The following is a 72,089-nucleotide window of genomic DNA, read 5'->3' as shown; positions in this document are numbered from 1 at the left end:
ATGCATGCATTAAGTAAATGCATAAGTCAAATAAAATGTTAAAACAAAAGGCATAATCAAAAATAAATAAATATATTTGAGATAAATACTATATAAAGAATATAATTTATATTTTATACATTTTCTATATTTTAGCATAGTATATAATATAGTTAAAATATAAATTATAAAAACACAAATCAAATCAAACTATATTTCTCAGTAGATTATTTACAGAATTCACTCTGTCAATATTTTGCTATAATATTAATGCCACAAGGACTATTCCTGAACACACCAGCATGTCTGATGAAAAGTCTATTTTTCAAGGGCTGAGCAGAGATGGAGGACCGGGAGAACTGACCTGGATTCTCAGGGATGAGCGCCGCTGGATGCTCGCACCAATAGTCGTGTGGGTGAAATGATGGAATTGCATTCTGATTGACGTTAATAGAGTAATTGGTAAGTCGGGATGCGTTTAGTGATAGGTAGCAGAAAATTTCAGCTGCTTTAAAAATAAAGGCGTATACTGGTTCACATTTCTGAACAGTACAGCACTAAGGCAGGTTTTAGTTTCAGCGTGGTCGGGGCAGTGGCTCCATCACTCTGTTGCTGATTCTGCCCTGGAGTCAGTTTTCCCTTGAGGCTGGCTTTCCTGGTGGTGGGAACACGCGACATTGTATAGCATCCAGGCATGGCACTTACATAAAGCACCACCTCGAATCTAAAGGACAGTTCTGAGCCTCCCCCTGCTTGGACCACCACTAGCCTGTGGTGGTCTTAGACTTCCTTGCCTGACCCCTGGCAAGGAGGATGGGTCATTTCACCCCAGCCATGTTGGTGTTACTGGGTGAGGTGGAGAAATATTCTGAGGCAACAACTTCTGTCCACTCACCACAAAGAGAAACTGAGAGGTGAGAACATGGAAATAATAGGTACAGATAATTTTTAGGAGATGATGGGCTGAGAAGGAGTGGGACGAGATTATTATTTTTTTTTTTTTGTACTGTCAGACCTGACTCATGGTTCTTATGTGTGTTTTTGTGTGGTTGGGAACTAAACAACATTTTACTTACCCAGCACCTCTTTTGTGCCAGGCACTGGACAGAGACCTAATTGCACTGTTCATTAGTCCTTATAATAACTGTTAGATTGGTAGTTTGTCTCACTCGTGCTGAAATATCAAATTAAGTTTAGAGTGATTCAGTAGCTTCACCACGGTCACTTAGAAAATACCATTGCCTGGATCTAATTTCCTATTGTCCCGGTTTCAAAGATGATGTTCTTATTTTGTCTAGGATAATAGACAATAAATCAGCCTGGGTGACTTTATTGTAAGTAGTTTTGACTTTGTTCTGAAATAGAGGTTCTGCTATATCATACCACATGGCCACAATGGGGCTGGTTCTCCCTCGGTCTTACCGTTCAAAATCCCCCACAGCCCAAGGGCTAGGGTTCTCCTGTCTGTGTCTGACATTTTGTCCTGCTAGCCATGTACTAGCTCAAATTATAATGGACAAAAGGGACCCTCACATGTGCCACTGTTACTGTCTGTAACTTTCCCCAAGCAAACTTGTTCCCGAAGGCCTGGTGCTTGTTTGTGTGCTGACCAGCCATTCACCCAGGCTTGACACCAACCGGAGGCAGAGCACCACAGACCAGACTTGTGGCCCATGTCAGGGCAAGACCAGACCTAATGGTGACGTGGTGCTGAATCCCAGAATGACGCTCAATAACTGGCTCAATTCCTCTTGCTTTGGGCAAGTTTGACCCTGGAAATTTGGAGTACGTTTGCATTTACAGGAAATGATCCTGTGACACCAGATTGGCCAAGGGCGGGCGGCAGGGGGCGAGCAAAGCAAAAGCTGGGAATTATGGGAATTAGGTTGAGACTTGGCAATAAACCAACAGAAGATGGATTTGACACAGATGAGAATATAAAAGATAAGGAAAGTACAATATTATCAGTCAGTGAACATACAGGTCATATAATCCTGGGAGCATGAGACACCCGTCATTGAAAATCAAGCAACACAGAGATTACTTATAATCCTCTCGGGAAGGAACATGGTGGGAAGAGCTGACAGAATCTGCCCAGGTCTGGCCTGAAGAATCTGTGAAAGTCCATAGTTTGCTGTAAAATTAGAGAAGTTGGCAGGGACTGGTTATGAGAAAGCGTCCAGCTTGCCAAACTGGGATTTGGGTAGACTCATCCCCCAAACAGCACAAATGTTCTTTGATTTGCTTTACAATCACAGATATGCACGTATCACTTTAGTGGCTATACTGGACCTGAAATAGTAATATCTTCCCTTCGGTCAGGGAGAAAATTAGCCACTTCTGGAAGGAATAAGTTTATACAGAGAAGGAGTGGGAGGGTTAATGATATTAATGAATATAATATTCAGGCTTAGTTGTTTAAGTGCAATTACTATGTTGCCTTTGCAGTCACTCTGCCTTTTTGAATGTTTTCTCTGTTTTTAAGATATTTGAAAAGTGTGTGAGAATTTGATTTAAGGCCTTCAGTTCTTTGATTTGTTAGATTAATAGGCATTACTTAAGTGCTTAGAAATACCCTGTTTGATTTCAAGCCTGCACAGTAGATTTTCATTATGTGAAAGAATTATCTACATTAAAATCATAATTATAACTTGAAGTATTGATGAAAATATTATTTATGAATGCAAATACTATTATTAAGGATAATTCATTATTTTAACTATATGAACCAATAAAATGTTCATCAAAGAGGTAGGGAAAATGGTTATACTTATTTTCATACAAATATACTAGATTAATACACAACTAGAAAGTTGAATCTGAAGCCTTAAGAAAAGTTAAGATTCAGCCAGGTACAGTGGCTCATGCCTTTAATTCTGGCACTCTGAAAGGCTTGAGCTCAGGAGACCAGCCTGAGCGAGAGAGATATCCCATCTCTACTAAAAATAGAAGAAAAATTAGTTGTATGTTGTGGCAGGCACCTGTAGTCCCAGCTACTTGGGAGGATGAGGCAGGAGGATCACATCCAGCCCAGGTGTTTGAGGTTGCAGTGAGCTAGGATGACAACATTGTATTCTCCCTGGGGTGACAGAGAGAGACTGTCTTTCACCAACAACAAAAAGAAAACTTAAGCTTGAACTGTTTAATAAATTGAATATTAATTAAAATACAAGTAAAATTTAAGTATTAATAGGCACTCAAAATATAGGCCCCCTTAGACATTAACAAATCCAACTGAGAAGCTGACATATATTATTGGTCCTATTTTAACACAGGACAGAAACAAATACTTTACATATATTATCTGTTTTAATTCTCGCCTGTGAATTAGATATTTTTAAACCCAGTTGACAAACATATAGGTATTGATAGAGAGGTTGTGCACCGTCCCCGATGTCATGCAGATGGTAAGTGGTAGAGCCAGATCACTAATCCATCTTCTCTGACATCAAGCTTATGTCACGTCCACTCTGCTGCCTCCCTGATTTTCAGATTGGCATGGATTGACCTATGGATGTGAGTAGCAGCAAAACAGAACAAGAGCAAAGAAAATACTGACAGAGGTAATAGGGAAAGAATTGGAAAAGAGAATAAGTGGCTGGCTCTTTGCAACAGGTTGAGTCAAAGAGATAAATCAGGGTGACTTAGGAGTAGTTATGTGACACAGATGTTCAAAAGTTAAAGTTCACAATTTTGATAAGATCCTTTAAGTGCCATTTATATTATTTTCCCATTTATTTAAGGAATTTTTGTCTGGAAATAAAATATTCATGTGCACCTAAGTGCCCATTCATAAATAAAGTACCATTTTAGAATCAAAGAACAGCTGATAATTTTTCGATTGGGAGAAATCTGTTAAGAAATCACTGAAAAATCTGATCTTACAGGAATAAGCATGGTGACTCACAAAAGAGCATTGTGTAAGGCCTCCCTGCTCCTGGAACAACATGTGACATGTGAGACCACAAATGGATTTTTAAAGACATGAAAATATTGTGTATATCTGCTACCGAATATTGAACCAGTTCTTATGTTGACAAGTTCTTTGTCTGTGACACTTTAACATCCTAAAATTTTTCTGTATGTGAACTTCTTTCGAATTTCTTTTTTTTTTTTACAAAGCCATAAAGTGCTTCCCTTTGACTCTGAGACAGATGAAACAGTCTTTTCTTGATGTGGTCAGCCCACATCAGTCTTGTGACTAATCGAATTCTAGTTACATCCTTGTGAATGAGTGATCGACTTATGAGGAGAATCATAGTCATGAGAATATGGTTTGCAGAAATTTAGGTCAATATCCTGCTCTGCTAAGAAAGGACAGAAACATTTTTTGCCCTTTTGGTGCTCACAGTTTGGGAGCGACACCACTAATCTGTAGGTGTAGATGAACGGGAAGACAGAGTAGGAGATAGTAATTAGTGAATGAATGAATGAATTCACACTTTTGGCAATAGTGACTAAGCACCTGCTCCATGCCGAGCACGTTGTTAAGAGCTGAGATAAATTGGTAAACAAAATAGAGATCTTTGTCTTCTTAGAACTTAGATTCCAACAAGAGAGACCGATAATAAACAATACATGTAGCAAATCAATGCATCGCGCCACATACCAGAAGGAGACGGGTGCTACAGGGAAGAGAAGTGGGGTGGGGCAAGTGGGTTGCAAGAGAAGAGGGCTGCAGGTGAGGAGGGGCTGCAGGATGAAACAGAGCCTCACGGGCAAAGCGAGATCACAACAGAGACGTGAGGAGGCAAAAGAGCTTGGCAAGTGGATCTGGGGAAAGAGCAGCATCCCAGGCAGAGAGAAGAGCTGGAGCGGAGAAGTCCAGACGAGTGTGCGCAGGGCGTTCAAAGGACAGGGAGAGGACGGCTTCCCTCCGGGGGGCATGGAGGGCGTGGGAGGGCGTGGGACGGCTAGCAGACGAAATGCCAGAGGTAAGGGGTAAGGTGGGAGAAATCCTGCAGGGAATGTGGGCTCAGGCACACACTCGTGAAATGAGGGGCGCTGGAAGGTGTGAAGAGGAAGTGCCCCTGTCACTCTCCTGGGTTAGATTTGGGGGAGGAAGTGCAGACACGCAGACATCTATAGCGAGGCGAGTGCATGTTTGGGTCAGGAGAGGATGCTGGCTCCCAGCAGGGCAGGAGCAGTGGAAGGGTTGAAAGGTGCCGAGAAGGGCGTATTGGCGGGGAGAGCCAGCAGGATTTAATAGTGGACTGGCGGGCAGGTGTGAAAAAACAGAGGCCTTTAGGATGACTTCACGTCTTTTGAACTGAGCACTGGAAGGACAAAGCTGCCCAGGTGCCATCTCCTGTGGTGTGGAAGGCTGTGGGAGGAGCAGGGTTTGGGGGAAGATCAGAGTTCAGTTGTGGACGTTGTGGGGGTCTGAGATGCCTACCTGCCACCCTAGTAGAGGTGTTGCACATAAGAGTCTGCAGTTTAGGGAAAAGGTCTGGATTGGAGAGAGAAATTTGAGAGTTACCAATCTATGGATGGTTTTAAAGTCTTGTGACTAAATGAGTTTGACATGAGAGTTGGAATAGAGAAGAGAAGCCATCCAAGGGCCGCGCCCTGGGGCCCTGGAGAACGCCGCAGAGGAAGTGTCTATCTGACCACTCTTCCATAGCACCAGAGGGCTGCGTCACAGTCACTAATGAAATAAAGCAGGTCAGCAGCTGTGCTACAATCTGTAACGACAGGCCGTTGCTTTGGCCATTTGTCAGGGTCAAGAGTGTGAGTGGCTACGGCAGAGGAGGAGGGGCTGCCCTGGCAGGTGGGCAGCTTGGACGGGAATGTGTAAATCCTGACAGATGATCTAAGAGTGAGCAGGTGATGGGTGGAGAAGTGTCAGCAGGTCAAGGGAGGAAACGGGGGAGACGTGAGGAAGAGAAAGGATTAAGATGATCAAACACAGAATCACGTTAGGAGAGTGATCCAGATGGATCATGTAGGATGTGGGCGGGAACCGGGGGAGAGAGGTGTCCAAGAGCCCTGCAGGAGAATCTGCACCCCTCAGGACTAGGGGCTGAGAGAGCGCCAGTGGACTAAGAAACAAAACCAAGTTACCCTCCAACAAGCAAAGCGGTGCTTGTTGGTGGCGTCACTGGTTTTCTGGTTCCTTAAGCAGACATGCCCTGAATGTCTGTTATTGCTGAACACTGGGTAGGGACATACTCAGACAAGATTCTTGCTTACACTCTGGGGGAAGAGACAGAAAAGTAACGGCCAAGCAGAATGCAGGTGGGACTGAGCAGTCCGTGGCGCAGGCACGGAGCTGGGAACACAGCGACTAACCAGTACCAGGACCTCAGGGAGAATGTCAGAGGTCCCCATAAGCTGAGACGCAAAGGGCAGATACTCAGTAAATCAAGGAGAGGAGGGGTTGTATCCCCTCTAGACCGAGTGTCTGGCGTGTGTACAGGCCAAGAAGGGAGAGACAGCCTGGCGGGTTTTCATCTCCTTCAAGGCCCTGCGTAATCTCAGCCCTGGTCAGTCCCCTGTACTGTCTCTCACTACATCCCGCCCCCAGCTCTCAGCTTCCTCCAGCTCTCAGGTCCACTGTGCCCACTGCCTGGAACCCTGTGGGTGAATGTTTGGTTTGCATCCCTAGTTGTTGTCCCTTCCCTGGACACGTCCTCCTAAAGTCCTCATGGACGTAGCAGACATAAGCAATTGTGTTTGCACAAATGTACCAGCAATCCCACGGTTGTGGTTATAGCTGGTTAGATTGGAGAATAACACGAGAATAAACAGAGAGAGAAGGGCTCCCTCCAAGAATTAGAAGTGGCAGACCCCGAACACACACGCAGCCCACACTGGGGCCTGGATGTCTAGGATCCCCTGGGATCGGACCAGGAGTCAGGACCACGGCAAGGCGAAGTTAAGAACAGGCTGGTATTATGGAGAACATCAACTTGTTGAAGTCTACAGAAAGAGAAAAAAATCATTCAGGCTGAGGTTAAGAATGTGTAAGAAAAAGAGAGACACACATATGCACAGAGAAATAGGGATGAGAGAGAGAGAGAGAGCACACCTGTGATCTGTGATCTTCCCATTTCTCCAGAAGGCTGCCCTGAGATTGGATTCCATGACATTTGCCAAGTTCCTGATTATAAATTTACTGTAAATTATCTCCTAACAAAATGATTCTAGGCTTAGACATAAATTAAGAGTGGGTTGGGAAGCCAGGTGCAAGTACAGGATCCCAGCAGGGCAGTGGAATATGCCATGTCACGGTGAAGCCGGCCGTCCTGGAGAAGAGAAAGCTCTGATCTACTGTCATCAGCATTGAACTGTCTCCCGGAACCCAAGCCAGGGGCTTCCTGAGGTTGGAGTTTTGTGATCTTTGGATATAAAGTAAATGTGTCTGCAGTTGCTGGTATTTTTTATGTCAAGACTATGAGAAAAGGGACATACTATAATCCAGATGTCCTCGTTGAAAATAAGTGAATAAGTAAAAGCAGCCTGTTATTCACACTCAGGATGTGTCCAGAAACTATTCATGCACCTCCCCAACCTGCAGCAGTTGACCGCTCTGCCCCACCCAGGTGCTGACAGGAGTGGTAGTGTCCTGAGCGCTGAGACGGGACAGAGACCAGTGAGAAACGCTGGCAGAGGGATTGTAGCCATGGAAATTTACCTGTCCACGGCCTCCCTTCAAAGCGCTTCTTATTAATGGATTCCTTGAGATTCCTCTGCTTCTTTAAAATAATCTTCACTTTAATTCACTCTGCAATTCCTCCTCATCAAAAAGGGTCTTGAAGAAATCAAACATGCCATTCTCCCCGCTGACTTGTATTCAAAGACCCCTCTCAAGGGTTACTTTCTCTGGGCTGTGTTTTTGGCTGTCCCTCACCCTGCCCTCTGGCTGTGCTCATTCCTTCCCTTACGTGCATCCATTAATAGGCAGCACTCTGGAACTGTCCAGCCCTGGGCCCGTGGCGTAGTCAGTGTCCATGAAACTTTCGTTGAATAAATGAACAAGAATGAGAAGGAAGTAATGTTTGATCCTAGATGTGAAGAAGCAGTAAGAGTCTACTAGGCCAAGGCTGGGCACTGTGGCTCACCCCTGTAACCTTAGCACTCTGGGAGGTCGAGGTGGAAGGATCACTTGAGCTCAGGAGTTCAAGACCAGCCTGAGCAAGAGCAAGACCCATCTCTACCACAAACAGAAAGATTAGTCAGGCATTGTGGCGGGTACCTGTAGTCCCAGCTACTTGGGAGGCTGAGGCAGAAGGATTGCTTGAGCCTAGCAGTTTGAGCTGGCTGATGCCTTAGCACTCTGGCCTGGGCAAAAAAGTGAGACTGTGTCTCAAAAAAAAAGAAAGAGTCTACCAGGCTAAGTGTGGAGAGGAAAGGAACAGCTGCACCAAGGCATGAAGACAGGAGAACATACTGTGTTAGGGAATCACAAAGAGTCTGACCACAGTGGAGAAAAGATGGTCTTTTCTGAGCTATATTGTAGAGGGAAGAATAGGAAGTAATTTTGTAATTGTGTGATTAAGCACAATAAACTTCATTAAGTAAGTGTAACAACTGAGAACACTCTCCTATAAGCATGTTAATTAGTTAAGTCCATGAATAAATTATTCAGTTGCCCAGAAAATTTACTTTGAAAGTAGTCTGGCTATAAGCAAATGAAACTATTAACTAGCTCAGCTAACTTACCCTGCACATTTCTAAAACATCTTTGAAATGATTAAAGGGGCTTCAGAAAAGGGCAAAAATGATGGAGGGACGAGCACCCTGGGCCTCCAAGGACTTTCCACAGAGACATACTTGAGGATTCACACAAGCCACTTAATCCCTGGAGGTCAATTTAAAAAAAGGGTCCTTTGGGGAAGACTCCGCCCAGGGGTATGGTCCTGGTAAGTGACAGATCATAGAATAACAGGAAGTTGATTCTTAAAAGAACCATATTTATCAAGAAAACCTCCTCAGCGTGACTAAGCGGAAAAGGTTCACTTTCCTAAGACAAAATTAAAGTGGGTACATATGATACATGATTTCCTGGCCATGATTTATGCAATTAAGGGATCTGCTACGTTGCATTTATTCTTAGAATCACAATTTAGCTCGTGACAATGAAAGTGATGACATAACACTTTACAATAATGGCTAATTCTTGGGCAAGGTTCAAAAATTAATAAATCAGGTGACTCATTGTATTCATTTACAAGGTATATTTAGCAGAAAATTATATTTAAATTGACCTGCTTTACTTTATTGCATAATAACAATTCCCCCAAGAATCGTATTTATTTTACATTATAGATAATCATTTAGTATCAATATCTAGTGTATTGAATGAAACATTCTCATCAAAACACTTGAACCATAGTTCCAATAGTTTTATTTCTGATGAAATAAAAACAAATGAAAATTTAGGAGCTCAGTTTCTTTATCTCCAAAGTAAGAAGGAGAAAGTAGGTGGTTTTGGAGTCTTTCTACTCTAAGATAAATTTAAATGCATTGAGCAGCTATAATATAACAAGCATGATGTATGCTGCGTTTGATGACTTAATTATTCCTAAACCACCATGGAAAATCTTAATATTATTTCCTCTATAAGGTGATAAAACAGAATATTAGAAAGGTTGACATGCCCAAGATTATAGGTTTAATCCAAACTTGCATTACACAAAAATCATATTCTATTTCCGTGTTATGTCTGATAATTCTGCATTTGCAATCAAGCCGCTTGGAATATCAGTCCATGGAAATATATAAAAATTTTAACGCATGTATACAGAAAGTATTTTCGTAATATCCTAAGGAAAAATTTCTCTTTTTAGTTAATGAAAATGCTAAATACAGACTAAGAAAATGAATTGCATCTCTGTGAATTCCTCTATTTACCTTTTATTGCTATGTAGTAGCTGATCACGCGGGACAGTCTTAAAGGTCGAAAGGTAGTAATTGCCACATGTAGTCGTTCAATTTACAAGTACTTGTCAGTTCAATTAAGTCATAAATTAATGGGTGTGGCACTATTATTTCCTTTTTGCAGATAACATCTAAGGTGCTCAGATGTGACTCAAAACTGACACTCAATTCCAAATTCTGCACTTTGCCTATCACATCCTTTGGAGGGTCCTTGTAATAAGAATCCTCTATGCCTCCCCTGGCCACATACAATATAACTCACAAGACGTCGGGGCTCGCTACAGCTAGAAGGCCACTGCTTTGTGCATAAAGCACTGATGTTGGCCTGTGAGCCTTGACTTTGGAATCTCTACACTGCCACCTACTGGGGTTTTGGAGAAGGCAATGTCTGAGCTTGGGTTTTCTTCACTTACCCTAAGGGCCTGGCTCTAAGGGATCTGGCCTCCCTGTGCCCACGTCACAACCACCACTCTGGGAGTTTCCAGGGAGCTGGGAGTGGAGCCCGGGTCTTTGAGTTGTCAGACCAAGGACTTCATTGTCTGTCATCTAAGTCAATCACCGGGAGGGAGGATGAGGGACCAACAGTTTTATTTACAGAAAACCCAGAAATTCCGGAGAGTAGCAGGGATCTCTCCTCAGAGAACTCTTCTGCCTTTCTCTTTTTCCTTTGTTACTTTTTATTTTTACAGTAAAAGTAAATATAAGCAATGTTACTATTTATCTTAGCTTAATTCAAATGGATTTTTATAGATTATAAAATTATATCTTTTTATTTTAAAGTGCTTATAGTTTTAAAGTATTTTTATTTAGATTAAATTTATAGTTAGTTAACATTTTATTGGGTGTCCAGAGTGTCTTGGGTCTTTGACGAGCATCATGGCGTCTAGTACCCAACTTACCTATGACAATAGGCCTTGGAAGTGAATGAATAATCTTTAGGTGTCAGCAGACGGGCCTCACCAGCAGCGCCCTGCGTGAAATGGTTACGTAGGTTAACCATGGCTGGTAGCATTCCCCAAAACCGTTTTCCTTTCCCCTCTTAGTTGAAGGCACATGAGTTCTTCCAATGAGCTCAGGCTTTCCCAAAAGTTAGAAGGAACTATTGCCTGCAGGTAGCTTTTGATTACAGTCCTGAAGACACCCCTGAGACCCGGGAACTCGTGGCTCTTGGCAAGGTCAGGGAAAAATTTACAGGAAAATTATGATTTTATGTGACACATACTGTTTATAGGATGATATATTCTTTTTCGGGCACTGTGTTAAGTATACATACATATGCAGTTGTAAAGATATATATATATATTTACAGATAGTGAGTTGAGAAGATCCATGTACGTGTGTAAAGAAGAAAAATGCTGAACACACACGGTCCCTTTTTACACAGAGACTGTGCCTACCTCCTGCTCCCGTAAACAAGTATGCGGGTTTGCTTTCACAACTTTTTTTTTCTTTTTTCTTGAGACAGAGTCTCACTATGTCACCCTTGGTAGAATGCCATGGCGCCACAGCTCACAGCAACCTCAAACTCTTGGGCTTAAGCAATTCTCTTGCCTCAGCCTCCCAAGTAGCTGGGACTATAGGCACCTGCCACAACACTCAGATTTTTTTTGTTGTAGTTGTTATTGTTGTTGTTTGGCAGGCACGAGCCGGGTTCGAACCCGCCAGCCCTGGTGTATGTGGCTGGCACCCTAGCCGCTGAGCTACAGACACCGAGGCTGCTTTCACAACCTTGATAGCAGGGCCCTTGGAGAGCTGAGAGACAGAACACTCCGGGGGACCTGAGAGGGTTCTATGACCTCCAGCTGAGCCCCAAAGTCAGGGAAGAAAACAAACAGAAACTCTAGTTGTGTAGGCTTTAGGATAGAGCCTTCTGAGGGGTTCTGGCTAGAATCTTCTGAGACTTCTCTAGGAACCATTAGACCTGATTCATCTTGTCTATACACAGTTTTCTCATTCCTCCACAGTTGTTTATTTCTGAAAGCTGTGTGGCCTGGAAACCAAGGCCAGGGAGGAGAAGCAGGCTGTAGCCTAACAGAAGGGCACTGCATTTTTCAGCTTACAGAAGCACACCAGGTGCAGGCCGCCACAGAACCCGGGAGCAGGTGGCAGGCGATAGCTATCTCTGGACTTTCCCTCACATTATTTGCACAAAAAATAATGATACCAATAAAGCAAAAAGTCTAGCTCTTCTGTAGCACTTACCCAGCTGATCTGTGCCAGCTACTGTTCTCATTGCACAGTAATTCATAATTAATATGGAAAATAATGTTATCATCGTACCCCAATTCTGAAGGTCTTTAATACGAAATAGGAAAGCAGAACTTGATTTCCTTTTCAACTGAAATCTAAGTTTAAATTCTTTTATGAGTCATTTCAGAGGTCGGTCTTCTTTCTGAAGTGGGATGAATCTCCAAAATTCTCCACAACGTAGTTCATGTTCTCAGCCTTGTGCCATATCCCAGAGAATACTTACTTGTGTTTTGCTGTGCAGATTGGCTTGACAGCCGTTCACTCTCATCAGCTCCCTGGTACCCTTCACGGCCCTCTCTCAGACAGGCATCTAACCACACGGAGCCTTTAAGTCCTTCTCCACTGACCAGTCCAAGACTGTCCAGCTGATGTCACTGATGCCAACAAGACATGTTATCAGCGCTACATACCCGACCTAAAAGAGGCATGCTTAGATGAGTAGTAAAAAGGGGACTTTGGTTAAATTTGTTAATATAATATATAAATGTTTGGCCATGAGTAGAGTTCTGCAGACATTTTCTGGAAAGCACACACTTGAACTTCGGCTCTTATCTTCTCTATTGTTTTCCATAATAATCTTTGAGATATACACCCCAGTAAACATCCAGTGGCATCATGGAAATTGCACCTAAAATTCTGTTTTTTAAATTTTTAATTTATTTCAATAGATTTAAAAGATACTTTTTTTTTTGTTACACTGATGAATTGTATAGCAGTAAAGTCTGGGCTTTCGGTCTGCCTGTCACTTGAACAGTGCACATTGTACAGTACAACAGGCAATTTGTCATCCTTCCTCCCCTCCTGAGGCTCCAAGCTTCCTTAGTCCTCTCTGTCTGCCTTGTCTGCCACTCGCGAGAACAATGCAGTATTTGGATAGTTGTTCCTGAGTTAACTTCACTCAGGATAGTGGCCTCCAGTTACTTCCAAGTTTCTGCAAAAGACAGTATTTCATTTATTCTTATTTCTGAGTAGCATTGCATGGTATAATACGAGGTCAGACAACGAAGTTTACAAACGCATCCTAGAAAAAGTGCTACATACTTTGTTGCTGAATATCACTATGGCCCATCAAAGTTCTGCCCTGGGGAAGTGATGCACTCACGTCACCCCCTCGTCCACCCTTCAATGGACTTCTTCCAGGATGAGTTTGCAAACTTAATTGTCAGACCTCATATGATGACAGCTCCGATGGCCATTCCAGATGAAGAGTTCCACAATTGCTTTGAATATATGTGTTGCATTTGAACATCACATTTTCTTCATCCAGTCATGGGTTGATGGGCACTTAGATTGATTCCATATCTTTGCAATTGTGAGTTGTGCTGTGATAAATGTATGAGTGGAGGTGTCTTTTTGATATAATGACTTCCTTTCCTTTGGCTACATAACCAGAAGTGGCATTTCTGGGTTGAATGGTACACCTACTTTTAGTTGTCTGAGAAATGTCAGACAGAGATTTCCACAGAGGTTTTCCACAGAGGTTATTCTAATTTACATTCCCACCAGTGTATAAGTGTTCTCTTTCACTGCATCTGTGACAACATCGATTGTTTTTTTTTACTTTTTCCTAATGGCCACTTTGACAGGGGTAAGCTAGTATCTCATTGTGGTTTTAATTTGCATCTCTTTGGTGATTAGTCGTATTGAGCATTTTTTCATATGTTTGTTGGCCATTTGTTTCTTTTCTTTTGAAAAATGTTCATGTCTTTGCCCACTTTTTAATGGGGCTATTTGTTTGAATTCCTTATAGGTTCTGGATATTACTCTTTTATTTGATGTATAGCTTGTGAATATTTTCTCCCACTCTATAGGTTGTCTGTTCACTATGTTGATTATTTCTTTTGCTGTGCAGAAGCTATTTAGTTTAATTGTCTCATTTATTTATTTTTGTTTTTGTTGTATTTGCTAGTGAGGTCTAGTCATAAATTCTTCATCTTGACCAATGTCAAGAATAGTTTTTCTTAGGTTTTTACCTAAAACTTTTATGGATTCAAATCCTGAGTTAATTTTTATTTATGATAAGAGATAGGGATCCATTTCATTCTTCTGCACTTGGCTATCCAATTTTCCCAGCACTAGTTATTGAATAGAGTGTTCTTTCCTTGTGTAAGTTTTGTCTGCTTAGTTGAAGATCAGTTGGTTGTACATGGTTTTATTTCTAGGTTCTCTGTCTCATTCAGCTGATGTGTGTATCTACATTTAAACTTATACCATGCTATTTCACTTACTCTAGACTTGTAGAATAATTTGAAGATGGGTAATGTGATGCCTCCAGATTTATTCTTTTTACTTAGGATTGCTTTTACTATTCAGACTCTTTTTGATTCCATATGAAATTTAAGATTGCTTTTTCTAAATCTATGAAAAATGATATTGGTATTTTGATAGGAATTGCATTGAATCTGTGGCTTATTTTGGGCAATATGGACATTTTAACAATACTGAGCCTCCTGACCCATGAACGTGAGATGCTTTTCCATTTTTTTGTGTCATCTGTGATTTCTTTCATCAATGTTAAGTAGTTCTCTTTGTAGAGATCTTTCATCCCTTTGGTTGAGTTTTTTTTTTTTTTTTTTTGTAGCTATTAGAAATAGGATTGGGTTCATTTGATTCTCTGCTTGGCTGTTACTAGTATATAGAAATTCTACCGATTTTTGTACATTGATTTTGTAACTTGAGAATCCAGGTTATTGAATTCATTTATAAAATCTAACAGTCTTGGAGGAGTCCTTAGTGTTTTCTCAGTATAAGATCATATCATCAGTAAACAGGAATAGTTTGACCTCCTCTTTTCCAGTGTGGATGCCATTCATTCTCATGCCTGATTACTCTGGTGAGGACTGGCGGCATTGTGTTGAACAGAAGTGGTGGAAGTTGATCCATCCTTATCTTGTTTCAATTCTTAGAGGAAGTGGTAGAAGTTGATCCATCCTTGTCTTGTTCCAATTCTTAGGGGGAATGCTTTCAAATTTTCCCCATTCAGTATGATATTGGCTATGGGTCTGTGTTTTGAGGTATGTTCCTTCTATGCCTCATTTGTTGAGGGTTTTTAATCAGGAAGGGGTGTTGGATTTCATTGAATGCTTTTTCTGCATCTGTTAAAATGATCATAAGGCTTTTGTTTTTAATTCTGTTTATGTGGTGAATCACATTTATTGATTTGCATATTTTGAAGCATCTTTGCAGCCTGGGTGTGAGCCCCCTGTGATTGTGATGGATTGATTCTCTTTTCAATGTGCTTTTGGATTCAGATTGCTAGTGTTCTGTGAAGGGTTTATGCATCTGTGTTCATCTACACCTAAAAGGTTAACAGCTACTTGGAGAAATGATAATTTATATAATAGTTAGGCTGCATCCTCTCACATGAAAATTAACTTCTGTGAGCAAAATTGGCGTGTGATCATTTTTGCAATTCCTAACATGTAACCTGACACCGTGTAGATGAGACCTGCTTACTAAGTGAGAGTGAATTAAGTCTATATGTATTTAAATTGTTTATACAAAAGTCAGGGGAATACTTAACTTATATGTTGTTGTCTACACACACTATGGCAATCTGATAAATATAATTTCTTTGGGAGTTCAGTCTGGGTCCTTAGGTTTCACTGCCACAGCACACACAAGGCTGAGGCCTTGCAAAGTGAAAATTCTTACTGAAAGAAGGGTCATTTACTCTCAAAGCACTCCTGTGCCACTTTTCCTATTCTATTGAATTTAACCTCATATTTTCCATATCAAGCATGTTTGTGCAAAGCGAGCTGGCAAGCCCTGGAGAACCGGCAGAGACACAGAAACCCAACACCAGACTTCTCTTCAACAAATTACCTCCTGTTAGGAGACCAAAGTCCAGGTATGGAAAATAGGAAAAAGACTTTCAGAAAATAAATGCTCTATGAAAATTTAAAGTAGAATTATCTCACAAGGGAAGAAAAGAAAAAAATGTTGTCAATGAAGTAACATGAGCTTGTAAAATGAGTAGAATTGTATTAAGTAGAACTAGAGGGGAATAAAAAGTAGGAAAAGGCAGGGGAACAGGGTGCCCTGAGCATTTCAGAAACAATGTAATTGGTTTGTTTGGAAGGAGGTGGGGGAAGTGGGAAGGGAAACCGGCAAGTCATTTTTAGGCCTGAGCCCAGAGAGTCTCCAGTGTTGCCATTAGTTTCTATCCGCTGGAAAACGCTGATGCCATTGAATCACCTAAGCCCAAGAGCTGGAGGTTGCTGTGAGCTGTGACACCACAGCACTGTACCAAGAGTGACAAAGTGAAACTCAGTCTCTTAAAAAAAAAAGAAAATGAGCAGCGCCTGTGGCTCAGTGAGCAGGGCACCGGCCCCATATACTGAGGGTGGTGGGTTCAAACCCAGCCCCTGCCAAAATGCAACAAAAAAATAGCCAGGCTTTGTGGTGGGTGCCTGTAGTCCCAGCTACTCGGGAGGCTGAGGCAAGAGAATCACCTAAGCCCAAGGAGTTGGAGGTTGCTGTGAGCTGTGACACCACAGCACCTACCGGAAGGGTTAATAAGTGAAACTCAGTCTCAAAATATATATATATATATATATATATTTACAAATGTTTTTTGTGCCCTCACTGTGTGTCAATCATTGTACTGGCATATTTTACAGATAATGTTTCCATCTCAGAACAGATATCTATGATAGGTATTAGACAAGAAAATCAAAAAGGTTGGGTTTCAGGTCATTTAGCGTATTTGGCAGAGTTGGGATTGGAGTAGTAAAGTGAGGATCAAAAGTCCTGGTTTAAAAGGAAATGACACCAGACATATCCGGGTGGAGGTCTCTTGGTGGCACTTGAAACTATGAGACATATTCAGGAAAAACACTAGGATTTTTTTCCCACTTTAGGATGGCATTTCTGTGGGAATATTGGTTGAAATTGTGGAAGTAGATGAGAATGTCTTGGAAAAACAGTGATGAGAAATGAAAGATGAGGACTCAGAACAGGAGCTTGGTAAATTCAGGAGGAAGGGAAAAGAAAGGCCATAAAGGAAAGGAAAGACTCAGAGAAAAAAACCAAGCGCCAAAACTCCTGAGCTAGGAAAATGCTAGAAAGGGTGGATGAGAAAGTAAACTGAGGAAAAGCCACTTGCCTTTTTCAAGTGTGGGAGTGAGTAGTAACATCAGAGAACGCAGTGTGAGCAGGTCAAGCCCAGGTCAAGTTTAAGGTGAAGTAATAATTTTGATGGTGGAGAGAAGGGAGATACTCAGGGTAGCAGGTTGTGACACTACTTAGCACTGTGATCATCGGATTCTTTCGCAGGGCAGCTGTGCTCACAGGATGAGGGTGAAGTTCTGTGCCAGGGAAGAAACGCGTGGAAGAGAGGAGACTCGAAATCACAGGGGAAGATGTCGGTTTGCAAAGAGAGATTGCAGTCTCTTTGGAGGGGTCATCACTAATTTTCCGCTGGAACTAAAAAATGCATCCCAATGTCAAGTACAAAAAGGTGCCTTTGTCTTATAGTTTAAATGTTGGTGTTAAAAGTAGAACTACCTGGTTTCGCAACCAAACACTATTTTTAAGATTCTGTCTCTAACTCTTGCTAGTGGGAAAACCTGGCAAGCTGCTACAGTTTCTTCATCTGCGAACTAGAAATAATACTATTTTCCCTCACTATTCCACAGAACTACTGTAGGGATAAAATAGTCATGTATATCAATGGTATAGAGAGCCAAGGTAAACATTAAATTTGATTTCTTTTGTCTAACAATCCTATGTGTTGAGTGATTCAAGGAAAATGAGCTGACAAGGCCTGCTGTCATTGTAGAGAATTATAGCTGAGGTCTGAGTAGTTAGGAGAAGGTTAAAAGAGCTGGATGTTTGGCTTAGAGAACATTCCACTTTGTCAAAAATACAGAACATTTCTGCAACAACAGAATATAATTTGAAATCTGAATCACAGAATGAAAGGTCTGGAGCCAGCACGTGTATGTATGTCAGAGAGCAGGTCAGAGTTTGGACACATGATCAGAATCTCATAAGGATGCCCTAAGCGCCCTCATATATCTCAAATTCATACACAGACGTGAGGGCTGGGAAAGAAGGGTTTGGACAGGTCTGAGACCTGCTATGGCGCAAGCAGGCCTTAGCCACCCCCTCAGGGCCCTTGGTTTGCACTTCCTTAAAGAAGAGCTGCAGCTACAGAAGTCTGTTTCAAGGATGTGCTTCCTATGAGCACTATGTAGATGAGAAGATATTACTGACAAATAATAAAGCGTTCAAAATAATCAGACGCTACACGATCATAGCATGGCTTACATGTCGCCAAAAAAAAAAAAAAAAAAAAGAGTGCTGTGCTTCATTTAAAATGCCCAATCAGGAGATATATCCACATTCTTTCTATGATAACTTAAATAACTTTAGTCTTAACGGAGTAAAAGACCAAGAAACCTAATCATGGGCACAAACTAATTTCAGACAACTGAGCCTAATAAGAAATAGTTTATTTAAGTTTCATTTATTCATTCAACAATCGTTTATGAACACTTAATAAGTTGGGGTGGTAAGTACAAATGACAATGTCAGGAAGTTTGAGGAGGGAAATAGGAGAGATTAGGTGATAGCTTCAAGGGGAAGATTCTTTCAGGCATTTCAGGGGGTGGCATGGGGACATTGATGTGGACATGAGGGATTAATGTGATACTCCTTGTGTCTCCAAACTCTTTCTATTAGAGAAGCAAGATCTCTATATCCACTGTGTGCGCGCATGTGTATGTGTGTGTGTGTGTGTGTGAGAGAGAGAGAGAGAGAGAGGTCGGGCTAGACAGGAGTCACACAGACCTGTGCTCACCAAGTGACTGCCACTTAACACTGTGTGACCCAGGACTCAGTGTCAATGGGTCAATCATTTCTACCCAAAGTACAGCCATGACAGCTAAGGACCAGGCGTCTGGTCAGTGCCTGGCCAGCAGGGGTTATCCGTAAGCCACCACCCAGCCACATGTAGGATGAATATAGCAGGTGAAAACAAAAAAAAACTGTATTGACTATTTAAAGTTTCTGGCTATAGGCTATTTCAAGACTCATAATAGAAAAAAAATCCGACATTCAAATGCAGCTATAAAAGGCTGATTTTCAAGTATTAAAAATGAAGCAAGATTGACATTCCAATGTTGAATTTAATAAGGAAAAACACAAAACTATTTGAGGGCTTCCTCAGAGCAGTCAGCATGAAGCAACCCAGAAAACCATGGAACTAATTTGCCTGCCTGGAAACAGTTAGGAGTTGGTCAATGTGGCCACACTCCCGAGAGCCCTCGGAAGCCTGTTACTCTGCCGGACATAGAGGTAGAGGGATTTCCACAAAACTGCATTCGAAGAAGAATTGTGGGGGGACATGTTTCCATAGGAAAAAAATCATCTGGATGTAAAGGGAAAGTACAACTTTAAAATGTTTTGAGCTTCTTGGAAATTATACCAATTCCAGTCCTTGTCAGGATACGAAAGGATTTCATCCCCAGCTTTCTGTTGTAGATGTTTTGTTTTCTTTTTTCCTCTCAAATAAATCCTACTAAACCAGAAGTCACATGTGTTATATTAGTTGTTCTTCTGTGAACACCTAACTGGAAATTTCAAAATTAAGGGCCGTGTGAATCTATGAGGCTGGCTGCTTAACTGTAACTTAATTTAAAATTCTGTTATTTTAGGAAGAAATTTAACAAAAAGCTGTTCTAAGCAACCAGTTTCCAATCCACGTCAGCAACCCTGACCTACAATGAAACATTGTCAGTGCTCAGAGTAAGGGCTCCGGACTCAGCCCAGGAGACAATGGTGGACTTAGCCAGAGAGGACAGGACAATGTGGGTGGAACTCGGGGCCCCCATTTCCAGCTTCCATCAGAGAATCTCTGCTTCCATATGGTTTGTAAATTGGTTTCCCGAAAGGGATTTTGTTTAAGCAAAGGATACAGTAGTTTACAAAAATTTGAAAACTTCTCAACCGTGAGATATGCAGACTCTTGCCAGATGGAACGTTTTATGACACTCTTCCAAGGTGACAGCTTAGTCAATTTCTTGCACAATCCCAGATGGTCGCAATGCTGCTCTCTTGAGTTGAGCTACGGACCCTCATTTCCCAGGCCTCAGTGGGGCTTGGGTATAACCTTTCACACTGACCAGATTCCCTAACAGTCAGGATGTGCTTGCTACCCCTTGACTTTTAAAACATAGTCTATGGGGCGGTGTCTGTGGCTCAGTTGGTGAAGTGCCAGCCCCGTATACCAAGGGTGGTGGGTTCAAACCTGCCCCCGGCCAAACTACAACAAAAAAATAGCCGGGTGCTGTGGCGGGCACCTGTAGTCCCAGCTACTAGGAGGGCTGAGGCAAGAGAATCGCCTAGGCTCGAGAGTTGGAAGTTGCTGTGAGCTGTGTGACACCCCAGTACTCTACCGAGGGCGATAAAATGAGACTCTGTCTCTACAAAAAAAAAAAAAAAAAGAAAACATAGTCCATGTTCCCTCTCTAATAGACAGGTACCAGAGCAGGTCCTCACAGCAGGAGATGAGCCGTGGGGTGAGCAAGCAAAGCTTTATCCGCCTCGACAGCCTCTGTCCCGGCATTTCCACCTGAGCGCTGCCTCCTATCAGATACGCAACAGCAGTGGAGTGTCCTGGAGCTCGAGCCCCACTGGGAACTGCACACAGGAGGGATACGAGTCTCACTCCTTTGGAGAATCTCACGGTTGATAATCTGAGGCGGAGATGTCATGTGCTTGAATCATCCCGAAATCTTCCCCTCCACCCCTGATCAGTGGAAAAATTGTCTTCCATGAAACTGGTTCCTGGTGTCAAAAAAGTTGGGGACCTCTGATCTAATACAAAGATCCCATTCGCTGTTGTCCTCTCCTGTGCTGAGGTCACTTCAGTTGCGAGTGTTTTTAGTCTCCATACCAAGCCTGTGAGGAGAGGATTTCATTTGGTGAGAATTTCTCCCAATTCCTCTTACCCTCTTGAACTCACATATTACCTCACTTAGACAAGGAAGTTGTGGTTAGATGATTAGAGAGGAAGTGGATTCTTTCAAATCAATTCAAGATATATTGGAGAATTATTTATGAATAAGTTATTGTCTTTGGTGTGGCAAGGACAGCAGGAACCCATATGATGAGAAAGTCCCGACAAGCGAACCTGACGGGGGAAGGTGAGGAGGGGCAGGAGGCAGCGGGCGCCTCGCGGCTTTGGGTGTCAGGTAGACACCATCAGGGAAGGGAAGTACGGAGGCAGAGCCGCTCCCCTCCCCTCAGCAGCAGGGGCGGCCTAGTGGCACCTAAGACAATTTTATGTGCAACATAAATACAGCACCAAATACCTTTCATTACATGGTCACGCAGTTCGTGTATTTATTTTAATGTGCAGATGCTAAATAATTTTTTTTTGAGACAGTCTCACTTTGTAACTCTCGGTAGAGTGCTGTGGCATCACAGCTCATAGCAATCTCAAACTCTTGGGCTGAAGTGATTCTTTTGCCTCAGCCTCCAGAGTAGCTGGGACTACAGGTGCCCGCCGCAATGTCTGGCTATTTTTAGAAACAAGGTTTCACTCTGGCTCAGGCTGGTCTGGAATTTGTCAGATCAGGCAATCCACCCGCCTGGGCCTCCCAAGTGCTAGAATTACAGGAGTGAGCCACCGCACTTGGTCCTAAATAATATTTTTGAATGAATGCATGCAGATATGAAAGAATTAATAAATGATGGTGTCGAGGCGGGACTGGCCAGGTCTCCGCTCCCGCTTATGTAGTGTCCGGACATGGGACATGGACACGGACCGGACCGCTGTGCTACCTTGCTTGGGAACAATTACCCTTAGGTGCCTGAGGGCTATTTGCCTTAGCAGAAGGGAGAGAGAGAGAAACAGTCTTTGAGGGAGAAAAGCAGTCTTAGTAAGAGAAAGGATCTTAGCAGTCTCTCATAGAGAAACCGGGGAGACACCTTGCGGGCAGGAGAAGGGAGAGTCAGAGTGAGCGGTCCCCACTGCCTTCTCCTACAGCTTCTTAGCTGTAGGTAACTCCGTGCACCCCAGGTGTAGAGACTGCCAATCACTGATGCTCTCCTCTAGCGAGCTCTCAGGTTAGAAGAGCCGGTCCCTCCCAGTGCCCTAATCACCACGGTGTTAGTTTACCAAGCTGTTACAGGTGTTTCTAATAATTATTGAGTGTTTCCGAGCTTAGCGCTGGCCTCTCCTTTCCTTGGAGCCATATGGTCTGCTACATAACAGCCAGGCCCAAACAGCAAAGAAGTGCTTACATCAAGGGGGACAAGGATGATTAAAAGGACCCCAGGGTCATGCTGCGGCTCCTGCTCACTTGGTACCTTCTCAGAGCTTTCGGAGAAGGATCCTATCTGTCTCATGGTGATAATGGGCAGGGTCTACACAGAGCAGGGAGTTACATCATAGCCCACGTGTAGACAAGGGGTCTTAGGCAAGACGCTCAAATTTTAAGCCTGAGTAAGACCAAGGGGAGCCAAAGTGCCACTGCCATAGCACACCAGGCTGCGTAGCAAAGGGAGAAGGGAATCTCAGAGAACCCAGAGAGACCCCACAGAGTGAGTGTGTGCAGAGCTGAGCTGTGGTCAGAGCAGGTGCTGAGCAGGTGCCAAACAGCCATAGGGCCTCCCCGTGTGAGTGTGAATAACCCACCACTGTCCCAGGAGCAATGAATATATAGAAACCTGGTGCTTTTTATGACCAGCAGAATCAAATAGCAAAACCCATTTTTCAAAAAGCCATGGAGTGGTCTGTGAGCTGTGTATGTAGCAAGGGCCTTTCATACACAGGGTAGAACCGAGCTGGAGAAAATCACTGTTTACACGGTGGAGCGTGCCTCCCTCGCACACATCCTGTTTGGTATTAATCATGCGATTGCAACACCGAGCAAACCCAAATAATCCTCTTGGAGTCACCGTTTCTGATGATTGCTCGGGCAATTCATTGCTAATCATGAGGATATTATAAAACATGACTCAAGGGGAGGGGAGGGGGAGGCAAGGCAATCGGTGGGACCTCATCTACTGTGTATATTGCAAGGGTACATGTCAAATATATTAACAGTAGAGTATCAATGTCTAAACACAGCAATTGAATGCAATGTTGACCAGTTTGATGTGAACATACTAGATTGTATATAGAGTCAGCACATTGAACCCCATAAATGCAGTAATGTGCACAGTTATGATCTAATTAAAAAAAAAAAAAAACCATGACTCAGACAGCCTCCAGCTTTCTGGGAGGGCAAGAACTCTCTATATAAAGAGGGAACTTCCTAGCAGAGACATTGGAGCAGCAGCAGGCAGGAGCCATCAGTTGTCTCACCTGGAGAAGGAAGACGAGGCCAGCATGTCCAGTTTCCCGCTGCTGCTGCTGCTGCTCTGGGGCCTGGGGTCTCATGCCTTGCCAGTGACTCCAGAAACACAAGAGCAAGATGTGGAAATAGTCCAGGTAAATGCTACTACATTACTGGTGCCTGTAATGCAAGTCTTTAGTTTGTATTTTTTCCCACGATAATATAATTTAAGTGTATTTAAGGATAGATTTCCTGCAGAGACAATATTTTTGTCAGGAAGAGCACCCTTCCAACAAATTTATGTCCCGTTGCAGATGGAGGTGAGAGGCAACCGAAGGAACAGTACGCATGTTTCACGCTACGAGTTGGAGCTTTGCAACAGTTCGCAAATCTTGCTCCGCCAATCTTACTTTACCATGAAGTTCCTCATAGTCAGAACTGCATGGTAACAAAGGCAGAGACATTTTGACTCTGAAATTGCATTTTTGCACAAATGATAAGAGCAATATGGATCATGAAATCAAGACACAAGCTTTAAAAGTAGTTATCTATCTAGGCAAAACCTTGATGCCATGAATTTTTTGAGAAATGAGAAAGATTTCCCATTCAGTGTTTCAATGATTTTATCTTTTATTAGAAATATCTGGAAAACTACTATGACCTGAAGAATGATGGGATGCAAATTGAAAGGAAGAGAAACAGTGGCCCAGTGGTGGAAAAACTGAAGCAAATGCAGGAATTCTTTGGGTTAAAGGTGACTGGGACCCCAGACACTGAGACCCTGAAAGTGATGAAGCAGCCCAGATGTGGGGTGCCCGACGTGGCACGGTTTGTCCTCACCCAGGGGAACCCGCGTTGGGAGCAAACGCACCTGACCTACAGGTAACCAGACTGGGCACCAGAAAGAGAATGCGATTTGCTGTTAGAACAGTAAGAGGTTCTGATTGTGTCTCTATTTTATTTCACTTTAAGGATTGAAAATTACACACCAGATTTGCCAAAAGCAGATGTGGACGATGCCATTGAGAAAGCCTTTCAACTCTGGAGTAACGCCTCCCCCCTGACATTCACCAAGGTCTTTCAGGGTCAAGCCGACATCATGATCTCCTTCGTCAGGGGAGGTAAGCTCCTCCTGTGGCATCAAAGTATTGTCAACTTAACTCCTTGTCTCAGAGGGAAACTGATGGAAGTCCGTTGGCCTCTTAACAAAGATAATGCTTGCCCTCCTGGGCTACCTGAATATGAACCGAGAGGGACCTTTATTGCATTCTGCTTCTTACAGATCATCGGGATAATTCTCCCTTTGATGGACCTGGGGGAAACCTTGCTCACGCTTTCCAGCCAGGCCCGGGTATTGGAGGAGATGCTCATTTTGATGAAGATGAAAAGTGGACCAACAATTTGAGAAGTAAGTCAACCAGTTTGTTTCTCTCAATCCTCCTCCCTCTTCATAGTTCACTGTCATATTGGCTGATTTAGCTCAAGGAAGGCATTAATAGAATGACGCATTTTTCTATTACTACTCAGAAAATGAACAACACCATAGTGAGGAGAAACAGGCTACTTTAAAATTTCTGTTCTGAAAATGCTGAAAACCTTAATGTTTTACTTGTGGTTGTCTACATTGAGTCTTTTTTCATTAGAAGGACACAGCAACATTGAATAGTAGTAGTAAGCTTATATGGAAATTAAGAAAGGGGACAACTTACTGTATGCCCCAAATCTCCAGCAGTAAGCCCTTACCAGTTTTATAAATAAGAAAAAATATTAAATGTTAATAGAATTTCATTATTTCTCTGAGAAATCATATGTCCCTTCTAATCATTAAAAAAGATTTACAAATCTGTGCTGGAATTTCAGTCAGCTGACTTTGTCTTTTAATTGTATCAGGGTAATGATAGGGTTTAGGCTCTAACGTGTCTCTTATTTATTATTAATGAGTGCATGCCTCCTGCCTTTGCAAAAAAAATTACATATACATATTTCAAAAAGTCACTGACAAACTATGACTACTAGTTCTTGTAGATTATCTCTTACTTACGTGTTTCAAATCTGAATGGATTTCAAATAATTGCAAGTGAGTGTATTGGCCCTTTTAGATTACAACTTGTATCGCGTTGCGGCTCATGAATTGGGGCATTCCCTTGGACTCTCCCATTCCACTGACATCGGGGCTTTGATGTACCCCACCTATGCATTCAGTGGCGAGGTGGAGCTAGCTCAGGATGACATCGATGGCATCCAAGCCATATACGGTGAGTAGAAAGGAAAAGCCCTGAGCAACAGCCTCCTGGTCTTTACAGCTATTTCAAAGAAATTTCAGTAGCTGACCTTCGCTGTTTGTCCAGGTTTCCTAAGCAAAACTAACTTCAGGTCTTTTATTGCGTTTAGGACCTTCCCAAAATCCCGTCCAGCCCACAGGCCCACAGACTCCACAAGTGTGTGATAGTAAGCTCACCTTTGACGCTGTCACTACGATCCGGGGGGAAGTGATGTTCTTTAAAGACAGGTAAGACATTGTTTTCTCTGTGTTCTGTGTTTATAACAACAACATTCACCACCGTGTGTCACTATTAGCCTGCCTGTGTTATTTATCTTATCTTTTTACATCTATATTATATGGTAGCAATTGCCTGCGTTTGTCTAACAAGGGTGTTTACAACAACTTTTCCCCCCATGTATTGAGTCATTTGATTCTCATAAAATATCACGGAAGTAGAAAACTCAATAAATATAATCCTATTTACAGACCAGTAAAGTACGACAGAGCAAAAGAAAGAGGCGTTTGGGGGCACAGAGGTCACGGGGGACATAGCAGTTACCGGCTTCCGACCCCTACTTCGAGATTCTTTTCATTACGCCACTCTTTCTGATAAGAAATCTGTTATCAGTATGTTATCTGACTTTATGAGAGGAAGTCAGTTCTTTCCACAGTACATCATGCCAGTGAGGGCTGCACAGCCACCTTTTAAGCATCACCCCTGCCATCCTGGAGAAAAGATGGCTCTCCCTCCCAATGTATAAAGAAAAGCCGTGGGCAGTAGCCTCCTGGTCTCCTTAGGAGACTAAGCCGCCCTTGGCCTCCGCAGCTTCAATTTCTCAACTCTGACGTGGGAGTCACACTGGCTTGTCGGGCTTTTGCAATGAGGTCTGATGTAGGGAATGGGCCCGGGGTTGCGAGGATGCACTCAATACAGGCCGTCAGTGTTGTGTTCCGGCCAGGAACGTGCTACAGCTGGCTTCAAAAGGCTTGCTAAGAACAGCTGTTAAACTTTAAAGGATTTTGCAAATTTGTTATGAACCACGGCCATTATTAAAATTTAAGTCATATAAACAAAATTATATTAAAATTGAAGGTAATAAAAATCATCAAAATTCACCATTTCATAATTATTTTTACTACATTTTACTATTTATTTATGTTCCTGAGATTATTTGTTGTGTGCTATATAATGAATTTATTGTGCGCTACATAATGGCACTCCACTGCGACTGCTGGGACCTGCCATAAGGTAAACAGTAGAACTTCTGTAAGATGACTGCTCCAAGGACTGTAACAAACCGGTCAACATACAGAGGTGGTCAGCATAAGGAAGTAGGCCTCCTGTACTGACGCACATACAGTGCATGTCCTGTCTGGGAAAATTAGGTCAACTTAAGGAGGTGGTCAGCTACAGGGGGTCTATTGGATTTCAGCTAAGGGAAACAGGCAAATGCAACAAACCAGGGCTGTCCCCACCTCTATCCCCACCCATCATAGAGCCGGCTGTTAAACCTTCACCGGCACATGGCGGGTGTCACCCACAAGGAGCTGGATGTCAGCCAGAGGTCACTGGAGATTAGACACAGGGACCTTCTCTTTTTTGTTCCAATCAGGTTCTACATGCGCACAAATCCCTTCTACCCTGAAGTCGAGCTCAATTTCATTTCTGTTTTCTGGCCACAATTGCCAAATGGACTTGAAGCTGCTTATGAAGTTGCTGACAGAGATGAAGTCCGGTTTTTCAAAGGTAATGCTTCCAATTATTTTTCACTTTTTTTTATTAATTAATGTTTTAATTCACTTTTGGTCCAAGTCATAAGGGTACAAGCCGCCTGCTGTCCAGAGACTCTTGAAAATCTAACAGTCTCACCAACCAAGTCAGTAAAAGTCCATCAGCTGAACTAAAAATTACATAGTATATTTCTGAGTCATTTTGAATAAAAAGCAAATGACCAGGAGTGGAAATGCTCTGGCATGTTTATGAATCCAGAGTTGTGGAAGTCTTTTCTATGCAAACTATGTATGTATTTAACTCCCACCCACCACCACCACAGTCCTGGAGGTACTCAGGAGTTAAATTCGAAACTTGGCCCAGTACTACAGAGGATGGAACAGAAAAATTTTGTTTGTGTGGTTTGCTAGAGCACATCTTAATATAATACAGACCACCCTCATGAGAGTGGGGGAGGCCCCCCTGGGCAGCCAGATGGAGGCGCTGCAGCCTTGCTGTCAAGGTGTGGTCCTCACACCATGGCATTGGCATTGCCTGGTAGTATGTCACAAAGACAGATTCTCAGACCTTTGACAGAATCTGAATTTTATCACGTTTCTGAGGAAATTCATATGCACACCAAAGTCCCGAATTACTCTCAATTAAATGGGACAAACTTCAGTGATTCTATCAGAATGAAACACAATCCAATGACCAGCTCCTGGCTTTGAAGACACTGCCAAGCACAAGTACTTTTGCAAATAAGTGTTTGATATAGTACAGACGAAATGCCTGACCAGCCATACAATCAAATGCTGTCCAGATAAGCAAAACACTTTGAAATAACATCCCCAGTCTTTACATCATGAAATTAGATATGTTAGATACAAAACATTTCTAATTCCTTTTTCATAATGGGTAAATAAGTAAATTTATGCAGTAGGAGCAATCCTGGCTCAGGACAGAAGACCTTGTGTGAGGAGGGGATTGCTGAGTATAAACATATGGAATCTGGATACAGCATTAATCCAAGTACGTGGATGTGTATCTTAGTTAACTGCAATGACTTGAATCCAGGGTTGCAAGTCATCACAGGCTGTATGTCATTACACGCTCTGCCTTTTGGGATACCATTGGTCTATAGGTCTGTAGTCCGTGAGCAAGCTGAAGAAGTGAAGTTCTGAGATTAGATGACAAACTCTTTAGTCATTTGAACATCTGGCTTTAGAAAGAAGCTCTCAGCTCCCCCCAAACCAGTCATTCTTGAAGCTTGCTGCAGAATAGAATCACTCAGGAAGCTTCAAAAACTAATCTCATGTAATTGGTCTAGAATAGGATCGGGCATTAGTATTTTAAAAAATCTCACTAGCCAGGGCACTATTCTAGCACGTAAAACTAAGAACTTAGCTGGAAATCCACCTCCCTCTGTTGGAACCTTGGGTGGGTATTTTCATTGCTGTTTCTTGATTGGCAGGTAATAAGTACTGGGCCGTTCGGGGACCGGATGTGCTGCACGGATACCCCAAGGACATCTCCAGCTCCTTTGGCTTCCCTAGAACTGTGAAGCATGTCGATGCTGCTGTTTCTGAGGAAGAGACTGGAAAAACCTACTTCTTTGTTGCTAACAAATACTGGAGGTAAAGACTGCAGAAAATGTTAGGACACCAGTTCTTTCTACATAGAGAGTTTTAGGTTGGACCCTTTGGAAATGAGTCTCCAATTGCCTTGGCCCACATCCTCTCCAGTGAAGACTGGAGCCAGGCTGTCATCCAGTGGGCCTACTGACCAATTATCATCACACAGGGCCTGAGCTGGGAACCCAGGGAGCATGTGGGGCTGGATTTTAAAAAGAGATAAGAGTGAGGCTATTCGTTTTAACAGAGCTACTTCAACCAAAAGGAACTTATCTTTCATAGTATTTCACCTTAACAGATGGCAGTGTGGAACTCACTAGAGAAAAAGAGGGTGGAATTCAGAGGGACCCCATAAAACTTTCAGTCTGCCCAACATCCTATCTCAACTCATCCACTTCCCATTTTACAAATGATGACGTGTTTCCTATAACGATTTTTTAAATCTTTGCATGTTTAGCAAAAGATTCTGACTCTTCTAACGCTTCTCTGACCAGGTATGATGAAAATAAACAATCCATGGACACAGGTTATCCCAAAACGATAGCACATGACTTTCCAGGAATTGGCCACAAAGTTGATGCTGTTTTCAAGAAAGATGGTAAGTGGGTTGGGCATGGTGGCTCACTCCTGTAATCATAGCCCTCTGGGAGGCCAAGGTAGGATGGTCCCTTGAGCTCAGGAGTTTGAGATTGGTCTGAATAAGAGTGAGACCCCATCTCAACTAAAAATAGAAAAACTAGCCAGGTCCGGTGGTGGATGCCTGTAGTTCCACCTACTCGGGAGGCTGAGGCAGGAGGATCCCTAGAACCCAGGAACTTGAGATTGCTGTGAGCTAGGCTGACACCACAGCACTCTAGCCTGGGTGACAGAGTGAGACTGTCTCAAAAAAAAAAAAAAGATGGTAGGTGACTACATATGTATTTCCCACACTCTGTTGCTATGGTAATAGCATCAGTATTAGTTGGAACAAAAAATGTCAAAACTATTTGCACTAACAAATGAACTGGTTTCTTAAGAATTCAAGTAAATTAAACCTAGAAACGACTTGTATAATGTGGTAATTCTCTTTTATTTCTAGGATTCTTCTATTTCTTTCATGGAACAAGACAATACAAATTTGATCCCAAAACAAAGAGAATTTTGACTCTCCTGAAAGCTAATAGCTGGTTCAACTGCAGAAAACACTGATCAACCAGTACAAAGTTGAATGGAAAACATGTCTCATGAGCCCAAGAAAGATGTTTTCCTGAAAAGCCATACATTTTTCAGTATTTTTGAGCCTCTAGAACCACTGATACACAGAACTATTAAGTATAACCTTATTTATACCTCATTCTGCATATGTTTTTTACAATTTAGAATGCTGCATTTTATATACTATTACAGTTTAGTTCCACAAAGGACGAGTAAATAAAGGTCAAGCCCAGGGCTTATAGATTCATATAGGCAAGTGTTGCAAAGAAGATTTTTTCCAGCATATAAGAGTCCAGCCTTGACCCTGGAGAGCAGCAGCCTCGGTGATGAATTGCTCCTTTCAAGAGAGAAAAAGGCAAGAGACTTGAGTCTTCACCAGAGGAAAGTGGCTCAAGAGTGTGCGAGCAGTCACCAGCCTGCTATGCAAGTGGCGATCTTCTTACACTAAATAAAGTGCTTTATGCCTGGATCAAAGCCGTCCCTGTCTCTACTCTTCTCATACATTTTCCATTAACTTTATTATGTTGTCATTTTCTGCTTATTCGGCCACACTTACAGATTAATTTTCAGATTTGCAGAAGAACATAGACAATGTACAAAATGTGAATGTGGAAAATTAGGAAAAACTTCAAACATTCTCAATCCTCATGGAACTTATACCATATACACGGTGGGGTGGGGAATCTACTTCCCTTTTCTCATATAAGGATTTCAGGTTCGGTTTTAGGTCAAATCAGCAACAACACGGTAGAGCTTTGTAAGCGTGGGTCACTTTTCTTCTGGCCTGTGGGAGGGCCATTTCCCCAGGGCCCAGCTCCTCGTGGCTGCATGGAGGGCAGGGGGGATGGGCGGTACGGCATCTGGCTACTTCTGGCCAGTGGCTTGTGTGAGGACGTGACAAATATCACTTCCAGACAAAAACACTTGACTGCTGCTCAAATGTCTCCAGTAGTCTAGTCCCCGCTGTGGTGACTGTAGAAGCACATCAAGAGAGAGTGGTCACCAAATGCAAGAAGCCAGAATTGCGGGAGTACCACCCCCCAAATCACCCCAAATCTCAGTACACTGTGCTGAAGTGAGAAATATACTTTCACTGTGTAGGCCACTAAGAATTTAGGCTTAGTGCCGCTGCATCGCCGCATTTGCCTGGCATTACCTGCTTTATTGTGACTGATTTGGGAGGAAGCTAAGTAGTGGGGACCCCATAGGCAGCTTCTGAGCCCCCCAGATATTATTAGTGGTTCAAAGGGTGCCCAGGGTGTGTGAGCCCTTTCCAAGAAGATAGAGCATCTTGAGGATACGGCACTCATAACTCTCAGGCAGTTCTCAACTCAAGATTTTGGAGAGCAATGTGTCTTCTCCCTGACCAAATAAATCTTTCTTCTCTCTCTCCAAAATAAACTTTTTATCTAAAGTATAGCATGAAGACAGAAAAATGCACAAATTATAAATGTTCACATCAATGAATTATCACAAAGTGAGCGAGCCCCACCACCTCACCTAGGTCAGGAAATAGAACGTTACCAACGCCTCAGCAGCCCCCTCGAGGCTGTCTCAACTCTGCTCAACTCCATGTCACACGGGTTCACTAGAAGTGGAGCCTAAAATAGGGTTTCCTTGGTGGGGCTGCTGGGAGCAGGATGCTCTCAGGGGAGAGGAGTGGCGGACCCATGAGAACAAGGGCAAAGCTAAAGAGTGTGCTCTCAGATGAAGATGCTCTGACCTCACAAGCAAAGCTATGGAGCAAGAAACTGAAGCAGACAGTCAGTCCCACCCATGGCAAAGGGGCCAGCCTTTGTCAACCAGTCACCAGTCAAAATCTGGTTTGGAACAGAAGGCAGAGCTTCCCTGCTTGGCAAAGGAATGAGGGACAACTGTGTGTTGTAAACAGCCACCCCTTGCAGCAGCCAGGAGAACGGTGCCCAGAATGGTAACGGATCTGGAGCGGGCAGCAAAGTGTCCACTGCACAGTCTCTGTTTACTAGAGGCAGCCACAATGCTGACGTCTCGTACCTCGGGTTAAATTTGCCTACTTTCAACTAAATTGGATCAAGTGTGTATTCTCTTATGTTCATCTTACTGTGTCAACATTCCATTTTCATGCCTCACTGGCTGTTGACAGATGTTGTGTTATACCATCTGGGGACTTTTATAAAGCTGCACATGTGTAGGCATTTCCATTTTGATTATATGCCCCCTGAATCATAGAAATTACCAGATGTCTCTGCAGATTATTCCTTGGCCTCTTCTATCTTTGATCCCAGCCATGGCCACAGGCACCAGCTCTGTACAGGCTCTGAATCGGCTTTGAAGCCGGAGCTGCCCTGGTCAGGCCTGGGCCCTGTGCTTCCTGTGTCCAGGCCTAAAGCTCCTCTAGCTTTTCTGTTGATGTTGCTTCAGGGTCGGCTGGGAAACCCACTTAGAATTCCTGCATCTGCACCCTGAGGTGAGATGAGGAATCGGTTGCAGAGCCAAGATTTCACCAGTGTGAGAAGAATGTTTCTCTCCTTCTTTGTTCGGGAGGGCGTTCCTAAGACATATTAAACATGGGTCCTCACGTAGACCCCTACTGACCAAAGCATTGCTCGTATTTCTGTCCAGCTGACGATTTCTCCTCACATTACCTCTTTCTCTTTCCCTGCTTTGTTCTTGTTCTCCAGGCCAGCTTGTCCTTGGATCACAGGCCCCAATATGTCCAGGCATGGCCGCAGGCACCAGCTCTGTACAGGGTTACAAATGAGAGAGTCTTAGCTTTGTTCTTAAGTTGAACTCATATGTCAGTTGGAACAGGTACATTTACCTATTGCCTGCAAGAGCCTCCGTTTGTAAGTGTGAGTCATATGTCAATGAGATGCTGGTAACTCATGACCTTACCGTAATAGCCTCCATTCCTTGTAAGTGCGAGTTATACATAAGTTGGTTGTTTGTATCTTGCAGACTGCCTGTATTTATACTTACAGCCTGGCCTCGGGCTCTGCTTTCTAGGAACACCAGACTAGGATAATTTGTGCAGGAGGCAGTGTGGTGATACCCTTGGTGTGTAGTGTCGTAACAGTTACTAAGACTCTTGGTTGATTGTGAAAAGGTAAAGATGAATGATGAGATGCAAGGTTACCTGGTGGCTATGACACTTCTACAGTCTAAGAGGAATGGTCATAAGAAGTGTGGTGTGAGCTGTCTAGAGTTACGTGCTCAGGGAAGTCAAATACCAACTCAAGATGCACTGGGAATGCCAACAGACATGAATGGCAACATTTTTAAAAAAGAAATCCTTGTTGATTGTAAACTGTGCTGAAAATCAGCCTCAAACCTAATTGCAAAGTTGAGCATTTTCGAGGTGGAATTACGGTAGACAATCTTAAGAATTTGGGGTGCTTACTTTTCCCTGAAAGCTCTATGTAAGCAGAAGCAGTTCCTCCCTCTTGTCAGAAGACAGCAAACTACCTTTACATAGAGAATTGACAGAGACCACATCTGAGTCAACACCTCAAAAGATAAATGCTTGCCCTCATCTCAAAATACCTTTCTTGCCTCTCCTTGTTTTTCAGATAAATAACTAGGGTCAGGTCTCAGCATAGCTCAAGTCGTGGCTGCACAGGGAAGAATTTATTGACACAGTGTTGACATTGACCCATGACTTGGCATTCAATATTCTGGAACAGAAACCAGGAGCTTGCCTACTGGCAAAGTATTGGACGCAATGATGTCCAGCCCATAATATAAGAGGTGGAGATGCGGAACATCTGTACTCAGATATTCGGGAAGGAGTCAGAAAGCGCTGGGCATTGTGAACCTTAGAAGCGTTTATGACATGAGGCTAGAGAACCAACTGGTAGTCTTGGTTCTTCAGGAAAGCCCAGAAGACACCCCTTCACTGAGGGTGTAGGGAACATACTCATGAAGGGACACACTGGTGTCTCAGAGATACGCTGGGCAGGCTGTTCTCTGTGGGATGGAGTTAAAGGCATGACAGGTTGCTGTGAAATTGGTCTCTCTAGTATCATTAGTGATGATGGGGCTTCAGAACAACAAATGGGTAGGTGGCCACACTTACTCATCAGGGATAAGGTAAATGAAATCAACTCTGCTGGGCAGAGAGGCTGGAATGGCATCAGAGGATGTCACCAAAGTTCAGCACTTATGTCTGAGGCCACGTCAGAAGGACAAAAACAAGGACAGGTGGTTTGAAGAGAAGTTTGTTCATTTGTCAGTAAACAAGGAGGTTGTCCTGTCTTAAAGTCTCATAATCATGCCTTCTAATATTTACAACAAGCCCTGAGGCTGTGATTCCGACGTCCGTTTGACATCTCTTTGGGTATTCTGCCTCCTTCAGTTGATAATATTTTCTCTGGCAAAGATGGGTGATCTACAATATTTGTCTAAAGGAGAGAGATGAAATGGCTAAAAATTCAGCCATAAAGTGTGTTCCCCATTCTGAAGCAATCAAATTGGTAGTAAAAGCATGGGAAAGAGTGAACTTCTCAATTGTCCTGAGTCTGTGACCTAACACAATGACCCCACCCTGTAAGAAAACCAGCAATTTCCTATGAAAGAAGAAGTTGTCAAATACTAAAGTTAGTGTCACGCCACGGTAGATAGATAAGATGCAGGGATTAGGGTTCTAGCCAGCCCCTCTGAGTCATCTCTTACCCCTCCATAGCTTTCTGACCTTTGAGCTCTTTACTCACTATTTCTAATTCTGATCTCAACCTTGTTGGATTGTTTCAAAGATCAGAACTAGCACACACTTAGGACCTGGCAGGTGGTAGACACTTTATACCAGGGGTTTCCCCTGTCTTTTAGGACGACTTCTTTATGCCTGCTTGCCTAAACCTATATGTACTTCAGTCAGTTTATTTATTTATTTTTATTAAATCATAGCTATGTACATTAATTCAATCATGGGGTACAGTGTGGTGTCTTCATATACAATTTGAAATACTTTCATCAAACTGGTTAACAGCCTTCATGTCATTTTCTTAGTTATTGTGTTGAGACATTTATATTCTACTCTTAGAAAGATTCAGTTGTACCCTTGTAAGATAAACCATAGAGGTGATCCTTGATCACCCTCCCTCCACCCACTTCAGTCAGTTTAACAAGTAATGAGTTATTTAAAGGTAAACACAGGAATCACCTGTCCTGAGTCATCAGTTTCTTCCCGGAGCGATAGTTTAACGTAGAATAAGTTTACATGCCATTACTCCTGTGAGGTACAGGCTCCTCTGCCAGACTCTGGATTACAGTTGGAGGGAAAGGGACTGACAGAAAGTAAACCTTTATTGTATCATTACAACCTGACAACCGAATGTGCCAACACTCATAAAGTTATGACTCAAACGAAAATGACGCATCTCACAGTTTGTCAAATCAGTGCCTAGGGGCATGTCATAGATTTGTCAGGCCAATGAGCTTTGTTAAAGACTTTGGAGTGAGATAAGAAGAGATTTGTTCCTCAGCATAAAGCATACACAATAACCCTGTGAGTGAGGTTATATTCACCTCATTTTTATAAATGACAAAGTAATGGCCCAAACAAATTGCAGACAGCCACACGTTGCTTAACAATGGGGATATATTCATCCTTTGAGCTTAGAAATTCAAGACCAGCCTGAGCAAGAGCAAAACTCTGTCTCTGCTAAAAATAGAAAAACTAGCAAGATGTTGTGGCAGGTGCCTATAGTACCAGTTACTTGGCAGGCTGAGGCAAGATTAATCGAGCCTAAGAGTTTGAGGCTGCTGTGAGCTATGACAACATGGCACTTTACCCAGGGTGACAGAGTGAGACTCTATCTCAAAAAAATATAATCAAATCAATAACGACCTAGTGATATGGCCTATTACACATCTATGCTATAAGTCTGTGCAATGGGTTACCATACTAAGTACTATACACAGCTGTAACACAATGGTGGGTATTTTTGTATGTAAATATAGAGAAGCACAGTAAAAATATGTTGTAAAAGATAGCAGACAGTATCCCTGTATAGGGTGCTTACTATGAATGGAGCTTGACAGGACTTCAGATTCCTCTGGGTGAGTCAGTGAGTGAGGGGTGAGTGAAAGTGAAGCCCCAGGATACTCTGTACACTCCTGGGGACTTTATAACCACTATACACTCAGGCTACACTAAATTTATTTTTTAAAAGTCTTTTATTCAATAAATTAACTTAGCTTACTGTAACTTTTTTAGTTACTAACTTTTTATTTTAAAACTTTTTCTCTCTCTCTCATAATAATACTTAGGTTAATATACAAACATTATAAAGAAGTACAAAAATATTTTCTTTATATTCTTATTCTATAAACTGTTTTCTATTTAAAATTCTTCTTAAATTTTTACTTTTCAAACTATTTTGTTAAAAAGTAAGATATAAACACACCCATTAGTCACAAAGAGTCAGGATCATTAGCGTCACCACATTCTGCCTCCACGTCTTGTCCCACTGGAAGGTCTTCAGGTAATGTGACCAGACGTCCCACTTTTGGCAGGACAGTCCCAATTTTCAACAATTTGTCCTGCGTCCTAAGGTGTTTTTTAAAAGTCCAGATTTTTAGAAAGAATGCATAGCTAGGGAACAGTGGGAGAATGGGAAGGGAATATATGGTTTTCTTGGCTGCTGAAAAGGTTAATGTAACTCCATTTGGGAATGAAGAGGTTAATGTAACTTCATTTGGGAATGAAAAGACTAATGTAAACTCCCTACTCCCCTCCTGGGCAAGGTTGCCCAGGTGGAATCCGTATCCCTCCTTCTAGGCAAGGACAATTAGCTCAGAAGGAGCCAAACTGTCTGGAACAAACAAGTAGCTCCCCCCTCTCTAGAGTAAGGTGACCAGACCTCCCGCTTTTGGTGGAACAGTCCTGATTTTTAACAATTTGTCCTGTGACCTGGGCATTTTAAAGAGCCCTACTTTTTGGAAAGAATGCATGACAAGCTAGGGAACAGGGGAGAACAGAGACGGAATATACGTTTTTGGCTGCCATGTGGCTATTTCACCAGGATATGTGTTTTATGTTATTTTTGTTAATTTTATAATGTTAAACTTTAATAATAACAAATAATTATTGAAAACTGAATATGGAGAACTGCTTATCAAAGTTTGCATTGTTGTCTGGCCCTGCTCCCCCTCAATGGTGTCCCACTTTACCAATGTTAAAATCTGGTCACCTTATCTTTAGGGGCAAAAACACTCACAGTTATCATCTTCTTTGGTAACAATGTCTTCTTATGGAACACCTTCTGAAGGACCTGCCTGAAGCTATTTTGCAGTTAACCTCTTTTATATAAGTAGAAGGAAAACACTCTAAAATAATGATAAAATATATGGCAACTGCACAGTAACAGAGTCATTTGTTATTCTTATCAAGTTTTATGCCCTATACGCAGTTGAGTGTATTACACTTTTATATGATGGGTAGCACCATAGGTATGTTGACTCCAGCAGCACCATGAATACGACAGTAATGTTTTGTGCTGTGGTGTTATGGTTCGCTATAGTATGGTCAGATGTTGCTTAACAAAGGGGATATATTCATCCTTTGAGCTTAGAAGGATGTCACTGGGTGATAGGAACTTTTCAGCCCCATCACAATCTTACAGGACCACCATCCTATTTGTAATCTGTTGGTGACTGAAATATACTGTGTGACTATACTTGGTTCCACACTCCCCGCCTATACTTGCTCAAAGTCTAGGAAGCTTTATCTGAGTCTTTCTGTCAGTAGCTTTCCCTCCAATTTTCAAGCTGAAACCTACCACATTGTAGAGCAAATGTCTTGGCTGCGTTAAGCCACATGTTGACTTCACTGGCTTAGTGCGTATCCAAGTCTGTCTCCAACTCTGGCTGGGAGGTCTCAGAGCCTCCTAGTTCCTGGAAGTCCCACCTGTCCATCCTAGCTCAAGTAGAGTGAAGAGGGTGGGTGATACTGAAAAGATCATTATTCCGTACTTATTAATTTAACTTCCTATTACTTTGAAATCACATATTTCAACATAATAGAGTTAATTTTTCTTTAGTGAGAGAAAAATATAATTCTATAGTACAAGAATCTCAGGGTGCTTCATATTATAGGTTAATTTGACAAAAAAGTTACTGCAGACTTACTCTGTGTAAATCACTCTATTTGGCTGAGAAAAAAAGAAATAAAATGTGATTAATAGTCAGGGGTAGATGGTTAGACATGTGAAGGAGAAGGTGGGTTTGAAATCATTCCCCATTACAAATCTCAACCTGTCTCCTCTGTTGCACTCAGGGAGCAGGAAAAGAGGGTGGAGAGAATTTTTAAAATCAAAGAAGAGGAAAGTAGAAGAGACATTTCAGTCTGGCATGCAATTTAATTTATTTCAATTTAACAAGTTCTTATGGAGCAGCTACTGTAATCATAGTAGCCTCTCAGAAATGGAGAATGAATGGATGCCAAATGTTCATGCCTTTACTTCTTCTTCCCTCTATAGAACCCCCTTTCCATGGCCCACTCCTTCTCACAACCCTCCTGCTCCAGTGCCAGGAGATCTATCTGAAAATCAGTAACAGCTATTGTAAACAAGGAGTCAGAAAAATTTAGCCGGGTGTCATGGTGGGCACTTGTAGTTTCAGCTACTTGGGAGGCTGAAGCAAGAGGATCACTTGAACCAAGAGTTTGAAATTTCTGTGAGCTATGATGATGCCATGGCACTCTCCCTAGGATGACAGAGTGAGACTATGTCTCAGAAAAAAAGAAGGAAAGAAAAAGGAAGGAAGGAAAGAGAAAGAGAGAGAGAAAATAGTTGTTTTTAATATCATCTTAAATGTCCCTCATTTAGACCATAATTATACTTGGAATTTCATTAATCTACTTATTCCCTACCTGCTTATAATTGTGTGCAAAATATAGTCTTTTGAAAGGAAAATTGTGCTGATTTTAAAATGTCTAAATATTTGGCATTTTACCAGGCTTTTCTGAGCTCTCTTGGTAAATACACAGTCATGAATTATGAAGCCAATTCTTTTTACTATTTACACAAAAACTACTTCCTGGAAATTAATCATTCCTTTCAGTTGAGAAGGTTGAGGGAAATTATTGATATAAGCTGAATTTTCTTTACATTAAATGGTGGTGACCATTCCTGCTGTCATTCAGATTTAAAACACACACACACATGAATCATGCTGTTGGTGATCTAAGTTTTGCTTCCCTATAAAGGGAGGTCTCTAGAGAGCAGAGCTAGAAGCCAGTGGAGAGAGAAGGCAGTTTCCTGAGATAAAGACTCTAAAAATGAAGCATCTGGCCATCCTTGTGCTGTGGTGTCTGCCATTCTGCTCAGCTTATACCTTGAAGAGGGCTGCAAAGGAGGACGCCAGCATGGGTCTTGTCCAGGTAATTACTATTGCAGCCACTGGCCAGTTATAGTGGGGGAACAAGGGTGTCGACTTGGTCTTCCAATATGAAGCAGGAAGAAGTGATCAGAAGTCATTTGGTGGGAATAATGTAGCATCACAGACTATTAAAGTGTCAGAGGTTGGCTGGTTGTGGTGGCTCACACCTGTAATCCTACCACTCTCGGGTACCGAGGAGGGAGGATTGTTTGAGCTCAAGAGTTGGAGACCAGCCTGAGCAAAAGCAAGACCTTGTCTTTACTAAAAATAGAAAAGGTAGCCAGGCATTGTGGTGGGCGTCTGTAGTACCTGCTACTCGGGAGGCTAAGGCAGGAAGATCATTTGAACCCGGGAGTTTGAGGTTGCTGTGAGTTATGATGATGCCACGGCACTCAGCCTAGCAACAGAGTGAGATTCTGTCGCCCCCTCCCCCAAAAAAGTATTGGAGGCATAAATTCTCTTCATTTTAACAGAGAATGAAAGGCACAGGCAGGGGATATAACTACTCGAGGTTAAAAAAAAAATAGTAGCATTAACTTTGGGGCTAAATGAAAAGAACAGATGAAAAATACATGAAACTTCTCTAGCTTTACAATACAATTTCTTTAGTTGACATAATTGGGGAGGGAGAACATGCTAAGTTCGATCTTCAAACAATGTCGGGTGCTAATATTTATATTGTTACTTGTCAGTTTGGGACAAAAGAATTTATCCCACTTTAGTCTTCAACCAGGCCTGAACAATGGTAAGTGGGAAAAGTTAAACATATCTGCCCAAAGTAGTGACACAATTATGGTAAAGGATAATTCCTTAAGAAAGAAAGAAAGACAGACAGACAGACAACATGCTAAACCTGAATTTTCAACTCTAAATTCCTTACTTGACTAGCAAATTAAATTGCAAAAAAGTCTAAAATTTGTATGAAGACAGAGTAATCAAGTCTTCATGAAAAATCAAATTAAATGTGATGCCTACTTTTGTTTAAAAGAAACCAGAGAAAATTAATGTAGATGTAAAGTTTGACTAAATGGCTAAAAATCGTTAAAATGAACTAAAAATTATACTTATTATTCCATTAGAAATATCTAGAAAACTACTATAGTCTCACAAAAGAAGTAAGACAGTTTTTCAGAAGAAGAGACAGTGACTCTCTTGTTGGAAAAATCCAAGAAATGCAGAAGTTCCTTGGGTTGGAGGTGACGGGGAAGCTGGACTCCAGCACCCTGGAGGTGATGCACAAGCCCAGGTGTGGCGTCCCCGATGTCAGGCACTTCAGCACCTTTCCCGGCATGCCGAAGTGGAGGAAAACCCACCTGACTTACAGGTAACGAGTCCAGAGAGTTTCCACCCGAGACTGAAATTGTGTAAGCTGTGTCATTGGAGGAAATACTATCTTCTTTAATTTTTCTCACAAGGATTGTGAATTATACACCAGATTTGCCAAGAGACGCTGTTGATTCTGCCATTGAAAGAGCTCTGAAAGTCTGGGAGGAGGTGACTCCACTCACATTCTCCAGGGTGTATGAAGGAGAGGCGGACATAATGATTTCTTTCGCAGTTGGAGGTAAAAAAAATAGCACATCTCATTATCTGGTGTTTTAATTTATTCAGGCCACCATAACAAAACACCTTAGACTGGGTGGTTTACAAACAACAGAAAGTTATCGCTGATAATTTTGGAGGTGAGAGCTTGTTCCTCATGGATGGCACCTTTTGTATCTACTATCTTCATGTGGGACAAGGGGCCAGGAGGCGCCCAAGCCTCTTCTACAAGGGCACTAATCCCATTCGCCAGGCCAGAGGCCGCATGGCCCAACCCCCTCCTAGAGGCCCCACCTCTTAACACTGTCACATTAGGTATTAAGTTTCAACAGATGCATCTGGGGGTAATACCAACCTTCAACATCTGGTTTTGTCTTATTGAAAAGTGCAAAAAGAAATTCCAAATACTTATATTTCCATTAATTTTTTTGCCTGTCAGAACATGGAGACTTTTTGTCTTTCGATGGACCAGGAGAGAGTTTGGCTCACGCCTATCCACCTGGTCCTGGGGTTTATGGTGATGTTCACTTTGATGATGACGAGAAATGGACGGAGGATGCCTCAGGTAGGTCATAAACCTCTCCGGACGATTCCAGGAATGATGTCCAGCCCTATCCAGGAATAATTGGATTATCCAGAATAAACAGTAAATGGAATGTGCTAGTAACTGACACTTTTTCTTATTTGAGTAGTAAACAGAAGTACTCTTCACTTTAGTCATTACTGATGAATTTTATTTAAAACATTCTAAATTTTTGTCTTTGCCCTGACCAAGCAAAATTATAGTAAGTACCCTCCAATCTTATGTCCACAATTCAAAGTCCTGTGAAGGGTTGGGGATCAGCATAATTCATGTTTTTCATCACTTCAGCCATAGCTGATTAGGGTCAATGAATTCCACTCAATCACTGCCAACTCTAAAATTTTCCCTTGGGTTTCTTCCTTGCTTCTCATTTGCCTTCCTCCTTGTTAAAAGTAGCGGCGAAGAGAATATTTCAGGAAAGTAAAAAAAATTGTTAGGCCATCTGTTTAAATAAGCATGCCACTGCTATTATCTTGGGAGTGTAGTTTTTTGGGGGTTTTTTTGTTTTCTTTTTTTTTTTGGAATTGTTTTGAAGGCCTTCACGGAATTGAAACAGGGGCTAAAATTAACTGCATGGTGTTTTCTCTTTTTCCAGTGGCTTGTGAGGTTTGGAAGCCCACTGTCGAAACAGTCACTATTTCTGAGATCAACTTGGGTCTTTCCTGTAAATGAGAAGCCTGTTGATATTTTACAGAGTACAAAGCTGAAGTTTGTGCTACATAAAATGATCTAGTTTTAATTAAACAACTATTCTTTTCTGCCTAATTGCTTGGAGCCTTGGTCAAAAAGTTTCTACTACTAAATTAAACAAAACTCTTTTTATAATATAAAGAAAAGCTGAATCCAGCTGTGTCTGTGCTGCAGAAAACTGTTATTGGGCTTGTTTCTGTTTTAAACGGAAGTTTGTACATATGCAATGGGAACTTACTACTGGGAAGATTTTTGGCAATCAAAAATTATTTTATGATAATACAGAGAAAGGAGAAGACATCAGCCTAAGTCCCCAGAGGAAATTACCAGAGTTTTGTTGCATAAGAGTTTGGGAATAACGTAACTATTCTATGATTAACTTGAACTGAGGTTGCAACTGTGCATATTACTAAATTTGAACAATGACTTTTTATTTTTAGACAATGAAGAGTTATATTTATCCTTTGGAAACAACACTTATCATTATGAATATAGAAACAGTGACCTAGTTTTCCTGATCAAGGACAGGACTAGGGATATGGTGAAAAGCTGTCTTAAAGCTTAAAAACACACGAATTTCTATGAGGCATAGAATATGCCCACCAATAAACCAATTCACAAATAAGGATAAGACACTGTGATTCACGAAACAAATAGCTGTTAGATTCTGAACATTTATGGTCTTTCTAACAGGGACCAATTTATTCCTGGTTGCTGCTCATGAACTTGGCCACTCCCTGGGTCTCTTCCACTCGGCCAACACTGAAGCGCTGATGTACCCAGTCTACAACTCACTCACAGACCTGGCCCGGTTCCGCCTTTCTCAAGACGATGTGGACGGCATTCAGTCCCTCTATGGTGAGCAACGCTGGAAAAATTCGGCATTGTAGCCTTTGCAAGGCTGGTCGGCAGGAAAGCCTTAAGGTGCTACGTGGAACATTTGTAATTTAGCACAAAGGACCTTGAGAGCGATCGGAAAGCATATACGTTCCCGGACACAGCCCACCTCCCTGACGTTTGCATCCCCGAATCTGTTTCCTTTAGGACCTCCCCCTGCCTCCTCTGATGACACCCCGGTGCCCACGGAATCTGTCCCTCCGCAACCTGAGACACCAGCCATGTGTGATCCCGCTTTGTCCTTCGACGCAGTCAGTACCCTGAGGGGAGAAGTCTTGTTCTTTAAAGACAGGTCAGAACAGAAAATGGTATTTTTCTTTTGGTCTCCAATGCTTAGAATGAAAAACAAACACTTCACAGTGATTTTTAAATAAACTATTTCCTCTGCATTTTGAAATCATTCAGATCTGGATCATGTTGCATTTTAACCTCTCCTTAGAACTGACCAGATCATTTTACTAAGGATGATTCTTAATCGCTAGAGTGTCAGTTTGATGAATTGAATACAGAGGGTTTTGTCTGTTTTGTTCATTTTTGCACTATGATAAATCATGGAACTTCAAAAAGCACTGGTGAGTCTTCAGAAGCAGGGTAATATCTTTACCTTTGCTAACAAATGCCATCACTTAAATTAATTAATTTTAGAAAAAGTGATATACATATGCTTATGGTACAATTTTCAAACAGTACAAAAGATAAAGAGTTAAAAATATCTCTCATGTCTGACCTGTACCACCAGGGCTACAATTTCCTTTGTTTCTTTGCAAAGACATTCTAATGACATATGAACATAAGTACATGTAATATTTTTAAAAGATATTATTGGGCACATAATATGCATTGTTTATAGACTTATAGAATGGAGCCAAGCTAAATAATTGTGTTGGACTGGTCACAATTCCTGGCATAGATTTCATTACTTGGGAATCACCTGCAGGAGGACAGTTCAAGTAGCACTGATTAAAAGAAAGGAACCCATATTACTTTTTTCACCTATCCAAAGGAGAAAGACAATTGCAAATAATTTTTCTGGATTACAGATATTTCTGGCGCAGGACCCACTGGAACGTCAGACCTGAGTTTCATCTGATTTCTGCATTTTGGCCCTCTCTGCCATCGGACTTGGACGCAGCATATGAAGATCGTAGGAAGGATACTGTTTTCATTTTTAAAGGTAAGTACTATACAAGAACTTTTAAAACAGAATAAATCTTACGGCCAAAATGTCATTGACATGAGTTTTCTCCATTACATTAAATTTTAGATGGTTTATTATTGTAAGACCTATGCCAGTACCTAAAGAAGATGTACTTGGTATATGAAGAACATTCTAAGCATTATTTTAAAGCATTTCATGAGGGTAGAGGTGACATCTCATATTCATGAATAAAAAATTCAATAGAGCAAAAATGTCAATTTATTTATAGATTCAAGGGATTTTCAATTCAAATGGCAAAAGATTTTTTATGGAACATGAGAAATTAGCCCCCTAATTTATATGGAAAAGCAAAGGCAAAGAGTAGCTGGGACATGCTCAGTGAATAATAAGAGGAGCAAAGCCGGGCATTGTGAAGCACAGTAAAACACTGCAGTGTCAGCGTGGGGATAGATAAATTAACTAACAGAGCTACTCAAACCAATGAGAAGCTCCCTGTATATTAAAACAAAAAAGTTCCAGGAACCATTTTTCTTTTACTTATCCGGAATCCACCACTTTCTTCTCCCTGTGTTCCCAACACACAGACAACATGTGACGTGGAGCAAGAGGAGCCAGAAGATGGGAGTATCTGGGGTGGGGAAGAACGTATGAGCTCCTATGTGAGATTCCTAAACTGCCATGTCTTCAATCTGTTTTATCAGCAATAAGATTTCTGAGTTTCTGTTGCTTTTTCTGTCAGCTTTGTCAATATATATTTCTGGGAACTTGCCAATTTTGTCTGTTTTCAAATCGATCAGCACAAAGTTTTCAGAGTATTATTTTGTTACCATTTGAATTATTGCTTATTCATCCATCCATTCATTATTCATTCCCCACTCATTTGGGGAATTTTTATTAAAGACCTCTTGTGAACTGAGCATTAAGTTTGGGGTAGGAAGTAAAACCAAGATTTCTTTACCATAATGATGCGCCATAATCATTTCTAAAACCAATGGCTTCACTCAGAATCTCTTGGGCTAATTTTCTTCAATAGGAAATCGGTTCTGGGCAGTCAGAGGAAATGAGGTACAAGCCGGTTACCCAAGAAGTATCCATATTCTGGGTTTTCCTCCAACCATAAGGAAAATTGATGCTGCTGTTTCTGATAAGGAAAAGAAGAAAACCTACTTCTTTGTGGAGGACAAATACTGGAGGTGAGATGCAGCAGGAGTGACTTGGCCAGTGTGGAGCTTAATTAGGGCAGTTACTTTCTTTCTATGAGGATGTCCCTTACTTCCACCCTCCACTTCCAACTTTCTGACCCTTCAGAAGACAGCTTGTGGTTGTTCAGCTTCCCGTATACACAGGCCATTTATCCAGACACCAAAAGACATCAGGAGCGGCCAGCTGGGTCCAAATCACATTCATTTCTCTTGCCATGGCCAGTCCCCATGGGGCTGCATGAGCAAGTGCACCTCTGCAGGACACAGGCTGTGGAGACAAGGTCTTCAGGGTCCTAGTGCTAGAGAGAACCGGAGGTTGGTTGTTCACCAAATGATTTGACTCTTTCTACATCTTATGTGTATATAGTACCTTCATGTGGGTTCCATGGCTTACAAAAGTGACCTCTCACATGTGTATGGAACCTTTCTGGGATGATGGCATGATGTCCCCATTTCTGGGGAAGAAATATTGTTTTATGTGCTAAGCTTGTAAGCCCAGGAAAGTCACATATTATTGTACTCCTAAAAATGTTTAACTCCTCTTCACACAACTTGAAAAGTTTCTATCGGATTCCACACTGGAAAATCACATCCTTCTGTTGGGTGTAATATCACCTCCACACAGTGCTGAGCTGTATTTCTTTCCAGATTCGATGAAAATAGCCAGGCCATGGAGCAAGACTTCCCCAGACTAATAGCTGAGGACTTCCCAGGAGTTGAACCCAAGGTTGATGCTGCATTACAGGCATTCGGTAAGAGGACCCTTGTTCATGGCCAATGGGGGCCCTTCTGGGCAGTTTATGCTTTCAAAATGAAGTAGAGAATTGAAGGAGTTTTCAAATCATTCAGTCTTATATTCTTTTTCCTAACTCCTGAAAATTTTTACTTTCCAATTTATGCAAATTGTGTTTGCATTTTGTTTTTCTTAGATAACTTCCATGTCTCTGTTTTATACCTGTGCAGAAAATCTAAGAATATGTCCTCACGATGAGGCCATTATTTTCCAGGTCACTCTGTTGGTACAAAAATACAACCAGTGTGAGGCGGGGTGTCATTCTCCTCTGTCACATCCCGCGCTCCCTCTTCTCTCATCCCCTCCCCATAGGCCTTGTCTGGGCTTCTGTCACAGTCTGTAATTGGCTACTTTATTCATTTGTAAATAAATGGTATCCTCCCATATCCTCAAAATAGACAAACTTTGACTGCTGGTGATGGCCTGAGGGGAGAGCAAAGCGTGTGCCTGCTTACAGAGAGAAGTTCAGAGCCAGCTTTCAGGCTCCTGAGGCCGCCAGGCTGGCTGCTAAAATGACTTGACCACATGTGTGCAAAGCAGGCCATGGGCCTCGGGTGTGTTTACCATCGGTCTGATTCTCTTGGGTCCACTCTTCCTTCCAGACTGTGCATTAGGACCTAGGTGGGGGAGAAGAGCTTGGGAAAAATAGACAAGCGGCAGGACAATTCAGAGGCGGTACAATCTAACGTGTTAGAGCACTGGCTGTGAGTCTGACAGATGAGATACAGTTCTCCCTCCCTCACAGAGGTGCAAATGTGGAGAATGAAAACCCCTCCTGATTTCCAGTTTTGTCCTCATTGATAGCCACATGGGATGAAGTGTGAGAAAGGTCTCCGCTCAGCTCCTGGTACAGAGCAGGCACTGATCAAATGTGCCCATTATTAGCTTGTTTTTATTTTTAAGTTGCACGTGTTGCCAGATGATTTATTGGGAGTGTCTCATCATGTTCCTCATCTATATTTACAGGATTTTTCTATTTCTTCAGTGGATCGTCACAGTTTGAGTTTGACCCCAACGCCAGGACGGTGACACACGTACTAAAGAGTAACAGCTGGTTACATTGTTAGGTGAGAGTGAAGACAGACACTGGCATTTCAAATGAACTTAACAATTACTCACCTTTTTATTATGAGTCAAAATGGTTAATTATCCCTGCATCTGCTGTGGCTAAACACGAGCCTTGCAAACATCTTCCTGTGTCATGGGGCATTTGTCTGGAATACGCCACCTGCTTTGAATAGAACTGAGAATACGTGCCACAGACAAGAGGATGGATTTCTAGGGGTGTTTTTGTCAATTATTTAATAAACATTTCTTTATTTTGGCCTGTTCCTTGCTTTTGAGACCAATACATGTTCAATAACTGACCACACTGGGGACTGAGCATTTGACAGCCTCTCTGCCAGTAGGTGGAGTAAGTCCATGCGCCCTGTGGATGGGCCACATGGCCGTCCCCTACCCTCTCCTATTCTCTGTACCCACCGGGTCTTTTGCCAATGGCTGTCCACTATCCCATCCTCATTGCCACTTGTCGGCCCGGGCTGGCCACCCCTGGCCAGTTTATTGTCTGGCCCAGGACCGCTGTGTTAAGAACAATTGCTCTTAAGTGCCTGAGGGCTATTTGCCTTAGGAAGAGAGAGAGAGAGAAACAGTCTTTGAGGGAGAGAAACAGTTCTAGTAAGAAAGTCAATCTTAGCAGTCTTCTGGGAGAGACGCCGGGCAGACGCCGGGCAGACGCCCTGCGGGCGGGAGAAGGGAAAGAGTCAGAGTGAGTGGTCCGTGAAAGCATGCGGCTCCCCGACTGCCTTCTCCTGCAGCTTCTTTTAGACGTGATCTCATGGCTCCTTGCACCCCAGGGGTAGAGACTGCCAAGCACTGACGCTCTCGTCTCCGAGCTCTCATGTTAGGAGACCCGAATCCCTTCCCCATGCCCTGATCACCAAGGTGTCATAGTACCCAGCTGTTACAGGTGTTTCTTATCATTCTCGCCTCTCCTTCTCACGAGCTATATGGTCTGCTACAGTCTTTATTTTCACCTCATAGATGATGTAAGTGTTTCTTACACACCTAAGAAGTAAAGAGGTAGGTCAAGAGTTACTCTGTAGTACTGGTTCTGAACCAGACTAAGGAATAGAATTCTTAAAGTGTTGAGCCTGAGAAGTCGGCATGTCATCCAACGGGCTTCATAATTGTTTAGGTCAGGAAACAGAACTCATTTGTCGTTTAGCATCTTGTGTTATACACCGAATCTTTCTTCAGTAGTGTTCCCTGCCTGCCCTAGACATCAAATTCCTTATGGCGTCCTCACCCTCTCAGTAGAATATTCTCTAGTTGCCATTCGGTACCTGGCAGCTCCCGGGTGTGCACAGGCCAGTGGCATGGCAAATGTATCACCACCAAAGTGTGCCTCACACCATACCAGGCACACGGTGGGACCTTGTTCTTTCTTTTATGGACTCGCTGGAATGCCAAGGCCTGTCACATGCAAAGTACAGAAGAGTGAGGAAAACACATGAAGCCCAACCTCATGAGTTCTGTGTGGCAGGAGACAAATCAAACAAAAGAACAAAAATTAATACGTAACCACACGTTATGTGCAGAGGGAGAAATAACAAAATGGTAGGGCTTGGTTATCAGAGAAAGTCTCTCGGGGACAATGATGAAAAGAGAAAAGCATCTAAAGCCACTTGGCCAAGGCAATGGACGGGGAGAGCAGAGAGACCATTCCAAGAAAAGAAAATGCAAACTGGTGTTGAGGCCCAGTGGTGGAACAAATCTCGGCATGTTTAAGGAACTAAAAGAAGCTGGGTAGCTGATTAGAGTGCTGGGGTAGAGAAGGAACGAGAGGATAAGCCGAATCAGATCAGTGGGCCTTTCAGGTGTATTGAAGAGCCGCATTTTGTTTTTGTGCACTGCGAGTTTGTTGAAAGAGAAGATTACCGCTCTTCTGTTACTTTCAGAGAAGTGACACCATCTGGTCTATATTTTGAATAATTGTTCTAGCTGGAAGTAATGGGAACAAAGCAATGATGGAAGTTGGCATGTAGGTCAAGGGCTATTATAGATGACAGGGAACCCTCAGGGAGGGGGAGGATGAAAAAGATAACTTGATTTAGGATAGATGAGGGCTGTCCGGAAAGTATCCAGCCACTGTCAATCAGCTTTTCCACAGTCTATGGCTGGTTACTTTCCAGACAGCCCTCATATTTTGACATCACTCAAATTTACTGATGGACTAAATAAACAGTTCTGAGGGGAATGAGGTGTTAAGAATAGCTCCTGCTCATGCCTGTAATACCAGAACTTTAGGAGGAGGACGACGATTGTGAGAGGCCGGGAGTTTGAGACCTGCCTGGGCAATATCATGAGACCCCGTGTCTACAAAAAGGAAAAAAGAGAGTAGCTCCTAGATTTCTGGCTTGAACACTTTTTGGATGGCGGCAGCTTCAACAGAGTTAGCGAAACAAAGACTGCAAGAGATGTAATTTTGTGGGTAGTTAAAAGAGTCAGTAGGAATCTTCTCATTTTTAAAACAGAGAAATTCCCATAAGGCAACCAAGTAAAGACATTCACAGGCCATTAGATAAAATAGTGTGGAGTCAAAGCAAGGCAGATGCAACTACAGGAGTCCCGCAGCAGCCGTCATGTCGCGGAAATAGATGAGGTTACATGGGAAGATCGCAGAGACTGTTCAGCACTAAACCTTATAAAATCAACTGTCACTAAGGCCAGGCCAGGTTATGCTGTGGCAATGAGCAAACCTCAGTGGCTGGGAATTGAAAGTGCATCGGGGGTTCTACCGGGGTCTCCACTTCATGCTGAGAAGCAGGCTGACGCAGCAACCACCGCTTTGAGCTCTGCTCTTCCTCACGGCAGAGGGAACGAATGATGGTAAATCTCACACTGACTCCCAAAGCTCAGTGTGGATGCTGCAAATGGCATTCTGCCACATGCCAGAGGCCAGAAAAAATTATATTGCCTCACTAAAGCCAAAGATGGGAAAATGGTATCCTCACACATACCTGGGAGGAGGATCAGAAACATTTAGTAGAGAGTTCTTAACTATCACAAAGGACTTTTTCTTGTCAAAGGATAAATATTTTTCTATATTTTGCATATTTCACACTAGTTTTTTGAATTGGATTCCATGTAAATGACCTGAAATCCAAAAGGAAAGAAACATTAATTAGTAGAAAATTTTTTACCCTCTCATCTGGGCAACCTCATTTGCTTTGAAGCCTTCCATCTAGTCTGTGAGTCGCCCTTCACTTTTTCTAACTTCACGTATCTCAGAGACGGTAGCACATCAGCACATCAGTAGCACAGCGTTGCCCCATCCCATTAAACATTTATGGAGTAACGCCGTGTATGAATCTGTAATTTATTTCACAATCCTTCATTAGTACACATTTGGGTTTGTTTTCACTATTTTGCTTTTGAAAAAATACTGTAATTAAAATCCTTTTACATGTGTCATTTCATGGGTGTGAGCATATCTGTTGAAAACCAATTTCACTTAAGAGTTCGGTATCAGAAGAAGAACTGGAAAAGCAATTCACTGATTTTGAGATACAACGGTCATGACGATTCCGAACGCAGCAGCATGGACGGGACCTGGGGGCAGACATCTGAGCCAAGCATCCTTCAGGATGATTAGGTACAGGTTGGCTTAATAGAGAAAGCGTGTGGATTCACCAATCCTTTAGGTATGTGAAGATGGGAGAAATAGGACTCTTGTGGGTCTGTCACTCCCTCAGCATTGTGTGACCTCTCCAGACGTGTCCCTTCTTCAGTGTTCCCTGGTTCAGATCCTGCGCCACCTTCTCCTCACATCTTCGGCTCAATATCGCAGGTGCCTTTGGCGTCTTTATTTTTCCCACAGGCCACATCCCCTCAGTTGCCGTGCCTTGGGCATTCTGCCTGTGCTGTGTCCAGAGACGGTGAAATCACAAGCACAGCAGGAGAGAGGCAGAGTGGACGGGAGGGGACACATGGGGCATGTCACTCGGTCTCTCTAGTGCCCACGCCACTGCCCTCTCGGCAACTCCCTCCTTCTTCCCCACCTGTGGAAGACCACCATCCTCCAGAGAGCATTTCCCCCTTTCTTCATGGTACCTTCCCACATAAAACGAGCTTCTGACATAGACCAGAGAGTCTTAGAATGAATTTTGTCCTCAGCAATTTCTTAGAGCATCGGGTGTCAAACGAGTATCTGTTCAGAATAGGGACAGGGGTTGAAACTGGTGTCAAGAAGCTGTCACAGATTCGGGTGCTAATGAGGAGCTACGATCCAGGGGGCAAAACACACAGTCAGAGGGGCGTGAAGCGGAGTCCAGTCATACCCCAGTCAAGCAGATGATGCTGGACGGTGAGTCCGTGGAGAGCCCAGCCGGTGGGAGGAGGCCTGAGAAAGCCCAGGCTGGCAGGCCAGCGGCTGGCCCTGGGAGGCTGGACGCCACGGTCAGCGGGGGCCAGCTGCTTGTTAAAGGGAAGAGCGCAGCGTAATTCCAAGAAGGGGACAGGCCAGTGCAGGCCTAGGATCCAAACAGCCATCTCTGAGCAGGAACTAAAATAGCTTCCTTGCAATTTAGGACTCAGCCAAAGATTTTGAATAGACTTAAAATCCACACAGGATAACCAGACTGTTTTCTTCTCTACAGTCACAACACTGGTAACAACACACGTGTAGGGTTTTGTTGTTTGCACTAACTACTTTTTCAACTTTCCCCCAACATTAGCGGGGTACCCTGCAATCCAGCTGTGACTCTGAATACCCGGAGTTAGCGCTCAGTCCTGTGAGCTTGCTGCCCTCACTTCAGACGAAGTGGCATGTCCAGGCCTCCTGCACTTCTGACAGGCCAGTTGTAAACCGAGGGTTCCAACAAGCCCCTCCTCATGTTCAGAAATTTGCTGGAATAGCTCACAGAACTCAGAGAAACATTTATTCACGTTTCTTATAAAGGTCATCACAGAAGAGGAAGAGGCAGGATATGAAGAAAGGACAGGCAACCTCCACGCTGTCTCTGGCTCACCGCCCTCTCACATCGTGGTGAGTTTTGTTCACCAACCTGGGTGCTCTATGAATCTTATACTTTAGGGATTTTTAGGGAGGTTTCATTATATAGGTGTGACCAGTTATTATCACAGTCTCCAGCTCATGCTGGAAAGATGGGGGTGGGGCTGAAAGTTCCAAGCTTGGTCTTCCTGCTGATCAGCCCCTACCCAAGAACCCACTTGGCGTCACCTCATTACAACAAAAGATGATGTCATCACCCAGGCAATGCTAAGGGATTTCGTGTTCTGTGTCAGGAGCCACAGTCCCAGACCAAATATTAGGACATAAGAATCACCGTCCAGGAGCTCTGTCTCAGGAATCAGAGCAGAGACCAAACATTGGAACCAAAGACTCTCCTGGCACCACCATCACTTGTGAAATTCCAAGGGACAGGGAGTTCTGAGTCAGGAGCTAGGGGCGAGGACCACCGACGTATATTTCTTCTTATTTTACAGAACCTCAAATCAGGACAAGACCAGCACTGATGGCAAGTTGATGAGGGTTCCCAGAAAGAGGTAAGGTGGGTGTTTCCGTGCTTCTTACCTTTGGTCAGTTCCGCTTCAGAAAATTAGGACTATGCTTGTACTTATAGGAAGGGTACAAAAGGCTCTGACTTTGGAAAGACCGGAGCATACCCCCCAAATGGTGGTGATGAGACAGAAGAGACAGTAAGCAAATGCACCCTGAGGGAGCTTGGAAGCAGGCGTTCCCAGCCAGGCCTCCAGATGAGAATGCAACTTAGCCGATACTTCGAGACCCTCTGCAGGGGACCCAGCTGAACTGTTAGACTCATGACCAACGAGAATGGAAACAATAAATATGTGTTGCTTTAAGCAGCTAAGTTTGGGATTATTATCTATTCAAAATAGATATCTAATATATTGAGTGATTTTATGTGTAACCACAGCCACATAACAATTATCCAGATCATTCAGGCCAAAATCTAGTTCTGCTAAAGAAGGTCTGGAGACAGAAATGTCCCATCCCTCTTGGAGCTCACAATCTGGCAATGACTCCCTTGACATGGAGAGACATGTGACTTGTCTGATACACGCTGAGGCAAAATTTTGACGTGGGGAAAGCAGTCCTCAACGCCCTTACTTGATTTGCGGTGTCTTTCTCTTTCTCTTTCTGTTCTTTACTCACCTCTCTATCCAGGCACCAGCAGTAAAACACAGCATATGTAGTCGTTAATAAAATTACTAAAATCAAGTTTGGGGTGAGTGAGTATAAATGTTCCTTTCTTTCTTTCTTTCTTTCTTTTTTTAATTCTGAGACAGTCTCACTATGTCACCCTTGGTAGAGTGACATAGCAACCTCCAACTCTCAGGCTTAAGCAATTCTCTTGCCTCAGCCTCCCAAGTAGCTGGGACTACAGGTGCCTGCCACAACACCTGGCTATTTTTTGGTTGTAGTTGTCATTTTTTTCGGCAGGCCCGGGCCGGGTTCGAATCCGCCAGCCCCAGTGTATGTGGCCAGCGCCCTAGCTGCTAAGCTACAGGCGCCAAGCCTAACTGCTCCTTTCTCGCTATAGACATACATTAGGGCACGTGTGTTAAATGTGCATGTAAGAGGCTGAGAAGCGGAGAGGCAGACCAACACACACTCACACCCCTCCACACAGAAGAAGAGACAGAAAGAAGGGAAAAGGTGACATGACGGCAACAAGACAAATGTGGGAAAGAGTGCGTGAACCAGATTTAAAATGCAGGAAGACGATCCAGGTACGAGCTGACCTTAGAAGGGGAAGCCTGTGAATTGGTGGAGGGAGAGGGAAGGGCAAAATGAGTGAAGGAGGAAAAGATTCTGGTGCTAGAACATGCTGGAACCCAGGACTGTGTTAGGAAGTTCCACAGAGCGTCCTGCCACCTCAGAAGCACCCTGAGGATCTGCAAGGGGACAGTATCCTAGAGGGAACTTTCCTCCTAAACCCAGGGGTGAGACAGACAACCCGGCAGGGGGTCTCATGCCTCAAGGACCGGGAGCACAGAAAGTTCAAGCTGGTCCACCCAAGAAGCAAACCTTGACTGCTCTATATTAAAAACTCATTTTATCATAAGGACATTTGCACTAGATTGTTTATCACAGCTCGATTTACAATTGCCAAGACGTGGAAACAACCTAAACGTCCACCAACCCAGGAATGGATTAACAAATTGTGGTATATGTATACCATGGAATACTTTTTATTTAACCATAAAAAAACATGGAGGTTTTACATCTTTTGTATTAACCTAGATGGAGTTGAAACACATGCTTCTTAGTAAAGTATCACAAGAATGGAGAAGCAAGAATCCAATGTACTCAATTCTAATATGAAGCTAGTAAATGAACTAATACATGCCCACACAAGAGAAAAACTCAATTCAATTCAAGTTGTGGGCAGGGAGTAGGGGGAGAAAAGGAGATTAGTGTGCTCCCACCTAATGGGCACAATGTAAGGGTATATGGCTCACCTCCTGGGTACGGGACACAATTACAACAGGGACTTTACCTAACAAATGCAAACATTGTAACCTAATTATTTGTGCCCTCATATTAACCTGAGATTTAAAAAATAGAGAAAAGGATGCTCGCATGAAGCAGGTTCTGGGAAGTTGGAGGGCCAGGCAGTCCTCCTTTCTTCACTCTGTCATTCACTGATTACTTCATCCATTTGGCAGGTACCTACTGAGTGTCTGCTGAATGGTAAGCACCATCTTGGGGGAACAGAGCTTTGCAGACACGGCTTCACTCTTGGCAGAGGTTATATTCTCCTGAGGGAAGTGGAGAAGAGACAGCTACCAAGTGTGATGGCCACAGTGGGGGAAGCACACAGAGCTGTGGGAGCCCCCAGAGGGTCTCTGTACCAACACTAAGAGGTTAAAGAGGCCTATAAGAGGAGGAAGCACCTATATGGAGAACCAAAGCAAAAGAACTTAGAGTACAAGATGGAGGGGAGTATTCAAGCAGAAAGAAACATGACTATTGGAGGGTGTCCGTTACTCTTTGTAGCCCAAAGCAGTGCTTCTCAAGCCATCTGTCATTGAATGACCAGTGCCTTAAATTTCCAACTCATCATGGATCAGTATTTTTGTAAAATACTAGGAAAGGGAATTACTATGACAATGAGATAACCAAAGACATTTTTAAATGCTCAGTTTTTGAGTTATGAGATTATATCCAACAGACATAAAATTACCTTATCAAATTATCCTGAAAGCACATTCAATTGTGAGATTATCACAGGCCAATAATAAACAGTTCATGAATCAGCACAGATTCATGGACCAGACTTTCAGAAGTCCTTGTCTACAGCACACAGGACTAGAGATATATTATAGTCCAAGGGGTATCTGAATGAAAACACAAGGAAAAGAATAAGAGAACTCTGTTGCCAAAAATCTTTCTGGGTGTGGGTGACATTCAGACAGCAGAGAGCTGTGTTCGGATACTCATCCTGCCCCAGGCTGAATTGTAGCTGTTGACTTCTCACCACATCCAGAGCCTCAGGCTAGTTAAATACATAGGAAATGACGCAGAAGGTTGGGGGGAAAGCCGAAGAAGGGATTAGAACCAACTTCCTCCTCCCAAGCCAGCTTCAAAGCTTTTATTATTCGGTTCTATTAGAATCCTCTGATTCTATACAATAAACATCCCTTCCAATTCGGTGGTTTCTCATTAAAAGGAAAAAGAAAAACAGGACGAAAACAAGTGACCACTCAAGGATAAAAACTTCTACAACAACAAAAGCTCTTCCACCCATCTGTCCACACCTGTAGCTGGTCCCCACCTTGCCTTCCAGGGCTGGGAGCCGCAGTTTCTCCCAGGAAATGCTCCCTCTGTCCCTGCTGGGCTGTGCTCTGTGTGTTTCTTGTGAGTTCCCAAAGTATACCCCCATCAGAGCACTTATCCTGTGTGGTAACTGTCCCCTCAAACTCACCCCACGGTAGACTGCAACTTCCTTTGTTTATTTCCACTGTAACTCAGAGACTGGCACACAGTCGGTACTGAGTAAATCACTGTTTGTTGAATGAAAGCACGAAAACCTCCCTAAAAGTAGGAGGAAAGTAACATTTGAGTTTAGAATGTGAAGAATGAGTTGGATTTGCCAGCCTCAAGTCCGGAGAGGAAGGTGTTCAAAGGACTGCGAGCAAGTGCACGTGGAGACGTGGGCGGACACTTTTGGGAATCTCAAGGGAACATTTGAGAGACTCAAAGAGAGGACGGTCATGTTAATTTATACTTTAGAGAAAACATATTAAGCACCCACTTTCTAACACGTGATTAAAGGTGTGAAACTAAACGAAACAAAGGAAAAGAATAAGAGAACTCTGTTGCCAAAAATCTTTGAAGTAGGAAGCATGTTAATAAAAACTAAATTTCCCTCTCACTCAGCTATGTAACCCAAGTTACCCCTCCATGTGTAGGATTAATACATTTTCTTGGCAACTATGAAATAGGAAAAAATTACTTTAGCTATGGAAAAAGCATGCACTAGAGGAGTGCTCTAGTTGCTTAAGGATCAAAAGAGGTGGTGTAGGATCCATACAATCAGCTCAATCCCTATAAGGTCAGCAGCAAATTCAGATCCTAACTTCCTCCCTAGATCAAGGACATGTTCAGAAGGATATGTGAGTGGTAGACCTGCTTATACTTGGAAGCCATTTTATAAATAAATTGCTTTAAAGAAGATGATTCTACTTAGTTTATTATGGGGATTCAGTAGAAAATATTTGTTTTGTCCTTGCTTTATCTCACCGCACAGCAATAATTTCCTCACGAGTCATTTCCTTGGGTGAATTCTTAAAATGAACACACCCTATCTGCTGAATCATAGCCACACTGTTTTGCTTTCAAAGAAATAAAACAATTGAGAATATCAAGGTCTCAATTTCCTCATTTGCAATGTACAAAGGTTTAATATTTTTTTACTGGTACAAAATAGTTGTACACATTTTTTTGATAGAATAAAATTTTTTTAATTTTATTTTATTAAGTCAAATATACATAGATCATGAATACTCTCATGCATACATGGGGTACAATGTGCTGATTTTTTTTTATACAATCTACCGTGGTTACATTAAACCAATCAACATAGCTTTCACCTCCTTTACTTGATTATTGTGCCAAAACATCTAAGTTCTACATTTCACAGATTTGACTTGTATCCCTGTCATATGTTCCATAGGAATATTTTGGTATGCACATATAACATGTAATGATCAAACCAGGGTAATTGGGATAGCCATCAATCCCAAACATTCACCCCTTTTTTATGTTGGGAACATTCCAATTGCCCTCATCCAGTTACTTATTCTTAAATTTTGGAGCAGGATTTTGCTCTGTCACCCAAGCTGGAGTACAGTGGCCCAATCATAGCTCACTGCAGTCTTGAACTCCCAAGCTCAAGGAATCCTCCCACCTCAGCCTTCTGTGTAGCTGAGACTACAGGCACAGGTCACTGCATCCAGCAACTATTTTAAAATTTTTTGTAGAGAAGGGGTCTCACCATGTTACCCAGGATGGTATTGTACTCCAGGCCTCAAATAATCCTCCTGTCTTAACTTCCCAAAGAACTGGGATTATAGGCGTAACCAACTGTGCCCAGCCTCCCTCCAGCTATTTTCAACTATATTATAAATTATTATTAACTGTAGTCACCCCATTGCACTATCAAATGCTAGATCTTATTCCTTTTATCTAACTGTATTTTTGTACCCATGATAATTAGATATCTTTCAACTCCCAAACACTATGTGCTAAACATCGAAGTAGGTGTATTGGGGGATGCCAGAAAAACATATACACATTTTAAGTGATCTTGTTGGAAGTAAAATTCATCATCCCCCAAAGTGTAGGAATTGCAGGAAAAATGGATATACATACCATGTCTAGGTACACTTGACCAGTTAACAGTATCTTCAATTCAACTTCAAAAAGTAGTACATAAATAACAGTTCTTAAAATGTGTATACAAGTTTTTGGCATCTTCTATATTTTATATATTTGTTTCATTCTTCTGAAAACCATTTTGAAGGGTACTATTACTATTATTATAATGCATTAGTCAAGGGAACTGAACTTAACTGAGTCTACATATCTAGTAAGGAGTAGGGTTATTTCAAATCTCTATCTGCTAAATCTCTACCTCACACTTAAATCTTACTTTCAAGTTCTGCTCCTCATTCAGCATTCCATGAGCTCACGGTATGAAATTATCCAGCATTTGCAATGCAGCAACTTAGAGTGTTGATCACACAGAGTTTGCACACATTGTCTCATATTTTTAGTGGCCTGATTATATTCCTTCTTTTACAGCAAGAAGATACTATACGAGCCAAGAACATGAGCTACATTTCCCTGAGTCTCTCTGTTTACCTTTTCTTACTATATAATACCTAATCACAGAGAAAATTTTTAATATCAGAGAAATAATGATTAGTGTTGCAATAATGCAATTCATAAAAATATGTGTCTATAACAGCATAATTAAAATGATTTGGTGGCCTAAATATTGTTGTTTCCTTAAAACAACTGAGCATTAGTCTAGAAACTTCTCCATGTTCCCAGTATTTATGAGTGGTAGAGTTGGGGCTCAAACCCAAGTCCTTTGACTCTAATTCTATCTCAAACACCATGTGGAAGGTACAAAACAGCTGCCTCCTTCCTCATGCACATATAACTATCCTCAAAGTCATTACTTGAAGCTATAAAGCATGAATACTAGAAGGAACGTTGACTTTGAAAACAGCTCATTTGGGGCATAAATCTCAGTTACATTACCCCTCGTCCTACCCTGGGGAGGAAAATTTAATTCCTCCCACATTATACCACAGACATCCTCTGGAATCTGGACTTTCCACATATTGTTGTCACTAAGCTGGAAAGAAGAACAAGATTCTTTATCCAACTCTATACATTGTCCAGCCTGAAGAGATAGTTTCTCATGCTCCCTCCAAAGCTTTGTCTCAACACTTCCATTGCAAGACATGGAGAATTATCAAGTGGTATTGTTTTAAGCTGCTAAGTTTGTAGCAATTTGTTATGCAACAATAGCTAACTAGTACGCACAGGAAAATGTGTATAGGAAATGCACAGATTTAGATCTTGCTTTTTTGTTATGGCCTATAAATGACTTTGCTGATGTGTACCTATCTAACAAAAATATTTTGTACTTAGCCAGGCATGGTGGCATGCACCTGTAGTCTCAGCTACTCAAGAAGCTAAGGCAAGGACAGCTTGAGGCCAGGAGTTACACATGGCAGTGAGATATGATAGCACCACTGTATTCCAGCCTCAAGTGACAGAGTCAGACCCTGTTTCAAAAAGAAAAAATTATCTACGGCATCTAAATATCACCTTCAAACTTTCAAAGTACTTGTAAGGACCATGGGAACATATCCTTAATCACATTCATTTCATGAGATACTTGCACATAAAACTATTAATGTTCCATTTTTGTTGCTATTAAAATTTTCATATTGAATACCTACTTTTATAAATCACTGTAATTAATATGGCCTCTATCCTGTAAACAAATTTTTCATTAAGAAGGGACAACAAGTATTCAAGCATAAGACGAAATATAAAAGTCTTTTATAAAAGCTACAAAATAGCGCAAAGTTCAGAAAAGGAAAGCTAGCACCCAGCAAATATCAAAAATCATTTTTTAAATGAAGTAGTATTTGACTTGTGCCTTGAAACATGAATAAAATTTATTCATTTTAGTAAGAGGGAAAGAAATGTGTGCATGGAGCCAAGGCAATTGCATTTTAGGAGATACTTGAAGAATGAAGAGTTCCAGGATCTTTTTTTAGGATAAGGAAACACTGAAAAGTTGGGTTAATGAGGTACTCTGAGACCTGAGTATAGAAGCTCTTGATGCTGAGATGAGTTGAGAATTGCCTTGGTGGGCATTGACTAATCAGTGAAGGATTTTGCCCATAATGATAATTGCTAACTTACATCTCCTTCTACTGAATGATAGATCGTTATAGTCTCACAACAACCTTGTAAGGCAGGGACCAAAATCATTCCACAGACATTTTACACCAAGAAGAATGAGCCATTGAAAAGTTGAGAACCTTGCCAAGGTCACCATTTTTAAACATGACAGAGATGGCATTAAAACATGGGCTGGCCTTGTATGTTAGAGACACTTTGCTGTACAGAAAACAGAAAAGTAAGGGGCAGGACTGGCCGGGGGCAGCAGTTGTACTTCTGGCTTTAAAAGATGGTGAGTTTGGTTGAGAATGTGATGGATTTGAAATACCAGCAGAAACATCCAGGTTAGGGCTGTCCAAGAGGCCAACAGAATTCTGGAGAAAGACTAAGATTAGAGCCATCCTTAGTCTGAATAATTTTGAAGAGTTAAAGTAATAGTGGTAGGTTAGATTTTCATAGAAGAGGGTAGCAAGAGAGATTGGATGAGGACTGAGATCCAGGAGGAGGGCAAATGAAGTGGGGCTGACACAGGAAAGAAAATGCTTAGGAAATTCTAGAGTCCAGGCACAAAGGACTGGTCAGATTGCCCTCGCTGGCCCCATGTATTATTGGGGTTTTTGTGTTTCTCATCCTGGCAACTCGGAGCTCTACAGTGGCAGAGGGCCTAACCCCCAGTGAGGACACTTTGCCATAGGACACAGCAAGTTCCTAATTGAACTACTAAACTATGAATTCTGGCTGCCACCCCGGCACTTCCAGTTCCCGTGGCTAGAGACCAGTAAAGAGAGGAGCCATCATCCTGGCAGCAGTAGCCGACCTGGTCATTAGAACCAGAGCCGTATCACACAACGGGACAGCCCCTCCCTCTTCAGGGAAATCACATACTTGAACTAGCAAGGACGTTAGAGGGGTCACAGATGCATCACAGAAAGTTTCTAAGAGTATAGGTGAGCCAGTGGGAGGCATGTGGATGAGCCAAAATGTAATTTAAGGTTCATTGGCCTTTAAAGGGAAAACATAAGTCTGATGTTTGACAGAAAAGAGAATCAAATCCATGTTAGATTCACTAGAATTCAGTGAATTCTTACTGCAACAGGCTCAGACTTGCAAGGATAAAGCCAGAGCTTTACTTCCAGACCAACAGCCTGGACAGTGCTGGACAGCCATGTCTTTAAGTTTGCTCATTCAGTAAGTGAGGCATTTGTACTACATCGGTGACTTTTAAACTTGCCCCACTTGGGGGAGTTCCATAGCACTTGGGGGCTATGCTGAGGGGGCAGAGAGAACGGCAGCAGGACGGAGATGCGGCCCCAGAGCTTGGTGCCTCGGCTGCAAGCCCTGCAGCAGGGCTCTGCTCTTTGGGCTGTCTGCAAATTCCATCAGTTTGCTGGAGCCACACAAAGACCACTGTTTGAGTAAAGCATTCAGAAATCTGAAACAACTGTTGCCGATCACTGCACTGAGTAAGCTCCAGAAGGCTTATTGTGTGACTCTTTACAAAGATGATACCATGAGTGATTTTTTGCTCCATCCCAACAGTCACAATGGCGGGTTCCTGAGTTTACAGGAGCCCCCTTTCCTGTCCCTGTGGTTGCTGACTGAGCAGGGTGGTCCCCAGCAGGAACACCAGGAATGCTAAGGTCACCCCCTCTCCACACCCAAGGAGCACACCCCTCGGTGCTCAAGGAGTTCCTGCATCATCTTTCCTGGGAAAAAGGGGCCTAACTCCCACCTGTCCTACAAAATTCTCCCTTTCCTGACTTCCTTTGCCTCTCTCTACAGGCATTGTGAGTCTCTTGTGAAAGAGAGGGTATTTGGTTTTTCCTGAGAAATTCATTCATTTCCCTTTTCTGTTTAAACTTGTGTAATATTCTATTTAGATGAGGAAGCTGGGGTTATTAAATCAGCAGAGGGGAGTGTGTTCTTACCCACAGTATGTTGAAAGTCCATCCACGCATCTCTGTCATGCTCAAGGTAATGTTGGGATCACTGGTTGGAAAACACAGACTTCCTAAGACCTGTGGGATTCTGTAAAATCTAATCGAGTTGGTGAGGAGGGGAAAGACACTTGCCAGCAGGAGGAGGAAGGGGAAGAATCCAGCATGCCTGTTCCCTCTGCTTGGCTTGTCAAGTTCACACTCTCAGGGAAAGAGGTTGGTTGGCTGAGAAGGCAGAAGTCATCAGGCTATAGCAATTTTTCCAAAAGGGTGAAACTCAGATCATCAGAGGCACAGAAGAGGATTATATGTAGCACAGGGACAGACATTTACTATTAAATCAAAATACTAATCATATTTCCACAGCTATTATCACTTGCAATGAGTTTATAATTTTAAAGGGATGTATTTAAAGAAAAATATGCAAAAAGGATTAAAGAGGGTTTGTGGATCTGACAAATATGTGGGAGGAGGAATGAGGATTAGTGAAGGGCGAGAAGTGAGGGCCAGACTGACCTGCCATCGCCCCTCAGCCAGGTCCTCTGGGACATCAACGCCTCTCTCCTGCACAACTGCAGCATTTCATGGTAACTTTTATAGCACAAACTACAGGTAGTGTGCATGAATAATTTACTGGCCCATTTTTCTTTTCCCCACCAGAAGCGACTAGAACACTGTCAGGAGCCAAATGACGCCAGATGACCGCCCATCCCCACCCCCGAGAGTGTGCTAACCTTTATCAGATAAGGAGCTGCTTTTCCCTTATCAGACAAGGAGCTGTTCTTCCCAGAGAAGCCATAAAATGTTTCAGACACATCGTTTACATTCCCAGCAGGAGATTGATGCAAGCTTCAGCTCAAGCCTTAACTCCCGCATTCCTCTGCCCCACCCCTTGTCTTCTCTGAGTGCTTTAAAAACTGACCTATTACCTCCATTAAACGGACCTTGACAAGGAATCTGCTTGGTCTCGTTCTGTCTTTCTCGCCCATTCTTTTCAGGCTGGGTCCCCCTCGCCCCACGAATAACCGTGTCCTGCAGGACGGGACAGAACACAGAAGGAATGAAGTAAACATCTGTGGATGGAGAAATACTTATGTGAATGGATAAAGAGACGCAGTCTAGGATGGGTGGAGGGAGGGTGATCGAGGGATCACCTCTCTGGTTTGTCTGACAAGGGTAAAAGTGAATCTTTCTAAAAGTAGAATATAAATGTCTTAATACAATGACTAAGAAAATGACATGAAGGTTATGTTAATCAGTTTGATGAAAATATTTCAAATTGTATATGAAAACACCACACTGTACCCCATGATTGCGTTAATGTACACAGCTATGATATAGTTAAAAAAAAAAAAAGAGAGAGAGAGAGAGAGAGTCTAGCTCCCTGGATCAAATGTGTCCAAGCATCTGTGGGGAAAGTATTGCCAAAAGTAGTAACAGAAAAAAATCTAGCTAAAAGAGATGAATCTCTGAAACTTGACGGAGTGAGAAGGGAAGAGAAAGGGAGAGAGAAAGATGTCTGCTGAGCCCAAGACACCAATGTTCTCCACCAAGACACCAGAGCTGTGATGAAGCCAGAACATTTTTAGGTTTCAATCCCAGCCATGATCTGACTGTTGCCATAAAAGAGATTCTAAACAAGACCAGTCCAGCTGTCCAGCTGAGATCCAATCAGCCATGGAGTCAGGACAGAGGATAAATTGTTACTGTTTTGATACTCTAAATTTTCGCAGTGGTTTATTATGCAATAGGTAGCTGAAATGAAATATAGAGGCTGGCAAAAAAATGTGTGCACATTTGAAGAAAGAAAAAAACTGCATTAAATTCATAATACTCATTATACACCAGTAACAGAAGATAAATACAAGCCATGTTGAACACCTCTTGTAATTGCAGAAGTCAAATATGACTCGAAAATGACACATTTAATACCTTTTTTTCCTCTTTCTTAAAATGTGTGCACTTTTTTGGCACCCTCTGTATATAGGGGGGAGGCAGATAAGCAAGAAAATAACAAATGAGGCAGAAGGGCTGAGTGAGGTCCACACAGCTGCCGGGATCTCTGCAGAGGACGTTCCCTGGCTACCAGGAAAACGAGGCCCATCCTTAACAGGACGGAGGGCAGAGAACATCATTCTGGCACTCAAAAAATACATAAAGAAAAAATAAAGAATAGGGTCTCTAGGGCAGCAAACACTCATTTTACTGCAAATTTATAAGTCTCAATCACCACTTACAGCTAGGGGTGGTCAATAAGAAGGAAAAAAGACAGAGTTTTATCAAAAGGACGTACAGACTCACCTTCAGAGCTTCTTCTTTGAGGTAGCTGTTGCCAACTTGTTAGATGTGGGTTTTATCTTCCCACATAGATTCTACCGTGGTGATGGCAGAGGCTATGTTCTTGTGTGGAGTAGTGGGGATAGGTTTTGGAGGGTTGTTTGTTTGCTGTCTGAGAAACAGAGTCTCACTCTGTCACCTAAACTGGAGTGAAGTGGCGTGAAAACAGCTCACTGCAACCTCCCACCCCCAGGCTCAGGAGGTCCTCCTGGCTCAGTCTCCCAAATAGCTAGGGCTGCAGGGGCACTGCACCAGGCCTGGCCATGTGTCAAAATGGCCTCAAGTGATCCTCCCACCTCAGCCTCCCAGAGTGCCACCATTACTGGTGTAAGCCACTGCCCCAGCCCCAGTCAGGGTATAGTTTTGATCACTCACGATGCCAGTGCAATGTTCTACACCTATTAGGCTCTAAACGGTAGACAAATGATGGAAGATGTGGCTAACTGGCCCATCCTTTACTCATAAAGGTCACCAGATCAGTGAAGTCCAATAGAAAGGTAGTATGAGTTTTAGGTAGAATGCTAAGTTTTCCAGTGGCCATACCCTTAAAACTTAAATTCGCTTCAGTAACATTTTTTCTAAACCAGCAGATTCAAAGTATTATCACTGTGGTATACAATCAACATTTAAAAAATCATGACTGAGATTAATTTTCATTCTTTTCTTTACACGTAAGTCTCCAAAATACAGTGTGTATTTTACAGTGTGGTATGCCTCAGCCCAGAGGGCCACATTTCAAAGGCTCAGAGATCACATAGATTAGTGGTTCCAATACTGACAGCACAGACCCAGCTTCATAAGAGAACAACCGATTGCTGTCCTTGTCTTCTCAGAAATATTTTTCTCATATTGAACTTCGGAGTCATTACCTTTCATGAAAAATGATTCAGCTAATGAGTTTGTTTCCTTCCACACCCATTAGTGAAAACCAAGATTTTCTTGATAAATATGTGTCCTAGTGACCTGACGAGTGTGAGGGATAGAAATGGCATGGTACAGGAGAGGCCCAGGGGCCCGCAGCTGGGACTTTGGAAGGCTCATGCTACTTGTGCTTTTTCTCTCATGCGTGCTGCTATCGGTCCCTGTGTACGTGGCAGTCTCGAAAGCCACTAGTCCCAGCAAGAGACCAGGGAGAGAAACTCGAGTCCCTACAGTGATCTGTGAACTGTGCCTCATCTTCCTCTCTATCTGTAACCACGTACTTTGTCCCCTACTGTGTCCCCCTTGTTCACTCTGCTCTAACCACATGGGTCTCAGTGCCATTTCTTAGATCTGTGTGATAAGTTACCCCTCAGGACATTGCACCAACCATTTCCTCTGTCAGGAATGCTTTGTCCCCAGATGCTCTTATGCGATTCGGCCATGATTTGGGGCCCTGCTCCACTGTGGAGGGTAGGGCGCATTTCACTGTTCATGTCCTGTTTGATGATGATCATGAGCTTGTAAAAGCAGAAGGTCACCCTGCTTGATGTCACAACTTCTGACCAATGTTGAGACCACACGTTGCAAATGGAGAGGATGTTACTGTAGGTAAATCAGATACTCTGGTTTTCCGGGAATTCGAGGACCCTACATAAAAAGATCCTGAGCCCCTGGAGCAGCAGGCCGGTGGGAGCCGTCCCCGGTCTTGCCCTGAGAAGGAAGACGAGGCCAGCATGTCCAGCTTCCCGCTGCTGCTGCTGCTGCTCTGGGGCCTGGGGTCTCGTGCCTTCCCAGTGATTCCAGAAACACAAGCGCAAGATGCCGCGATAGTCCAGGTAAACGCTGAATTTCACTTTAGTAAAGCAAGAGCATTATGTTCTCATTTTTCAAAGATCCAGGGGTAGGAATTCAAGCAAGTTTGGAATTCATTACAAGAATGCATATTTTGTCAGAAACGGGTCCTCTCAGAATAAAAACAAAAATCTGTCTCTGTTCCCAGCCGTTTCTCTAGGAGGTAGAGCTAGAGGGGAGTGAAGGAAGAAAGCGCAGACCAGCTGCACCACCTGCACGTGACCTCAGGGCAAGGCCAGCCGAGCGACAGCCTCCCCTGCTGGCCTCCTTTCTGCAGCAGGAGCAGGCAGCACAGGGCCGGGGTGCTCAGACACGCAGACTGCCCCCCTCTTCTTTGCCCTCAGTCAGTAAAGAAGAAAGAGTGAAATGCTGGGGGGTGTTTTTTACTGGAAAACTGAGAAAGATTTACACCCAGTGTTTCAGCATTCTTTTCTTTTTTAGAAATACCTAGAAAACTACTACAACTTGAGTAGAATCAAGGAAGTTAGAGGGCCGAGAAAAAGTGATGCGGTAGTTGAAAAGCTGAAGCAAATGCAGAAATTCTTTGGGCTGCCTGTGACCGGGAAGCCGGATGCTGAAACCCTGAGGGTGATGAAGAAGCCCAGGTGTGGGGTGCCCGATGTGGCCTTCTCCGTCCGCACTCCAGGGACGCCTGGTTGGCAGACCCGAAACCTGACCTATAGGTAACCAGACTGAGCACGGGCGCGAGAATGCAGTGGCCCCCCAGAGAGGTGAGAAATGAAGTGGAATGCGTCTCTGTTCTTTTCTCTTTCATTTTAAGGATCAACAACTACACACCAGATTTGCCTCGAGAAGACGTGGACCGCGACATTGGGAAAGCCTTTGAACTCTGGAGCAGCGCCACAGACCTGACCTTCACCAAGGTCTTTGAGGGGGAAGCAGACATAATGATACACTTTTACTGGGGAGGTAAGCTGGTCTCCTCTCCCCCAAGTCGTTGTGAGCATCCCACTGCTGCTCTGGGACCTGCCCAGTCAGAAGGCCTCCTCCTCTTGGATGAGGGTGTTGAGCTTGTGGGCCAGTGGTGACAAGGCTCAGCGGGGAGGAATGTCTTTTGGCTCCTGTCACTGTCTCTTGGGTAATGCTGAATAAAACCAGGAATGTCCCTTTGTTGAATTCTTTTTCCTGCAGATCATGGTGACAATTCTCCCTTTTATGCACCTACTGTCCAGCTTGCTCATGCGTTCTCACCTGGATCAGGCTTGGGAGGGGATATCCATTTTAATGAGGGTGACAGGTGGACCAACGATTTCAGAAGTGAGTTGTCTAATGCCTTTGCTATCTCTTTTGTTTTTCTCCTGTAGCTTTTTGTAGTATTTTTGGTTTTATCAAAAGAATGCTTTTAGTAAAATGAACCGATTTCATAATCTCCCTTATCCATTAATAAGCGTATTTGTGATACTATAATTTGCTTAGCAAGGTAATGGTTAACCCCTTTGTCTCCTTTAGTATAACATAAGAGAGTATTATTCCTACAAGCTGTGTAATTCTACTGACAAAATGTATGATACCATAAAATGTTTACTAGGATAATGAATATCCTATCCTTACATGTAAGATTATGTACAAAAATAGAAGTTAATCTCAGTGAACATCAAGCTGGGGTGCAGGGCAAGGAGAAGTTGGGTAAATTCAACCTACTGGGTACAGTGCATGGGGTGGGGGGCCCGCTTATAACTTAGACTCAGTTTGTGCAGGAAACAAAGGATATAAACAAGACACATGTACCTCCTAATATTCTGACATTTAAAACAAAGGAAAACTTGGTATTTTGAATAGGTTTGCCAAAGAAAACTTGCCATTTAAAATAATGTGAAAAAAATCATGATTAAAGTATAATTTGGACATTCAGGAGACCAGTTGTAACATTGTTTTTATGGTAAAAAGTTTGTTTTAAATGTTAAAAAAAAATTCAGTTGGGTGGATGTCTGAACCTAAAATACCTACTTCTGCTAAGTTTATGAATCTCTTTTCCATTCATTTACCACATATTTCCCTCTGATGATTCAAAAATGCAAAAATAAAAATAATAATAAAAGAAGAAGAAAGAAAAAATGAGAAAAGAAAAATGATAACCTTCGGCAAAGTAACTTTGGAGAATTTTACTCACGTTACCAGTGAGTCTACAAAAATTCATGAGCAGACAAAATAATCAATGCTAATAGGATGCCATTCGTCTTCTGAAATATTTATTAATCAATGCTGTGATTTTTTTTCCTTGTCAGCTGACTTTTTTGGTAAAAAGTCCAGTCTCTGAAATTCAGACTTCCACCAGCCTCTCTAGTGTTAATGAAGGCCTGTCCCTGTTCATTGTACACACACTGGGAAGACACACATCACACTCACACACCACATTTGCACAAAGTCAATAATAAAGCTTGTGTAATCTAAAGACTGATATTTCCTTGTTTACTTCCTTAAAAATATAGCATTCTAATAATTGCAAATTCGGTTTATTGATATTTTTAGATTATAATTTGTACCGAGTCGCAGCACATGAATTGGGCCATTCCCTTGGCCTACCACATTTGGAGCACTTTGGTTCTCTCATGTGGCCCTGGTACTTCTACGTTGGTGATGACCTGCTAACTCAGGAGGACGTTGACGCCATCCAGGCCATCTACGGTGAGCACAGAGAAAAGCACTTTGGACACGCCATTATTAGATCTATATACTATATGTTTCAAAGAAACAACTACTAACTGTGCTCTTTAAAACAAGCCTTCATTCAAATGTGATTTCATGCTCAATAGTATGCTGACTTAACCTAACTTCAGAACTTTCATTTACTTTCTAAGGACCTTCCAAAAATCCCAGCCCACCCACACTGCTACAAATACCAAAAGCCTGTGACTACAAGATAACATTTGATGCTGTAGCCAAAATTCGTGGAGAATTGTACTTCTTTACTGACAGGTAAAAAAACAAACAAAAAAAAAGAAACACTATTGGCTCGGCGCCTGTAGCTCAGTGGCACCATGGCTGGAGGGTTTGAGCCTGGCCTGGGCCTGCCAAAGAATGACAACTAAAACAAACAAACAAAAAAAAAAATAGCAGGCATTGTGGCAGTCCCAGCTACTTGGGAGGCTGAGGCAAGAGAATCACTTAAGCCCAAGAGTTGGAGGTTGCTGTGAGCTGTGGCACCGTAGCACTCTACCAAGGGCAGTATAGTGAAACTCTCTATCTCAAAAAAAAAAAAAAAAAGTCACTATTGAAACTGATTTGTATTTTTATAAGTTGTTCTGACATTTCACTAGGTGTTCTATATTTTAGTCTTAAGTTTGTAATTTTAATAATAATGGCTGTGCATAAAATAATTTATTCTTCAAAAATCTTTATCACAGGCCATTAATCTTTATTTAAAAATCCATCAGGTAAAAGATATTATAAGGCCCCCGAATAACCATCACCAGACATACAAACATGTAGAGTTAGAGACTAAGATGAATTGTTTAGAACCAGGGACACGCATAGTTCAGACCGATCCTTTACGGGATAATGACAGCAAATATTACCTTTGCCCTAGTTGTGGTCTTCAGAAAGATAAAAATTAGGGGGAGTTTGGAAAGCGTAAGTCTTCCTGGTGCCACAGAATGTTCAATGTTTTATACTATTTTGTGCTCATATCTACAAGAGAGGAAATGCAAGCTAAGGATGGATGTTGTTATCACACACCCTCGTTCGTGTTGTAGCAGGTTTGTGGGTTACCACCAGCACGTACAACTTGGCTGTGCTCCTTTCCTTTCTCCATTCCCCTTCTTTCTCTTCCTCTCCTTCTCTGTCTCTTTCTTTCTTCCTTCCTATCTTCTTCTGTCTTAATAGAAAGTTCCCTTATGTGTCAGGGAAAGTCTCATTAAAACAACAGTAGGAGGGAAATGTTCCGCTTGCCAGGAAGAGTTCCGATAAAGGGGCAATTTGGCACCTAAACGACCAGTAAGAACATACCCGACGACCATGTCATTTTATCCTTGAGAGAAGCCTGGAGATGTTCACTGATTCGTGTGAGGTCCTTAGCCAGGTAGGGGAATGATTTGGTTGCAAGTACTGTACTGCGGTTTGGTGTGTGTGTGTGTGTGTGTTTGTGTGTGTGTGTGATCCTACAAGGCACAGAGTTAGGAAGTGACACCCAGCAGGCAGCAGAGCCTGTAAGTGGAGTCCCAAGGAGCTGATTTCCATCGTGGCCAACAGGGGCCCAGTCCCACTTCAGACCCTTTGAAAACAACACAGAATAACTTTCAGACTTGACCCACAGCTGGGCAAAATCTCTGGGGCACCTTCCACCAACTCTTTCCCTCACTGTTTGAGGAAGGCTCCTAAAGGTGTCAACTAGCCAGCAATTTCAGGTCCAAGGAAAGCCCAATGGAAGAGAGACATTTACAAGATGTGCTTATGGAATCTGACAGTGACTTTGGGGTTGGGGGTAATTTGAGGGATCTGGACATCAACAGCGTCTGTCTGCTGTAGTGATTGCAGGGAAGCTCCAGCCACGCCTCAGTCTGTCTGACCCTTCGCTCCTTGCCCAGTCTAGCACGCTACAGGGCTCTGTTTGGCCTGGGTGGGCTTGGACACTCTTCTGTAAGCCCACATGGAAGTGTTGCGGTGCTGTGACCCCAGGACCTCTAGACTGAGACGTGAACACAGCAAACCCCCCAACTGAAACAGCAAGGAAGGGAAGGGTTTGGTCTGAGCTGCCTTTGCTTCTTACCAGCCGCGTGGCCGTCACCATCTTCCTTAGCCTTCCGTGGCCTCCCTGACCTCAGCTTCTCCATGATTTCCAAATAGGGTTTTCATCATATAAGAAACTAAGTAAAGGGACTGGCAGGCAGGATGTGGTTACCTTTTTGGATGTTAGTTTGCGATAAGAAAAACCAGAAGTCAGCCAGAGATTGCAGGCGGTTAGATAACAGCCTTTGCCGTCTTCTCCGCCAGGTTCTTCATCCGCAGTGGTGCCGGGCTCAGTGGTCAGGTCCACTTAACTTCTGACTTCTGGCCATTTCTGACACATGGAGTTGAGGCTGTTTATGAAGTTGCTGAAAGAGATGAAACCTTATTTTTTAGAGGTAATGCTTCTGTTTTGGTTTTTTTTTTTCTGTTTTTTTTGGTCAATGTTTCTATAAATTAGATTTTCCATTAGTTTGCTTGTTTGTTTGTTTGTTTTTGACTGCAAATTAAGGGAGTACAGGATACTTTTCATCCACGCACTTTTCCTGAAAACTAAGTTTCACTTACCAAATCATGTGGCTCCATCATGGTGACTGCGAATCACATAATGTTTTTCTGCATATGGATAATTAAATTTCAAATGACTGGAGTCATAATTTTTCTTATCTATTGATTATGATACTAGAATGGAGATATCTATCTATCTATGTATATAACTCCCAACTGCAGCCACATTTATAGTAAATGGGCCTCCAACGTTTGTACTTTGCTTTTCTGAGTCTATAAATCCGCACTACCATTTGAAGGGCAGTTCGGGGAGTTCCCCTGCTCTCACTCTGCCTGTCTAGAGATGAGCTACAGAGGATGGAGGGAAAAATGCTTGGCTTCTGCCATAGTAACCACATTCCAATAACGAGCCCTGCTGCGTGGACATTGTTTCAAATATAC

General features: G+C 42.6%; 2 protein-coding genes across 2 annotated transcripts; both read left to right on the top strand.

Annotated features, from left to right (window-relative positions):
• The first annotated feature begins 23,455 nt into the window (after window positions 1–23,455).
• MMP1 (matrix metallopeptidase 1) lies at window positions 23,456–30,455 on the top strand. Its single transcript, XM_003780802.2, has 10 exons — window positions 23,456–23,557; window positions 24,040–24,284; window positions 24,375–24,523; window positions 24,685–24,810; window positions 25,502–25,657; window positions 25,794–25,911; window positions 27,279–27,412; window positions 28,851–29,013; window positions 29,505–29,608; window positions 30,089–30,455. The coding sequence occupies exons 1-10, from the start codon at window positions 23,456–23,458 to the stop codon at window positions 30,196–30,198; spliced, it is 1,407 nt and encodes a 468-aa protein (XP_003780850.2). The 3' UTR covers window positions 30,199–30,455.
• Window positions 30,456–39,460: 9,005 nt separating this feature from the next.
• MMP10 (matrix metallopeptidase 10) lies at window positions 39,461–47,494 on the top strand. The gene is made up of 10 exons (XM_003780801.1): window positions 39,461–39,562; window positions 40,641–40,885; window positions 40,977–41,125; window positions 41,543–41,668; window positions 43,070–43,234; window positions 43,421–43,565; window positions 44,314–44,447; window positions 45,466–45,625; window positions 46,283–46,386; window positions 47,394–47,494. The coding sequence occupies exons 1-10, from the start codon at window positions 39,461–39,463 to the stop codon at window positions 47,492–47,494; spliced, it is 1,431 nt and encodes a 476-aa protein (XP_003780849.1).
• The last annotated feature ends 24,595 nt before the right edge of the window (window positions 47,495–72,089 follow it).

Source organism: Otolemur garnettii, unplaced genomic scaffold (genome assembly GCF_000181295.1).
Source record: "Otolemur garnettii isolate 467f Iridium unplaced genomic scaffold, OtoGar3 scaffold00001, whole genome shotgun sequence".
NCBI lineage: Eukaryota > Metazoa > Chordata > Mammalia > Primates > Galagidae > Otolemur > Otolemur garnettii.
Note: the sequence above shows the minus strand (reverse complement) of the source record. Positions and strands in the feature narration are given on the sequence as shown.

Bases quoted from the DNA above. Each gene is read 5' to 3' on its own strand.
- MMP1 (XM_003780802.2), top strand. From the start codon at position 23,456: ATGTCCAGTTTCCCGCTGCTGCTGCTGCTGCTCTGGGGCCTGGGGTCT. The intron at 23,558-24,039 runs GTAAATGCTACT...ATCTTTTATTAG, and splicing joins AAGATGTGGAAATAGTCCAG to AAATATCTGGAAAACTACTA. The intron at 25,912-27,278 runs GTAAGACATTGT...TGTTCCAATCAG, and splicing joins GTGATGTTCTTTAAAGACAG to GTTCTACATGCGCACAAATC.
- MMP10 (XM_003780801.1), top strand. From the start codon at position 39,461: ATGAAGCATCTGGCCATCCTTGTGCTGTGGTGTCTGCCATTCTGCTCA. The intron at 39,563-40,640 runs GTAATTACTATT...TTATTCCATTAG, and splicing joins CCAGCATGGGTCTTGTCCAG to AAATATCTAGAAAACTACTA. The intron at 41,126-41,542 runs GTAAAAAAAATA...TTTGCCTGTCAG, and splicing joins GATTTCTTTCGCAGTTGGAG to AACATGGAGACTTTTTGTCT.